This window comes from Pristiophorus japonicus, chromosome 8 (genome assembly GCF_044704955.1).
Source record: "Pristiophorus japonicus isolate sPriJap1 chromosome 8, sPriJap1.hap1, whole genome shotgun sequence".
Lineage (NCBI taxonomy): Eukaryota > Metazoa > Chordata > Chondrichthyes > Pristiophoridae > Pristiophorus > Pristiophorus japonicus.
Genome location: NC_091984.1, coordinates 116,796,307 through 116,858,571, shown reverse-complemented (window position 1 = coordinate 116,858,571; position 62,265 = coordinate 116,796,307). Strand labels below are relative to the sequence as shown.

The following is a 62,265-nucleotide window of genomic DNA, read 5'->3' as shown; positions in this document are numbered from 1 at the left end:
GAGGGAGAGAGAGAGGGAGGGGGGGTTGGGGAAATGAGAGGTCAGGTCGGATCGGGGAAATGAGAGGTCAGGTCGGATCGGATCCAATCCGGGAGTCGGGTCAGTCGGGGGGGAGCGGGTGTCGGGTCTCAGGTCTGGGCGGGGGGGGGGGGGGGAGCGGGTGTCAGGTTATGTCTGGTCGGCGGGGGTGGGGGGGGAGCGAGTGTCGGGTCGGGTCTGGTCGGCGGGGGGGAGCGAGTGTCGGGTCGGGTCTGGTCAGCGGCGGGGGGAGTGGGTGTCGGGTCGGGTCTGGTCGGCGGGTGGGAGCAGGAGCTGGCCGTGGGAGGAGCCTTATTCATGCAGCCCCAGTGAGGCCATTCAGCCAGGGCTACGGGCTGCGTGCTTCGGCCCCTCCCACACAGTTCGGTGCATGTGCAGAGGTCCCGGCATTGTTTTCAGCGCAGGGACCTGGCTCCACCCCCCCCACAGCTCGTGCTGGCTGCGCCGAGGGCCAGAGGACCTGTAAGTAGGTGGAGAATACCGAGGATTTTTTTAGGTGCCGTTTTAGGCGCGAAAAACGGGCGCCCAGCTCGGAGGGGCGCCCGTTTTTATTCTTGTGGAAACTTGGGCCCAATAGGTGGTGTTAGACCTCGTCATTATTAGCCCTTGCTAATAATAGGCTCCCGAGCTATGGAAAATGGTCCATATTGTTCAAGGTCATGCCATGAATTCAGATAATAGTCAGATTAGGAGGATTCTTGTGATGGCTTACCCAGTGGCTGACAGCGGGGAGATTCCTGTGTAGTTACCGCAGTCGGACTTGTTCCCTTTTTTGAAGATGGTCATGATTACGGCATCTCTGAGATCTCCTGGCATGTTCTCCTCCTTCCAGATAAGAGAGATGAGGTCATGCATTCGTGTCAATAGTGCTTCTCCACCATACTTTAGTGCCTCGGCAGGGATTTTATCTGCTCCTGATGCCTTGTTGTTCGAAAAGATTATGGAGAGCAGCATTGACACCCCATGCAGAAGGAGCAAGCGGTGTCCGTCGGTGTGCTTGAGGCCTTCCGCAACTGGTGGGCACCGCAGGGGCTGGACTGTGCAGTGGACACAGGACATGGGGCTGAAATTGCGGTCGGAGGCTTCCCGTGGGCAATTGCCTCTGACCTGAAACATTTCTACGAAAGTACCTGGTGGTCCGGGAAGAGCGTGGGATTCCGGTGGGGAGGCCTTCTCTTCCTGCGCTGCGAAGCGCGCTCCCATCCTCGAGGTTCCCACGCAGAAGATGCAATCACATGTGACTGCTCAACCAATCAGGTACAGTATTCCACAGCTTTCTCATTAATAGCAATGAGAACTCTGTATCTACGAGTTCTCATTGCTATTAATGAGAAAAAAACAAACACACTAAACACATAATAAAAAATAAAAAAACACACCTCACATAATTCAAATTAAAGTTAATAAATATCTTGGAAAAAAAAAGTTCTCTAAGTTTTTTTAAACTATGGTTAAAAATAAATGTAATGTGGTGGACAGGGTTTTTAAATATGTTTTTTAAATTTTATTTATTATATTTTTGTATGTTTTAAACTCTTACGCCTGTACGCCTACTTTTACCAGGCACAAGAGTTTTGAGAACATCTGCTAGGTAAGATATGGATAAATCCTGCAATCTTGCCTTTGCAAATGGCCTCGCTCCCAAGATACGCAGGATCTGTCAAGCTCCAGCTTCTATCGGAAAAGCCGGTTTTCAGTGCATGCGCATTGCACGCTGCAAACCAGCTTTTGCGATACCTTCTTGAGTCCGTCGACACTCAGTACAGATCTGGGGAAGCCGGGATTTCCATGCCAATACAGTTATTTAACTTAAACAGAAAATGCTGGAATTTTTTTTTTATTCGTTGCCAATCTTTCCAATTCTTTGTCAGATCATCTTGTCAGATTACAAACGCCAGAGGTCACCTTGCACACATCAAGGATCACTCTGCGCCAATGCTCTTAGCCAAAAGGCCTAGAGCCACTGCACCGTTCCTGGAAGTACTGCAATACCAGGTTCGTGCCATGGAGGTGGGTGTGTGCCCCCCACCCACCTCCGTGGAGGTGGATGGGTCAAGCCACCCCACCCACCTCCTATTTGGAATTACTCAGCAGGTCAGGCAGCATCTGTAATCTTGATTGGGTAAATACTTGAAAGAGAAAAAATTGCAGGGATATGGGGAAAGAGCAGGAGGGTGGGACTAACGGGATTGCTCTGCCAAAGAGCCAGGGCAGACTGGGTTGTCCGAATGGCCTCTTGCTGTGCTCCCTTGTATTTGGTTGGAGGACACAGCGCCTCCTTGCGCTCCGAGCTGTGACCAGCCACGGCCGGGTGAGCGTGATGAGGTCACCACGCCGGGCAGTTGCGGTTGGAGGCGCCAAATTGAATATTTAAAAACGCTGGCGGTTGGGGCAGGTTAGGGCGAGCCCCAGCCCTCGGAAAGCTGTTGGTAAGAAGAGCAAGCGGGCGAGGTTCCGTCCAGCGACTGCAGGCCGTGTGTTTGTTTGCTTGCGTTAGTTTAGTGCCTCCGACTCCATGTGGGCGGCCTTTTATTGTGGGACGAGGGAGGCTGTGCGTGTTTGAATGCGAAAGGATTCTGTCAGTCGTGGCGACGCTGGTGTGTTTGCCTCTTTCGCGCCGCTTTAAGTTATGTTGCGTTGTCTTTTGCAAAGCGCTTTGGCCAGTGCTCTTTAACCGCGATATTAGAAATCTCTGTGTATAGAAATGGAGGCTTGGTGACTTTTCCGAAGGGGTCGCCTACAATTGTCTGGAGCCGCCCCCTGCTTGGCGCATGCTCAGTTGGACCGAGCTGACGTCCGTGTACCTGTGGTAATTCCTGTGCAATGCACCTGTCGTTGATGGTGTCTCAAAACTGGTGCTAAAAATCCCCTGGCTGACACACTATATTGATTTTTTTTTGCAGGATAAATCCTAAATGCGTTAGTGAGGGGAGCAGCTTTGAGAACAGAGCATGTGATGTGCAACAACAGCATCTATATAGTGCCTTAAATATAAAGAATATCCCAAGTGACTGGAAAACTGATATGGAACCAGGGAAGGAGAAATTTTAGTTCATCCAAAGCTCTACTGCCTGGATCCTAACTCGCACCAAGTTCCATTCACCCATTAACCCTGTGCTCACCAATCTACATTGGTTCCTGGGCCAGCAGTACCTTAAATTTAAAATGATCATCCTAGTGTTCCAATCCCTCTATGGCCTAGCCCCACTGTATTTCTGTAACCTCGAACCCTCTAAGAACTCTGACACACGAGGAATGCAATCAATTTCCTTTGCACCCTCAATTGGTGGCTGTGCCTTGAGCAGTCTCTGTGCTGATCTCTGGAATTCCTTCACTGACTCCCTCTGCCTTTTAAGATGCTCTTTACAACCTACCTCTTTGACCAAGCTTTTCGTCACCCGTCCTCATATCTCCTTTTGCGGTTTGGTGTCAAATTTTGTCTGATTAACCCCCTGTGAAGCGCCTTGGGATGTTTTACCATGTTAAAGGCGCAATACAAAGCTTAACTCTAAGAATTGGCTTTTTAAAGAAGGGAGGAGAGGCAGAAGGGTTTTGGGTGGGAGGGAGATGTCTGGAGTAGAGTATTTGGGAACGATGGAAGGCTGGAGGAGGTTACAGAGATAGGAAGGGGTAAGGCGTCGGACAGATTTAAATGAAAACTGGGATCTTAAATTTGAGGAATTGGGGAATATGGAGCCAGCATGGATTAGCTAGTGCTGGGACAAGTTGGAGTTAATGGAGCATGGAAGGCTGATACAGTGTTGCAGTTGAGTCTAGAGGTGATGGATGAATATAGACGAACCCACTTAATAACAACCACTCGAGACAACCTCGTAGATTGCAATAGAATAGGAAGCAACAGAAATCAAGGTTGGCTTGGTGCACAACAACCTTTATTTGCCTAAATTTCTTACAACATCTTTAAAAAGGTGAAATACATTATAGCATTTCAAAAATGAAAGAAAAATGTGCTTTTTTTTTTTGTTGAACAATTTGAAAAATAATTGACTTCCACACAACAGTAACTAGCATTGGCGATGGCTGCAAACAAGGTCTAACCTCTTTTTAGGCACATTGACCAACAAAGCCAATCAAATTGAAAGGTGAAAGCTTCCGGTTCAAAGTTTAAAAATCTCCTCAAAGCAATATTTCTGCATGCACGCTTACAGATAAGTGGGAATTGCAATAAATAACATTACAATAAAATATATATTTCATAACTGGAACTATAGAGAGAAAAATGGAACTATAGAAATGGTTGCATGAAAATGGGAATTGCATTTTAAGTGAGGCAAATAAGCTGGTATGACTATAAGGGTTCTGTGGCAAAAAAGAGTAGGGGGTGGAGGCATGTGGTGTGGTGAAAGAATGCTTTCTTTGTGATGGGAACAGATATGGAGTTTGAAGCTCCGTCCATGTCAAACAAGACTCCCAAGAGTTATAAATAGTCCAGTTCAGCCTGCGACAGTGGCTGTGGGAAGAGGGTGGAATCAGTGGCAAGGAAGTGGATCTTGCAGTGGGGGTCAAAGACGATGGCATTGGTCCTCTCTGGTAAACAATACATGATATGTGATGCTTTGAAAGGTGAAGCGTTTAACTTTTAGGTTGTATCAAGCATATTTACACAACAATAAGAAAAGTCTCAGTTGAAAAATTGACTTTTAAGCTATTGAAGCTCATCTCTGGTTAAGTGTTGGATTTTAATTTTTCCATTTTTGTCTGTTTAATTGTTCTGACATACAGGTGCCTGTACAGTGGAAGTAGCGTGACAGAAGATAACTAATAAAGCTGAAAAGAGGATCTGAATTTGCAATGGGTATTAAGATTATTTATTTGACTTTTGTTTTGGTAATCAATTACCAATAAAATGTTAATATAATTCATGTTTAGCTGCAGAAGCAGACTTATTGTGTTTTTTGTTGAGATCTTTTTTAATTTTTGGGAAATATTTACTCTGCAGTCCAGTTTAAAGATTAATTTAATTGCTAATCCTAAGCAGTCACTGATTGCTAAACTAGACATTTTGAATTGTAGAGATCTTCATCAAATGCACTTCCCTTAAGGGGTATGTGCAGCCCTCTGTGTTACTGGGTCATTGGTTGCGTGTGGATGTGTTTTTGTTAAGCGAGATAGTGAGAATGGTACAAGTACAGCGTTGAGAATCTGGATTTCTGGAATCCGGACCCTGGGATGACCCGGGGCGGGGGTCGTCCGGAATCCGGACCCCCACCTCGGGCCGACCCGCTGCCTTGGGCCGACCACACCTCTCCCTGCCTCCGCTTGGCTGCCCGATACCACCCCCCCCCCCACCCCCACCCCCACCCCCACCCCCCAACCTACCTTGGTCCAGGTGTTTCCAGACTCGGGCCGTCGGAAAGACGTTCTGAAGTCCGGAAAGAGATGAACGTGGGCTCGGGCGTTTCCGGATTTGGGACATCATAAAGACATTCTGAAGTCTAGAAATACACAGAATCCGGAGCAGCCTCGGTCCTGAGGCTTCTGGATTCTCAACGCTGTACCTGCATGTACTTTGTCTGCCACAGCAAGGTATGCAATGTGCCCTCCAAGGCATTTGAGCAGATTTGTCACTTCGAATTGAGATTGGACTTCAGTAAATGTTTATCTACCAGCTGCCCTGATGTATGTATGTATGTATGTATGTATGTATGTATGTACGTACAACCCTTACCTACTAAATCGCTGAAAAAGAATAAAAAAATAATAACTTTAACTTAACCTTTTTTTGTAGGTCTTCAGTGCAGATTTTTCCAGACCCCTGACCTGTAGCCAACGCTGCCAAACCTGGAACCCCCGACCCACGCCCGCTCTGCCGCAGCGCCCCCCCCCCCCCCCCCCCACCTCTGCCCAGACGTTTCTGGATTCGGGACAGCGGAAAGATGTTCCGGATTTCGGAACGGCCTCGGTCCCGAGGTTTCTGGATTTCGGATGCTCTACCTGCATCTTTAATATGTGATATTGATCAAATTTGATACGTTCATCAGCCGGGGAAACTTATTTTATCAACATTTAACCACAGTTAAAATGGTTAAGCTGACCACCTTCTTTCTTAATCTTCCCCATGTAATTGAATAAGCCAATAACCAGGGGAAATTGTGGGTCGCAGGACTTTTCTGTTAGTGTTTTAGTAGCCTAGTGAGCTAAGTTATCTCAAATACATATCATGCCTTGTTCTAGATTCTTTCCTGTGCTCTTTTCCCACTGCTGCTTTTGGCACTAATGTCTAAATGGAGGTCGAATTTTGCTTTTTGTGCTTTGTCATTTTGGATAACACTATCTTTGTAACTGGAAGATTAGAAAAAGTTAATTAACTCAAATTTTAGTTTTAGAATTCTTTAGCTGAATCTTGAGATCCCAGTAGCAAAGGATACAACACAAATGACATGCTTGACATTTCAGACAGTTGTGTGCTGTACACAACTTCCTACACTGCATACAGTCCCAGCTGTACAAGGCTGTCGCCATTAAAGCTTGCCTAAAATGTAGGGGAATTATCATGGAAGAAAGCACTGCTCAATCCAATACACTCTTCGGGTGAAACCTCCAGAGACCAGATGCCAATCTATGATTGATAAATAAATGGGAAGAAGGTTAACTTAACCTTCAGTGTGGTTTTCCTCTTTTTAATATAGTATATCTTATGTATGCAAGGTTTCATCCTTTTTCTCTGGAGTGCTTGGACCTTTATTTTTAAGCGATTAAAATCCCCTAAACTTTCTGCCAAAGAACATAAGGTAGCATTCACAAGCCCTCGTATATAGTCTCAAAGATCTTGGGCATGTGTAGCTCTCTTCTGAGACGCTGAAACTGTTTGGTGTTCTGTGAGTTTCACTTTTTAGCCGATGCTCTATTTGTTTGCTCAAAAGAATGAAAAACATGATGCCAAATGTAAATGTTAAATATTGGCAACTGTCACAGTAAATTCAGAGCGCATGATCTCTTACTCAGCAACAGTAAAAATGTTATAGACTGGTATTAAACAAGGCTAATATGAATTCTAAAATATAGCTGTTTTCTTAATAGCTCAAATGGAGTGGGAGAACAGACTTACATATCCAATTTGCAAATTGGATTATATTGTGAGTTTTTTTCGCAAACACATTTTAAGTGGACCAGAAGCCAACAATTTCACACAAGCAGACCTATCAAAGGTAAGCATTTTACTACTATAATTTTAAAAACTTTTATAAAGCTGACCTCTCATGGTGTTGCTCACACCCAAGAATGCATTATTTTCTAAGGACCGGAGTATTAAACAATGTTAGGCACATTGTATTGTTCTGTTGCAGTGGTGAAGTTATGTTCCTTTCAGGCTAAAAGGTCTAATTGCTATCGGCATGCACCTGAAGCCAATTAGAAGCTAATTCTTCCAAATGTCAGTTATAGGGTACTGTACACTTGACATGTGAATAAACTTCTGATTCCTCCCTAAGGTCAGAAAACATAGCAGTTAAATGACTGGCTATTTTCCTTTGCCTTAAGACATTTGTGCATCTATAATAAAAGATGATGTTTGAATTGTCACATGTAAAATGTTATGTATATCCGACTCAACGATTAGAGGTTTAGCTGTTGCAAGGAGAGGTTGTAGGCTGGAATTTGGTGAGGGGTGCATATTTGGAAAGAAGTTCGTAAAAGAGTGAAGTAAGTATTTTTTGGATCCTAGAAAATCACTTTTTCTTTTGCCTGTGAAGATTAATAAACAAGTTCCACCGTTTCATAAATGAGTTCTCATTATATACTTGGAGAACATTCTAAAATACAAAGATGCCATTTTAAAATTTGGCATATTTTAAAGTCTAGCTATGCTCTGTGAATGGTCAGTTTGGTTTCCTGTCAAGATTTCTACAATACCTTAATATAGGCATTTCTAAACGCAGAGTTAGGCTTGCGCATCCAGATAATAACCAAACCAGAATAGTGATCCTGATAGGAGCTGAGAGATTGATTCTGGTGTGGGAAAAGTGTGTTGCTGAGCACTAAATAAATACATGGTGACTTCAGCTTTTTTTTAAACTGTGCAAACAATCTCTTTCATATTCATGAAATGGATGAGGATAGGGCTTACAAATGTTTGTAATTTCATACAGTACTATATTATAAATATATCTAGTACATGACCATAGCACTCCAGCTGCTATACTCTGTATAATGAAAGAAGAAAACCAAGCATTTACCTAAAACTTGACATTGACAAGCAATTTACTGACCTAAGTTGCAACAACCAGCAGCTATAGGTACCCAGGTTATTAGCTAAATATCAGCCATGCTCAATTTTTCCTGGATTGAAAGTGTAGTATTTGAGCTGAACTACTCTGGCATATTAATGAAATTTACATTTTTGTTTTAACAGCCGGAAGCTGTACAGCGCTTGTACCTGCGAAGTCTACAGGTTGTCTTTGATGCACGACTTGATTGCTTCAACATGGTAAGTAAGGAGTTGGGGAGAGTATCAGGAAAAATGATTAAATAGTGTTTTTATTCTCCACTTCTGCATATGCAACAGCTGGAGTGTGCTAGTAGGATTAGCTGTGTTGTGGCTTCCCAATGTAACAAGTGAAAATTGACAATTATACATGAATTGGCTTTGTTTACTTTCCCAGATATTTAACTATGGATTTGAATATATTAATTCTCCTCTGAAAAATGCATTTCTTGGCCTCTACTTCCATGGTTGGATCAGGTACCATCCTACTGGCTTGTTACAGTTGATCCTGGGTCAGAAATGTGGATGTTCGTTTGTGCAATGTACAGTTCCATCGCAACTCCTCCGATAGAAACATAAAAATTTACAATGCAGAAGGAGGCCATTTTGGTCCTTTGTGTCCGCGCCGGTCGACAGAGCCGCATGGCCCTTGTTCAGCAGCCCTGAAGGTTACATATAAATCTATAAACAATGACGGAAAGGCAAAGAGCACCCAGTCTGCCTCTCACAACTACGACACTCCTTGTACTGAAACATTCTACACTCCACCCCAACCGGAGCCATTTGATCTCCTGGGAGAGGCAAAAACCAGGCCAATTTAGGGAGAAAAAAATCTGGGAAAATTCCTCTCCGACCCATCCAGGCGATTGAAACTAGTCCAGGAGATCACCCTGCCCGTATTCGATTCCCTGCAGTACTTAGCATTATATCTGCACCGGCCAACAAAAGGTCATCCAGTCTTATCCTAATTACCAGCTCTAGGTCCGTAACCCTGCAGGTTACAGCACTTTAAGTGTCCATCCAACCATCTCTTAAAAGTGGTGAGGGTTTCTGCATCCACCACTCTTCCAGGCAGTGAGTTCCAGATCCCCACAATCCTCTGCGTAAAGAAGCGCCCCCGCCCCCCCCAAATTCCCTCTAAACCTTCCACCACCCATCTTAAAACTCTGCCCCCTCGTAATAGACCCCTCCACCAATGGAAATAGGCCCTTACTATCCACTATTTCCAAGCCCCTCAATATTTTGTACACCTCAATGAGGTCTCCTCTCAACCTCCTCTGTTTCACTGAGAACAAACCAAGCCTACCCAATTTGTCCTCATAACTAAGATTCTCCATTCCAGGCAGCATCTGAGTAAATCTCCTCTGCGCCTCTCTAGTGCAATCACGTCCTTCCTATAATACGGCGACCAGAACTGAACGCAGTACTCCAGCTGTGGCCTAACCAAAGTATTATACAATTTAAGCATAACCTACCTGCTCTTATATTCTGTGCCTCGGCCAATAAAGGCAAGCATTCCGTATGCCTTCTTAACCACCTTATCCACCTGGCCTGCTACTTTCAAGGATCTGTGGACAAGCACTCCAAGGTCCCTTTGTTCATCTACATTATTAAGTGGCCTACCGCTTAATGTGTATACCCTTTCCATATTAGCCCTCCCAAAGTGCATCACCTCACACTTTTCTGAATTAAATTCCATTTGCCACTGCTCTGCCCACCTGACCAATAGATTGATACATTCCTGCAGCCCATGACTTTCTTCTTCATTATCAACCACACAGCCAATTTTAGTGTCATCTGCAAACTTCTTAATCATACTCCCTATATTCAAATCTAAATAGTTGATGTATACCACCAAAAGCAAGGGACCCAGTACTGAGCCCTGCAGAACCCCACTGGAAACATCCTTCCAGTCACAAACATTCATCAACCTTTGCTTCCTACCTCCAACTTGCCACTTTGCCATGGGCTTTAACCTTCTTGACCAGTTTACCATGTGGGACCTTATCAAAAGCTTTTCTAAAGATCAAATACACTACATCGTACGCACTACTTTCATCGACCCTCTTGGTTACCACCTCAAAAAATTCAATGAGGTTAGTCAAACACAATCTTTCCATAACACATCCGTGCTGACTGTCCCTAATTAATCCCTGCCTTTCCAAAATGTAGATTTATCTTGTCTTTCAGGATTTTTTTCCAAAAATGTTCCCAGCACTGAGGTTAAGCTGACAGGTCTGTAATTACTTGGCCTATCCCTTTCTCCCTTCTTAAACAAGGGTACTACATTAGCAGTCTGCCAATCCTTTGGCACCATGCCCAAATCCAAAGAGGTCTGGAAAATGATGATCAAGGCCTTTGCTATTTCCTCTCTTTCTTCACCCAACAGCCTGGGATAATGGAGCAGTCCATGCTCGAATGCAGCACGATCTGGACAACATTCAGGCTTGGGTTGATAAGTGGCAAGTAACATTCACGTCACCCAAATGCCAGGCAATGACTATCTCCAACAAGCGAATGTCTATAACCACTGACATTCAACAGCGTTATCGCTGAATCCCCCACCATCAACATCCTGGGGGTCACCATTGACCAGAAACTTAACTGGACCAGCCACATACTCACTGTGGTGACAAGAGCAGGTCAGAGGCTGGGTATGGTGTGGCGAGTTTTTCACCTCCTGACTCTCAAAGCCTTTCCGCCATCTACAAGGCACATGTCAGGAGTGTGATGGAATACTCCCCACTTGCCTGGATGAGTGCAGCTTCAACAACACACAAAAACTTGACACCATCCAGGACAAAGCAGCCCGCTTGATTGGCACCCCGTCCACCACCTTAAACACTCACTCCCTCCACCACTGGCGCACCATGGCCTCAGTGTGCATCATCTACAAGATGCATTGCAGCAACTCGCCAAGGCTTCTTCGGCAGCACCTCCCAAACCTGCGACCTCTACCACTTAGAAGGACAAGGGCAGCAGGCGCATGGGAGCACCCTTACCTGCAAATTCCCCTCCAAGTTACACAGCATCCTGACTTGGAAATATATCACTGTTCCTTCATCGTCACTGGTTGAAAATCCTGAACCTCCCTCCCTTGCAGCACTCTGGGAGTACTTTCACCACAAGGACAGCAGCGGTTCAATAAGGTGGCTCACCACCACCTTCTCGAGGACAATCAGGAATAGGCAATAAATGCTGGCCTTGCCAGTGACTCCCACATCCCAGGAACGAATTAAAAAAAAAAAAAATGCATAGCCTTTAAATGACCAGCTTCTGAAAAGTGTGTTATGGAAACAGAATATATTTAAATACTATTTGATGTAAATCAACCTGTCTGTTTTATATATAGATGCCTGGAGATGAAAATTTGCCATATCCTCAACTTTCTGAGGGTTTTGTACCAATTATGAATCTGTATGTTTGCATGTAAGTATCAAAGTAGTGTAGTAGAATAAGACATCTTGGGTATATAAGAATCAACAGTAGAGTTATGGAGCTTGGTTGATACACAGGTGGAGTGTTGGAGTGTCTCTGTTACCAGCATTTATTTAGTATGTGTATTTATTGCTTCATTCACGATAGTCATTTAAATATTCCACAAATGATCCACATTTAATTTTCTTTGAAGAGTACTGGAGACACTTAATTCCAGTAAATTTGCAGGTCTCGGCATTTAATCTTTATCAGATCAGTGGTTGGACTGAATTGATAAGTAGCGATGATGTAAACACCTATCAGAGTTTTGGCGAAATCGCCAATGCAAACAGGATGAATTAATTTACACAAACAAGATGAGTTTATGCAAACAGGTCTTGCACATGTAATTACTTTTAAGTAAACGGAGTTTGGATGAAATGAAATCCAAAATCTGAAGCCAGAGAATGGCTTTGTTTAGATTACAGAAAATCTTTTTAGAAAGGTTGTGCATTACAAATTTTGGGTCTGGCCCATATATTCTCAGATTGCAGCCCCTGTGATCTGGTAAGTACCTTTTACTGTCCAATATCTAGTTAAATGCTCCCAGTCTGACTTTACACATCAGGAGTACTCTTTCCTGATTTTCTTTTTTATAACTGTTTTCTGAAACATCAAACTAGCTATCACAAAATGTTCCAATATCTACTTCATTTGTAATACTGAGAAGTAGAGGTTTATCAGACAATGCTCCAGCAACACCTGAGATGAATAAGCAGTTATTGCTACAAGGTGGTCTCTAGCCCATTCTTTTAAAATGGTTTCCATTATTTCATCTGTTATTGATGTTGGGCTAATGGGTCTGTAGTTGCCTGGATGGCATTTTCTACACACTTTTTAAATAGGGGTATTATGTTTGCTTGTTCCAGTTCCAAGGAACTTCATCTGTGCTCAAATGATTCATTTTATAAAGAAATTTGTGTTCCACAAAGTTCCTCCCCATTCTCCTTCAGCACTATAGGATATGTGCTATCTGGTGCAGAGGATTTATTAGTCTAATGTTTTTGTGTCTACTATGCTGGTTGGCAAATTATTGCAAACATTTATTGGAGTTAAGTTCTTCTAAATATCTGTTAAAGCTACATAGATCAGAAATAAGTGTGTCCTCTGATATGATAATTCTGTCTTTAATGTTTTGGTTTTATCTTGCCTATACTATTTAATATTTCATATGGATTGCTTTCCTTTCTAGACTGTAGAGCTTGAGGTTTATTTAATTTTTCCTTCAAGCTCATCTGATTTTAAAAGGGAGTTTTTCAGCAGTAACTAACTGCAGTGTTATACATGAAGTCATATGCCACGAATTTCGTCACGGCTTCTCTCACTGCCGTAACTTCGGTGGAAGTTTGGCAGAAACACCATTTATTCACATAATTACAGTTTCCGCTGAAGTTACTGTAGCAAAGTGGTAGAAGCCCTGAGGAAATTCCCAGTGATCGTATTGGTCTTGGATCTTCACTCCTGGTGGTCATTTATCAGGATGGTGAAGTTTCTTATTGTTACTACACAATTCCCTGTAACTGATTTAATCAAAAAACTTAGCTAACCATTAAAAATGATATGGTGAACATGGTTATTTGCTGGTAGGTATGTTCTAACAAACATTAACTATATTTTAAAAAGGCTAAACTGTATTTAGTTGTGAATTGTTTTATATTAAGCAGGATTTGACTTTTGTCGAATTAATTTTGATCACATTTGCATTGTTGCAAATGGAGACTGTTAAATAAATAATGCTTGATTGTTGTTTGAGAGATGCCATTACTGTCCAAACTAATTTTGTTTACTGTCTCTCTCAGGCATTGTTTGATACCAATGTGCGCAATTCCAAGTTTTGAGATGGCTGACCTCTTGATCCCTAGTAAGTTTTTGACTTTTTCAAATTAATTTTAAGTTCCAAATTCAAACAAACATGCTGAGTGTAAGCAGTTGGAAATGCGTACATCAAAATTAGGGACAGTAGACAACTTCATCTCCGTTACTTCAGGTTGCCAATTATATGGGTTGTTCGTCCACACCAGTACACTTGGCACTTACATTAAAGGTGAAAGAAACCATTCAGTTTGTCTGTATTGAATCATAGTGATCAGCTGAATATAATTATTTCTGAATAGAAAAGCACCAAGAAATGCTTCTACTGAATAATGCATTGGAACTGACTTGCTTCCAAGTAAAGTATATTCTATTCAGCTTGAAAACTCCCCTCACAGTACCTAACTGTAACCCTGTGTGTCACGTAGCCAATAATGAATCAAAAGGGTTCATTCATGGGGGGGAAATGTTTCATTTCTATCATATCCATTTCTATATGACCATAAGAGTATGGCCTGATGTACAGAAACTTGACTGTTTCTATCCTCAAGATAATTCTGTATGTTCTGTTTGCCCAGCAACATTCTCAATTTACCTTCCTCAAATCTTCCCTCATAATTGAAAATTGAAACCTCCTGAAATCTGGTACTAGGATTAAATTATCTGCAATAGTAATTTGCCTAACCAACTGAAGTCAGTTGATACAATAATCACTAACACCCACATGAATATTAGATATCATTCCACCATCATCGTTGAGGACTAAATCCAATAGAGTATATTACCTAATATTTTCCCAACAAACCAAACAAGGAAGCAATATTTATGCCTACTCTCTAGACTTGATTATTCTCCCATCTGTCCACTTAATAGATCATTGAAATTTTCTCCCCACCTCCTCCCAAGCAACACTACCCTGGCCTGCTGTCCTTCTCATTGGCTCAAGAAGTTCCTATCTTTGCTGAACCTGTTATCATTGAGGCCCATAAACTGGAGAAAGGGACAATTTTGAGCAAACTCCTGAAACCAGCTGCACTTAAATTATTTTAGCCCCTCAAACGAATTTTCTGTAGATTCCCCAGAGCCATATAATGCTATCTCGCATGCACTGAGGATCCTTGGTGAACTGGGCATTTATTTGCTTCCGTGACCAACGTTGTCAGCAGGAATGCTCCAGCTCCCAGCAATGCTACTTGTTCACTTGAGACCTTCAGTATTGTGCATTCCTGAGGCAGGTCCAGACTGACCGATATAAGTAATACTGAGCTACATATCCGTGCAGTGCATTCTTGCTAACCAAGTTGGCCGTCTTGCCTGTAATCTCTCTTTCCCACAATCCTGTTGGCAGATCAACTGTTTCTGCTGATGAGATATCAAAAGATTGGAAATCTCAGTGGGTCAGGCAGCATCTGTGGAGGGGAAACCGTGTTAACATTTCGGGTCGATGACCCTTCGTCAGAACTAACGAAGGGTCGTCGACCTGAAATGTTGACTCTTTCTCTCCACAGATGCTGCCTGACCTGAGATTTTCAGCATTTTCTGTTTTTATTTCAGATTCCAGTACCTGCAGTATTTATTTTGCTTTTGTATCAAAAGATTTACCTCTGCAGGTGGGGATAACGTTGGGAAAACAGGACATATTTAGTCAACTATTATAGAATGCTAGGTTGACGTTCCACTTGTTGCAATATGGCTTCCTGGCCATTTCTCAATCCGGTTTTGTTGGAGAGTACTTGTGCTGTGTATGCTATGCAGTTGCTTAAGTTCACTGAGAATTGTTGTCTAGATTTGACTGCTGCTGTTTTTTTTAGCTCCTCTACAAGGACCTTCCATATCTAAATTCTATACTACTGTGATATAGTCTTGTAATGTGCCTTGCTGAAGCTATAACCAGCACTCATTGTTTTTCTTTCTCTCTCTCTCTCTCTCTCTCTCTCTCTCTCTCTCTCTCTCTCTCTCTCTCTCTCACTTGCTTATCTGATACACTAACTAACTTTTTTTTTAAACAAAGAAACAAAACGTACCATTGGCATCTTGAGTGGCATCATCAACTTTCTTCAGTTCAGAAATATGACCCTGGAGACCTACACGAACCAACAGATGAGTTTTGTAAGTATTGATTTGTAATTCCAAGATAATCCTTTGGTCCGCTTATAGCAGTTTCCCGTTTGTTCTTGTACCAAAAGGTGAGGGAGGATTGTATTAACTTATAATTATTGTCTGCGGGATTTATTTTTTCCATTCTGTACCTGTTATTTTGTCTTGGTGTATATCTGTGCAATTCCTTTTGTGAAGTTAAGGATAGAAATAGTTTTTCTGGTGATTGATGTAGACACAAGTGTTTACTTTCTATTGTGGTTGTTTACTCAGTTTGTTCTCATTATGGGGTACTCTTGTTCCTATTCTGTTTTTTCAATCATTACAACTTTTTTACTATTTCCTGATATTAATTGGATTGTTTTTTCACTTGCTTTCCCCATTATCTATGTAACAACAAAAATTTGTTCAGCAATGATTTAAGTAGGATCGAATGATGTGACAACCAATATTATGGATGGCTTTTGCCATCATTTTTCTTGTTTAGCCATAATATTTGATCAGCATTATTTAATGACTCATTGTCAAAAATACTTGCTTAAATTTGTTTGCACCGACAGCGACAGTGTTTGAGATCAGACTGAATAACGTCCCAGATGAAAACGTGTGAATGTATTCATGTAGCTCTTGACAATTTTTTTTCTCTCCGATTTTCACCCCTGAGCTCCTCTCCTGGTGAAGATGTTGAATCCTTGAGGGAGAATGGTTCATGCAAGGCTAGGCATCCTTTAATACCTTACCCAAGTATTCTTGTGAGCCTGGACAGTCAGTCTCCTCAGGGTTATATAATCACAAGGTGCATCACAAATGATCCTATCTTTGCCCAATGTCCGCATATCTCTCCTATTTCTGTGCTCACTCTTTGTAATCTGGTGTCCAGAATTGAATGTAGTCCTCCACGTGTGTTCAAACGAATACTTTTTTAACTTTTAACTAGGATTCTGTTAAAGTTTTTTAATTGTGTTGCCCTATTGTTTAGAAATTGTAAGTGACATGTTATGTTATTTTCTAGTTTGTGCTAATTCTGTTCCCTTCACTGTATACTTATGTTGCACATTTTTCACTTGGTATGCACTATTTATATTTATCAGAGCAGCATTAAATTTATTTTGTCAAGTGTGTGCAAATCTTGAATTTCCCACTAAAATAGGGAAAGAAATAGTGTCCTTTCTATGCCTTTCCCTATTTTATTGTTGCCTGCAAATTTGACCAGTTTGTATTTGGCTTCTTTGGCTATTTATGTGGATTGGAAATAAAGGTCCATCCACTGACTTCAGCACCCTGTAAGTATTTTTAGATTCTTTTAATTGTATATTTTAATGAGGACACTTGTTAATTTGGTTTTCAGATTCACTCTATTGTCGTCGTTCTAAAAATAAGCTAATGCATAGTGTTTGAATGTTATCAATTCAAACTTTATCTTACTATATATGTAGTTGCAATATATTCATGACTATTCTGACAACAGAACAGTAGAGTCTGTTCCTTGAGCAAAATAACAGCTACAGCAAATTGCAGGAGTAGAAGGTTGGTAGAAAAGTGAATTAATGCATTTGTTCTCCACAGAAATCAAATCTGGAGATGATCCATCAGATGCTTTCATCAAACGAAGAAATGAAACACAAAATTCAAATTCTGAGGTATGTGGATCTCAGTACAGTTTAAGGGAAAGTTATGTATAATCAGGTTATGCACAACAGGCATGTCTCAATTATACCAATATTGGCATATGTGCTAATGAACAAATCTTGATGGTGCTTGCATACCAGGTAGATTGCAAGTCTGCAGGTCCCTCATATTGATATTTCCTACAGAATAAAAAAACTAATTACCATGGTTAGCACTCATCCGTACAACCCGTAATTGGTGGCAGTTCTGCATTATGTATGAGACAACAAGTTACCACCTACTCTCGGCCTGTACTCTCTGGAGTTTAGAAGAAGGAGAAGTGATCTTATTGAAACATAAGATTCTGAGGGGGATTGACAGGGTAGATGCTGAGAGATTGTTTCCCCTGGCTGGAGAGTCTAGAACTAGGGGGCATAGTCTCAGGATAAGGGGTCGGCCATTTAAGCCTGAGTTGAGGAGGAATTTCTTCACTCCGAGGATTGTGAATCTTTGAAATTCTCTACCCCAGGGTTGTGTATGCTGAGTCGTTGAGTATATTCAAGACTGAGATCGATAGATATTTGGACTCTAGGAGAATCCAGGAATATGGAGACCGGGCGGGAAAGTAGTGTTGAGGTCGAAGATCAACCATGATCTTATTGAATAGCGGTGCAGGCTCAAGGGGCTGTATGGCCTACTCCTGCCCTTAATTCTTGCGCTCTTATTATGTTTTTATGGAAAATTAACTACATTTAAAAATGCCAAAAAGTTCACATTGTGTTCCATAGACCAAGGGTTAAACAAGCAAGGCAACTACAGATGCAGTATGATTAGGGAGAAACATTATAAAAGTATCATAACCTACCCTATTTTTTTTAATCTTGAAAAATGGCTCTCCTTTAATGTCCATTGATTAGAATATCACACCATTTCAGTACATTACTGCTTTTTATTTTCCTTTGTGAGGCAATCTCTCAATTTACAAATATTGCCTCTGCATTGTTGATTGATATAACTACTATTGTTGACTAGTCATCTAATTATGCAAATTAATTTATATTGTGATATGATTTGTGATTTATTAATTGTTGGTTCTTCAAGCACTGCATTACAAAACTGCATCAAGTTTTCTGTGGTATTGTATTTGTACTGGCAAGTCTTAACCCTGCATATTATGAACACAGGTTCTCAACTGGAGGTTGAAGTCTGTCAGTTAAACCATCTGTGGAATAGATTGGTATTACTGCTAAAATGTGCACTCTGCATTTGGTTTTCATGATTTTTTTAAAGATATGTAAATTGTAGAAAGTGATATAAAGCCACTTTTTATATCAGAAACCATTTATTTTGCCAGTACCATACCACCTGAGGAACAGGCAAAGATTGCGGTGCTGTCTGCAGACATTACAGAATTGCAGCAAGTCATAAACCAGGAATATCGTCTCAAACAAGTAAGTGTGCTGATGTTCACAAAGATGTTTGGACTATTTGCCTCAAATGAAAAGCAGCAAGCTTTTCCCTCTACTATTCTCTCTTCGGAAAGAACTTTAACTATTCGGACATCCCAAAGTGCTTTACAGTCAATTAATTACTTTCAGAGAATAGTTACTGTTATGTAAGGGAACACAGCAACCAGTTTGCACACACCAATCTCCCACAAGCAGAAAATATCTGAATTCTGTTTGTCTTCAAAAGGAGGGAAGGTGTGAAAATGTGTGGTGTGAAGTCTGAGGGTGATGTGGGAGCGGGGAATCAGTGCACTGCACTCTTAAAATCAATAAGGGTGTACCAAATCTAACCCAGCTATGTTTTAGAATTTGAACTTTAATATAATTAGGTAACCTGATTTTCTAGATGTTTTGAAGGGGCAATGCTACAGAAATAATAGGAGAAAGTTTGGTCTAAACTAAATTTCAAAAATATAATACAGGGTGAACCTCCCTTATCCGGAACCCTCGGGACCTGGCCTGTTCTGAATGAGGGATATTTCCGGTAAAGGGGAGGTCACGTGTTTTCTGTGTGTGTGGAACGACAGTCAGTCACTCTCCGCTCACATTGGAGACCAAACTATTCTAGAGTTAGCATATTCTCAAAATCTATGGAATGGTTAGCTGATCTAAAATATTAAAAAAGGTAAATACTTTGAAAACAGTTTCTGAACAATTTTTATTGGAATTTCCATCAGTGTGGTGTCGTCTCCGGTTAGGTAAATTTATTTTACATATTTTTTGAGGATTTGGAGTAAATTTTATTGTGGATCTGTAAGTGTAAACGGGCATGTTTTAAAAAAATATTTTCGAGGATTTTGATCGGCCGTGTTGTGTGCATACGCCACCTAGCGTCCAGGAATGGTTCCGAACGAGGGATCGTTCCAGGTAAGGGAGAGTTGAATAATGAGGAATACATCTTGCAGTGTCTGCTGATTTGACAGACTTGGGACAAACCTATGGATACTACATCCTTATTTCCATGAACTGATTGACAGCTTAATTGATTTATACTTGATCAGGACTTCATGGCAGTGTATATTTGAAACACCAAAGTTCTGATTAGTCCCCTTAGATGACTAGATCAGATTTCTGATTGGTCCACTTGGAGGACAAGACATACCTAGCAGTTTGGCTGGAATGTGTAATTAGATCCTGCTTATCTGACGACTGAAGTAGTTGGCAATGTGTAAATTGATCCATTCATTCTGACTGCCAGGCTCCAGATAGAGTTCACACTACTGCTTTTAGAGAACAAACAGGGCAACCCTTGCAGGTTAGGATCTTCCCCCCCCCCCCCCCCCACCCCCCCGTGAGATCCTGACCCCTCCTTCCTCCTTGCCCGAGTTCCCAACCTCTTCCACCACTCCAGAGTTCCTGACCTCCTCTCTCTCCCTCCCCCTCTGACGACCTCGCTCACTCGCGCTCTCTCTCTCTCTCCCTCTGACCCCACCTCGATCCCCTCTCCCCCATTACAACCAACAGATCCACTGATTTTCTCAGCACAGAGCTGAGGAAAGAGTGAGTACCATAGGGTACTGCGCCTGTGGGACCAGATCGAATGTGCATGTGCAGAGAGCCAAAAATTTAATCAGCCCGGCACTTAATTTCACCCCTCCCCCCACATGTTATCCATATTTCGGACTTCTACTAGAACGTGCTATCATGTTTAGGCTCGCGTGGAGCATAAACACTGGCATAGACTAGTTGTGCCGAATGGCTAGTTTCGGTGCTGTTATTTCCATTTAATATTTGCCAATGGATCAAAATTTTGCTGTGAAATTTTCTGTGCAACGCTGATCAGTTTTGCTAAAGAAAAAGGTAAATAAATCTCAAAGAAAAGGAGGACCAAATGACCTGCAATTATGATGGAATTAACAAACAAAATAAGAGCAAATAAAGCATTGAATCCTGAAAAGGAAGCGACTCATCATTTCTAAATGATTTGTTACCTTTTTAAAGTTACTGCTATTTCCTATCAATAATGGGTTTTCTACGGTGTTTTGAGTAATCACTCCAGTTGGCTACTTTGAGCAACAAAGTGTATTCATTCAAAATTCCTATTTGACACATGTTTTATGCACAAATAACTTTATGGCATATGAAGTGGTCACAGAAAACATCTCTAACTATGACTTCCAATATCTTCCCTACAACTGATATCAAAGTAACTGGCCTAGAATTCCCAGGGTCTGATTTACTGCCTTTTAATATTGGAACTACTTGGACTTCCCTCCAATTCATAGGAATGACTGTAGACCTCCGTGAGCTGTTTAAATATGAGTCAGCAGCTGACATAACATACACCTCAAAATGCTAAATAAAATGGGGGATGTCATCAGATCTAACAACTCAACCAGCTTTAAGAGCCATACTTCTAACCAAGACCATTTCTGAATGAATTTCTAAGGAGTCAGTGTTGAGAGCACTTGCATCTGTCATCACTGGAATCTGCATCTTTAATAGTTAAAACAGATACTCCATTTGGTACCTCAGCCATTTCTTGGTCCTCAGTTTTAACCTGCTCAGCTGAATGTTGTTGCAGTTGGATTTCCGCAGTGAACTGGCTGGATACAGGCCACATTTGGCCTGTGGACTGTATCTTGGAAACACCCTTGCCTTACACCATACAGACGGAATTGTATCACTCTGATTTTATTTTTTGTTCAGAATTCCATTCAAGATTCAATTGCACAATTGAAAACTGAAATTGCAGAACAAAACAAAAAGCTGGTAAGTCTTAATTAAATTTTAATTTTGACCAGATCTTGACATTTAATATCTAAATTATAGCTATATTTTGTAAGTGAATGTGGTATATAATAAAAAATCTTCCAGCAAGTCATTAACAACCTGAAGATTTTATGTAAAAATAAATACTATCAAGCTCACTTATGTGCCATTGACTTGCCTTCAAAGTTTCATACTTGTGTAAATGTTCTGCCTTTCAATTTCTGCTCCCTTTTGAGGAACGTCTTCGTGTTTTTCAAGTGAAATGTAAATTCTTACCGATACCTGTAGGAGAAACTAAATAATCCCATTAAAGAATATGGATCCAGAATTTGTGGTCGGGATGATGGCGAACTGGCAGCACTCACCGACATTCTGCCTTTGAAAATGACCGCAACTTTGGGATTTGGTGTATGCGCAGACACGTGCAGAAATCCCAAAGTTATGATCAGTCATTTGAAAGCTCAGAAATAGGCTGCGCTGTGCACCCACCCCACCACCACAGAGCCGGCAACCTGTGTAATCAGCCAAATTATTGAAACTGGTGAAAGCTTCAGCTCTTTCGCAGTAAGTATGATAAATTCCCCGCCAAAAGTTAGACCCAAAGGGACTAGGTATAACTTGGGTTTTGACAGCATTATTACTGCTAAACCAATGTTAAGGGCCTGGAAAACTCACTGCACAAAATTAAAATATGAAATTTGTCCATTACATTTTTTTTAAGTTTGTACATCTTTATTTCAAGTTTGCCTTTTCCCCATGTGAGAGCCCCAATCTTTGTTTTGCTCTTTCTAACTATTTATTTAAAAATAGTTTCAAAAGAAGAATTTAAAAGAATTTGCTGTCTGAAAGAATTCTGCATTTGGATTGGCTGCTTAGACAGCCTGTTGATGTCACAACAGTTTGCACAAGGTGATCCCCATTACAGTTTTCTGATTTGAATTGAAGGTCGGAAAACCCGAAGTTCTCGACCACAAGGATCGTGAGATCCATGTGTGAAGCGTACTTCGGGATCAACAGTGCGCCTTTGCTTTGCTGCTGACCGCAAATTCCAGGCAATGGTAACGTCATCTGCCAGTTTACTGTGATGTACAGAGGTGTGGTTTTGTTTGTAGCTTGGTTGGAATTATTCTTGCACAATAGAGATAGACAAATGAGTAGATTTGACTGTACTACTGAAACTAGCCTGTATATAAGCATTTGGAGGTCATTATAGCTTTGTGTAACAGACCTGCATAAGATAATTATCTTATACTTGCATCTGATTTGAGTTTTTTTTAATTGCGAGGCAAAAACTGGTTCCTTTTGTTTAAAATGCCTTGTGCCATTGCAGTGGACCTGCGTATTAAACTGAGTGGCAGCAGGTGGATAAGCGGAGAATGGCAGTGAGATGCTTCTGTACAATGCCCTTTCCATAATCTGAATTTTTGCAGTATCAGCAGAGTATTGGTTGATGGTTTGAAAGGGTTTGCAGATCTAAATGTATTTTTTTCCTAATAGAGTTTTATTTAATAATAGAGCCAGGTAAAATTGGACTTGGCCAATGCAAAAGAAAGACAAGCAAAGCTCAAACCTCTGATTGTGGAATGCCCAGAACAACTGAAGAGTGAAATACAGGGAATGAGGGAGGCAATAGAAAAGAAGAAAGAAGCCATGGTAAGATCCTGCTCATGCCCTCCTTTCTCCTAAAGTTGTTAACTCATGCTCGCACACGCCCTCCTGGTGCTGGCAGCTGTTTGGTAACTTAGTTTTAAAATGTAAATTTAGACCGTGGATTTTGGTGAGCTATTTGCAGCATTGCATTTTACGCCAATTCTATCCTTTCCTAACATTCATGCATGCAACTTTTCAGTGTAGGGGTTGCTGGTTAAGAGTCAGACAGGGTTCCATGCTGATGAAACCTTTATTCACCCTGAAGATATATTTCAGACTGATTAGTATTGAGGATGCTTTTCCATTCTCTCAATTTTTTTTTAAACATAAAATCAAGAAGTGAATTGCTTTTGTGCAAAAGGCCAGTATTACACAAATTTTGTTCACAGTATTGAGCACAGCTTTCTGAACCATTCATTGTAGCTGATCTAGCATCAAATTATTCTAATTGCCCTTTGTACCATTTACTTACTACCCTTCTTTTGAACTTCTAAATGTGATAATTAGAACTGATTGTAGTATTCTGTGCAATCTCACTAATAATCTTGAAAAGAATCAAATTGCTTCCCTGCTGTTATCTCTGCTTCTGGCTTACACATTGAATTTGGTTTGTAAGCATCAGCATTCTTAGAGCATGGCATGACACTGAGCTCCGTGCCCACTTCTTTGGCTAGGAGAGGACCCTCTCTCCCATCTTCAGCATTCTCGTTCCACCTGGACTCCTCCCTCTGGCCTCTTGCCCCCTCAATCTTTTTATTTTCAAGGAACTGTCGGTGTGATATCGGCCGTCTCAATTTCTCTACTCCTCTCTCCTACCTCCCTCTGAACTTGTAGCACTCTGTTCTCTCAGGTGCAACCCTAACATTGTCATTAATGCTGTTGACCAGGGCAGCACTGTTGCTGGGTGAACAGACCTCTACTGTGCAGAGGCTGAACACCAACTCTCTGACACCTCGTTCTACCTCTCCCTGGACCATGACCCCACCATCAAACATCAAGCCATCGTTTCCCAGACCATCACTGACCTCATCTAAGGAAATCTTTTCTTTTCCTTTCCCCCCCCCCGCCCCCGCCATGACCTTCAACCTCGCACAGCGTGCTTCTACTTCCTTCCTGAGATCCACAAACCGGACTATCCTGGTAGACCCATCGTTTGTGTGTTCTTGCCCCACGGAACTTATTTCTTCCTATCTTGACTTATTTTTTCTTCCCTTTTGTCCAGTCTCTTCCAATCTATATCCACTTTAATTGTTACCAGTTTCCTGGTCCTAACCATCTCCTTTTCACCATGGATGTTTTGTGGTCCTTGGATCTAGGGTGATATATGCTTAGTATATATATGAAACTGTAATGATGTAGGTAAACAGTGGCACTATCTATTAAACCCACAGGACCTGTGTCATTGGTGCCAGTTTGTTTTGCCCTGGCTAAGAGTTTATTATCCTTATTATTCTTGTTGCAGCTTTACTGTTGAATTTGGCCAAAGCTTAAAGGATTAGGTTACATTATCTAATCACTATTGTATCTACAGATTGCAAGTGTATTTTGTCTGGAATTAGACCTGTGTTTTTTCTCTTTTTTTAAATCATAGAATCGGGGCATTGGCAGTGATTAGCTAGCAAATTTCTAGAATGAACAGCAACAAATAGTATAGGTTGAACCTCCCTTAACCGAACTCCCTTATCTGGATCCATCCCCGGCCACCGGGTGGCGCATGCACAGAACTCCGACATAAACCAATTTGAAATCATTCCTCACTGCTGACTCCCGCAATCACTGGCCTGACCCCGCGATCCACCGCCCTCCCCCACGATATTTCTGCCATACTCCCAGTCCCAAGCCAGCCAGCCCCGATATCCCCTTACTCAATTTAATGTGACCATCCATTATCCGGAACAGGCCAGGTCCCGAGGATTCCGGATAAAGGAGGTTCAACCTGTACTGACCTTTTATTAGCAACGAAAAGTAACATTGAATTACAGCTAGTCTGTTTACAGACTCGGCTGCTATCTATGGCTTCCTAGACTGTATGATGACATCACTGCTAAACCAATATTCTTGATGTCCATTTAAAAAAAATATATATTAGTAAGGAGTCTGAGGCACCTAATTAAAATATAACAAATGGAGTGTTTATCCTGAGCAGGACTGTTGTTTGATTCATTAATCAGCAGTGACCAATGCAGTGTACTAAGTGCCTCTACAGTTTGTACGGTATGTTAGCACCAACTTCTGATAATTGTTTTAAATACTGTGCACAATGTAATAGCCCAATCATGATCACTGATGGGCACAGTTGATGCATAAAAATGCTTTTCTGCCATATTTGCCTCAGCTGCTTGAAGTGTCCACAAAAGGTAACTAAATGTATATCCCACATTATTTAGGAGGAACAAAGTGCAAAGAGGCCCACTTTGAATTGTGTTGTCGTCCAACTCTCTATCCCTAAAGTTCTGGTTGGAGACTGTTGGGATAGAGAAAGTGCTGTAGGTTGGGTTCGTCCTAAACAGCACCGCCAACTGGTGTGCACGCCACATAGAAGTAGCTGACGTACAGCATAGCCCATTCTAATTCAGTTTTGTGTGTATTTAATAGCAAAAGAAAAATGAGCGAACAATGGAACTTCAGGACAAGTTGGCAAGTTTTACAAATTTCCAAAACAAAGAACTTGAAACTTACTGCAGTTTATTGCAGCAATCCCAGGCTGGTTCTGAGCATATAGACAGCATGAAGACTGAGGTATGTGAATTCCACTGTGTTTAACAACGGATATATGCTATATAACATTTTGTGAAGTTTTAGCTAAATCCTTAAATTGTTTTCAAAGTTATTGTATTGAAATTGTGTGTGAACAACGTGCTGGGGAGTCTCGATCGGCACTCCCTCTCCTGCTTGGTAGATGGAGAACTTGTAAAGGATAGTTTGAGAGACTAACATACAAGCCTTAATTTTATATAATTATATGCACAGTTCTGGTCTCCATATTATAAAAAGGATATAGAGTTACTGGAGAAGGCGCATAAAAGATTTATAAGGGTGAAACCAGAACTATCAGGAAAGACTGAAAAGGCTGGGACTCATTTCTCTAGAAAAGACTGAGGGGTAATCTAATAGAGGTCTTTAAAATTACAAAGGGGTTCAATAGGTTAGATGTAGAGATGATGATCCTACTTGTGGAAGAGTTGAAAACTAGGGGCTGTAACTATAAGATTGTCACTAATCCATAGAGAATTCAGGAGAAATTTCTTAGAGAATGGTTTGAATGTGGAAGTTGCTACCAGAAGGAGTAGTTGAGGTGATTGGAATAGCTAGATAAGCACAAGGGCAAAAGGAATAGAAGGATATGCTGTTCGGGTTAGATGAAGAGGGGTGGGAGGAGGCTCGAGTGGAGCATAAACACTGGCATGGACAAGTTGGGCTGATTGGCCTATTTCTGTGCTATAATTCTATGTACTAAATTTTATTGTTGGTATATAAACATAGAAACAGAAAATAGGTGCAGGAATAGGCCCTTTGAGCCTGCACTGCCATTCAATAAGATCATTCCTTCAGTACCCCTTTCCTGCTTTCTCTCCATACCCCTTGATCCCCTTAACCGTAAGGGCCATATCTAACTCCCTCTTGAATATATCCAGTGAACTGGCATCAATAACTCTCTGCGGCAGGGAATTCCACAGGTTAACAACTCTGAAGTTGTTTCTCCTCATCTCAGTCCTAAATGGCCTACCCCTTATCTTAAGACTGTGTCCCCTGGTTCTGGACTTCCCCAACATCGGGAACATTCTTCCCGCATCTATCCTGTCCTGTCCCATCAGAATCTTGTGTTTCTCTGAGATCCCCTCTCATCCTTCTAAACTCCAGTGAATAAAGGCCTAGTTGATCCAGTCTCTCGTCATATGACAGCCCAGCCATCCCTGGAATCAATCTGGTGAACCTTCGCTGCACGCACTCAATAGCAAGAACGTCCTTCCTCAGACTAGGAGACCAAAACTGAACACAATATTCCAGGTGAGATCTCACTAAGGCCCTGTACAGCTACATTAAGATCTCCCTGCTTCTATATTCAAATCCCCTAGCTATGAAGGCCAACATGCCATTTGCCGCCTTTACCGCCTGCTGTACCTACGTGCTCACTTTGTGACTGACGAACCATGACACCCAGGTCTCGTTGCACCTCCCCTTTTCCTCGTCTGCCGCCATTCAGATAAGGTGGTTGATTTCAAAATATGATTGAAAAAAATCACTGGGGGAGGGGGTTTTGATTGGTTGATTGTGATGTGTAGTGGTAACTTTTCCCACCTGTCAGATATATGACCAAATCAGCATGGTCAACTAAACAAGTAATGGCCATATAAGCCAATTGTGTTAATTTTTTTTGGTGTTATTTCACATGCCTTTGGTGTGCTATATACAAGACTTTATTATATAGATCGATTTTAAATTTGAATGATTTATCACAGTAATTGTTTCCTCATCAGATTGCAGGATGACCAAAAGATTTTAGTTTGACTAGTAAAGGAGAATATTTGCTGGATGATGAATTCCCAAACTTCCTCTCCCTTAGAGGGAATTCACCATCCAGCAAATATTCTCCTTTACTAGTCAAACTAAAATCACTGCACCCTCTAATATTGTTCCATTCCTAATGTGTTGTGGTACAATTGCTCGGAGCTTTTACTCTGCACCTCAAATCTTACACACTAGTTTTCTAGTTACATAGAAATGTATAAATGTTGCAACACAGAAAGTGGCCATTTAGCCCAACTGGTCTGTGTTGCTGTTTACTCTCCTCGTGAGCAAATAGTTCTGATCACATTTACCCATCCTGTACCCATATCCCTTCACCTCTTTTCCTTCATGTACCAATCAAATCTAATCTTGAATATTGACCATTTCTGCCTCAACTCTGGAAGTGAATTCCACAGCCTCAACTCTGAAGACTTTCTCTTGCCCTCTGTTCTAAATTTCTTATATTTACTCTTGTATTGACAGCCTCTCGATCTTAACCTGACTGATAACTGTCAGCTTTTATCTATCCTGTCCCATCCTTTCATAGTTGTAAACATTTCTATCATATTGCCCCATTATTTGCATTCTAATGAAAAAAAGCCCCAATTGTTCAGGTCTTCATATTTGTGTTTCCTTATACCAGATAGCGTCCTAGTGAATCTGCGTTGTACCTGCTCTAAAGTCTCAAAATCCTTCTGATACTGTGAAGCCCAATATTGGCCACAGTACTCCGATCTTACTAAGCTTTTATATAGTTGAACTAGAGCTGCCCTCATGAGGGCACTCTTGTAGGTTGCTTGGCGAATGCGTCAAGTAAGGGCCAGGCAATAATTTGATTGCTGTTCGAATAAGAAATGTTCCTGGTATATGGAGAAAGAGGATGACCCCTGTTGTATGTGAAAGATGATGTTTAGTTTACTTTTAGAACTTGTTACAATGAATTATGGTGTCCACTTCAATCACATAGCTGTTGGATATTGTGTATTTATCTCCAAAGTAATACCATCTGACACATGCAGGAATATATTTTTTCCCTGACCATTGTACAGATTTGGAATGAAAAAAATGGGCTAGAAAGCAAGAAAATGGAGCTGAAAAACATGCAGACAGAAGAGACTAGGCTGAAAAGGATTCTCTGCTCAAAGCTTGAAAAACAGGATAAGCTACTGATGCAGAACCATAAGAAGCAGGAAGCCAGGGAGCATCATCTTGATTCACTAACCACGTATGTCAACTTAACTACTGACTTTCAGTTTTTACTTTGGGACAAGAGATAATACATCTTTCAGAATCCATAATTGCAACTGGTTGAATAATGGTCTAAGCACAGTGCTTAGAATTCTAATCATGCTCTGTTGATCTGTATAGAAGTTATCAGAACTGAAAACTGCTATGGATTCCATTTTTTGCCTTTTTTAGTCGTCGTCTTGTGCTTGTCAATCAGTTTTTGTCCCAATTCCTCTACCTCTTCTCCCCCCACCCCCGCCAAAAAAAAAGTAGCACTACTTGGTGTTGACCTCCTATTGCTTGCCTATTTTATACAAGTATTCTTCATGTCTGTGTATATTTTTATCATTCCTTGACAACATACAGGATGGAAGAATTATTGGATCTCTGCACAAATGGCATGTGTAATTCAGATCTCTATCAGCAGTTTAATATAAAAGTTTTTTTTTAAACTAAATATACTGTAGATATATCTTGGGATCTCTTTTCAAAACCAGCCCATACAGTAAGCCAAAACTTGCCCAGAGTTGTTGAATGTAATGTTCTTTCACTTGTGCTGAGTTCTGAGCCCTGTTAATGGTTTCAGATCATTTCAATGTATCAGAATTTTTGTGCTCGCAGTAACCGTTCTATTCATTGGGGACAGTTTTTGTTTCTGAAGCAGCACCATCTTCCTTGGGCTTTATGGTATTATGTTCTAGAGTAGCATTTTGTTTGTTCCCAAAAAGAAATGTCCTGTTGAATTCAGGCTGCCAGCTTTAATCTTGTAAATAAACTCTGGCCCATTCAGGAATGCATGCCTATTTGTTTTGTTTTAAATTTATACTGCAATGCACAATTTTTTAAAAAAGTATCAAATTTATTTTTCTTTTTTTTTTTAAATAGTGAGTGTGATCAGTTTAAACTTCGAAGGCAGGAAGTAACTGATCAGATTGCTCAAATAATCAGTGAACGTCAACAAGTTCTGGCAAAAACCCAGATGTTGTCAGAAAGCTGTGAGAAAGATATGTCTGAATATCAGGTATGTAAGAGTAATAAGAGGCTGTAATTTGCAATATGTAACTACACGGTAGGTTTTTTGAAGCTTACATTAACAATCTGAAGACCAGCAGTAATTTGCATTGACTGAAGTCATTGGCTGACCTGCTGAGTATCTCCTAATCAAAAATTGCAACCGGCCATTTGAGAAATAATATACAGTGCAGGAGAGAATTGGAACCCTATGGTATTGCCCAAAATATCTGTTACAGGTATAGAGATTGGAGTTGTTTTTCTTTCTTGCTTTGATAGACTGTCAAAAATGTGGAATATAGTTTAATTTGAAGAATGATCCTTGCTATGTCTTCCATGTCCCAGATCGAGCTGTTTAAGAGCATTTTGGTAAATTAAACTTGTTAGTAAGCCTTTCAGCACCGCAAAAGGTAAACTTTCTCAAAACTCCCTTTACCCCAGGATTTTGCTTTTTAATTGTAGCTGGGCTAGTCTAGTATCACAGTGGTTTAGCAATTAGCTTCAATGTTATAATTGAAGCCTTTCCTATTACTAAGCTCATAAACTTGCTACTGCGATCATCACTTTTAACGGAAATGAGATGTTCCTATTTAATGTTTTTATTTTGAAACCAGAGTTCTAAAATTGAGGCTTCATTTCAATTTTATTCATGTAGATGAGAGAGTGTAGTCATTGCAGACCAGCAGACAGATTGTAGTGCCATATAGAATCTTCACTGGCCTCATCAAAATGACCTTCCTCCTACTGGCCACTTGGAAGATACTAACGGAATTTGTTTTTTAATTCGTTCCGGGATGTAAGCGTCCATAGCAAGGCCAGCATTTATTGAACCACTGCAGTCTTTGTGGTGAAGGTACTCCCATAGTGCTGTTAGAGAGGGAGTTCCAGGATTTTGACCCAGTGACGATGAAGGAACGGCAATATATTTCCAAGTCGGAATGGTGTATAACTTGGAGGGGATCTTGCAGGTGATGGTGCTCCCATGCGTCTGCTGCCCTTGTCCTTCTAGGTGATAGAGGTCGCAGGTTTGGGAGGTGCCTTGGTGAGTTGCTGCAGTGAATCTTGTAGATGGTACACACTGCAGCCACGGTGCACCTGTGGTGAAAGGATTGTATGTTTAATGTGGATGGGGTGTCAATCAAGTGGGCTGCTTTGTCTGGATGCTGTCGAGCTTCTTGAGTGTTGTTGAAACTGCACTCATCCAGGCAAGTGGAGAGTATTCCATCACTCACCTGACTTGTGCCTTGTAGATGGTGGCAAGGCTTTGGGGACTCGGGTGGTGAGACATTCGCCTCTGATCTGCTCTTGTTGCCACAGTATTTATGTGGCTGGTCCAGTTAAGTTTCTGGTCAACAGTGACCCCCAGGATGTTGATGATGGAGGACTCGACGATGGTAATGTCGTTGAATATCATTGGGAAGTGATTAGACTCTCGCTTGTTGGAGATAGTCATTGCCTGGCACTTAAGTGGCAAGTAACGTTCAGGCCACACATCAGCCAAGCCTGAATATCATCCAGGTTTTGTTGCAGTGGGCATGGACTGCTTCATTTTCTGAGGAGTTGTGAATGGAACTGAACACTGAAATCAGCGAACATCCCCATTTCTGATCTTATGATGGAGGGAAGGTCATTGATGAAGTTGTTGAAGATGGTTGGGCCCAGGACACTGTCCTGAGGAATTCCTGAAGCGATGTCCTGGGGCTGGGATGATTGACCTTGAATAACCACAACCATCTTCCTTTGTACTAGGTATGACTCCAGCCAGTGGAGAGTTTTCTCCCTGATTCCCATTGACTTCAATTTTACTAGGGCTCCCTGATGCCACGCTTGGTCAAATGTTGCCTTGATGTCAAAGGCAGTTACTCTCACCTCACCTCCTGGAATTCAGCTCTTTTGTCCATGTTTGGACTAAGGCTGTAATGAGGTCTGGAACAGTGTGGTCCTGGTGGAACCCAAACTGAGCATTGTTATTGGTGAGTAAGTGCTGCTTAATAGGACTGTCAATGACACCTTGCATCACTTTGCTGATGATTGAAAGTAGACTGATGGGGTGGTAATTGGCTAGATTGGGTTAGATAGTGCCTTGTACTTGTTGGCTAATGCAATTAAATGAGTAAAGTAGAACATTCTGAAGTGGAAGGTGGGGATGCACTGTACTTGGATTAAAGTTTTGAGCTCTGTTCTTGATTTATCTGCTAACAGAATCTGTATTCTAACTTGCTGACTCATCTGGAACAATATCATGAACGGTTGGCCACAGTGACTCAGAAGTCTACTGATGAGGGACGAGAGCAAATGGCAGAGCTAGAAAAAGCCATAAATGAAAGAATGAAAATTTAAAGCCTTAATTTAAAATCTTTGTACAACTCTGATTTTTTTTGTTAATGTTTTGTAAGTTTCCTGTCACAAGTGACAAATAAAATTATTCTTGAGCATATGTTTCAAATCTTTTGAGTTTAAGCCAGCATATTTGTCACTGTTTGAATTATTTTGTATCATCATCATCGGCAGTCCCTCGGAATTGAAGGCTTGCTTCCACTCCTGAAGTGAGATCTTTGGTGGCTGAACAGTCCAATATGAGAGCCACAGACTCTGTCATAGGTGGGACAGATAGTCGTTGAGGGAAGGGGTGGGTGGGACTGGTTTGCCGCACGCTCTTTCCGCTGCCTGCGCTTGATTTCTGCATGCTCTCGGCATTGGGACTTGGTGCTCAGCGCCCTCTCTGATGCACTCCCTCCACTTAGTCTTGGGCTAGGGACTCCCAGGTGTCAATGGGGATGTCGCACTTTATCAGGGAGGCTTTGAGGGTGTCCTTGTAGCATTTCCTTTGGCTTCTTTGCCGTGAAGGAACTCCGAGTAGAGCACTTGCTTTGGGAGTCTCGTGTCTGGCATGCGAACTATGTGGCCTGCCCAGCGGAGCTGATCGAGTGTGGTCAATGCTGGGGATATTAGCCTTGACGAGGACACTGATGTTGATGTGCCTGTCCTCCCAGGGGATTTGTAGGATCTTGTAGAGAAATCATTGGTGATATTTCAACTTGAGGTGTCTGCTGTACATGGTCCATGTCTCTGAGCCATACAGGAGGGCAGGGATTACAACAGCCCTGTAGACCATGAGCTTGGTGGCAATTTTGAGGGTCTGGTTTTAAAACACTCTTTGCCTCCGTGTTTAAAGGATTACATGTTCTGTAAATACTGAGCCAAGGAGCAAGTAAAACCATACTTATCCAGGAAGATTCACTGCTATTTGTCTCCTTAACTGCTACTCTGGCAACTCTTTTTCATTCTCATTCAGTTTCATACTCCTGCAGTAATGTTATAGAAGATTGAATTCAAAAACAGTCAAATTTGGCTCACTGGAGGATTACCTTCTTTGCAAGTAAATCTGGAGAGGCAGGAGATGCAACATAAATCAGTTTTTGAACTAGCCTCTCCATGGGGCTTCTACCTAGAATCTACAGCACAGACACTGACACTTCTGCCCAACTGGTGTATGCCAGTGTTTATAACCCACATCAAGCTCCCCTTAGATGCATCAATGCTATCTATTTCAACCATTTCATGTGGCAGCGAGTTCCATATTCTTGCACTCTTCAGAAATAAATTACTCAATTCTTTTTGATATATCAATGGCTATCTTCATTTATGCCCCCTTGTTTTAGACTCACCTACAAGTGGAAACTATTTCTCCACATCAACCTCTTCTTAATTTTAAAGATCTCTTTGAGGGTCCTCTTGGTCTTCCCTTTTCCATAGAAAATAGCCACAGCCTGTGCAATCTTTCCTGATAGTTGCATCCTCTCAATTCTGATAACATCCTTGTAATTTTTTCTGCACTTTCTCCCATGCTTCAATATCTTTATTTGTAGCATGGAGACCAGAACTACACTTTTCTGACTGAACATTCGACTGCAGTACAGGTTGAACCTCTGGTCCGGAAATATGTGTGGTTCGGCATTAGTCCCGATTTCCTGCACTTCCTGTTCAGCGAGGTAAGCGGGCCGGGAAAGAAAGAGAAGGACAAGGCGGCTGACTGAGATGCCGAAGCTGGGCCTGAGGGAGAGGAGTTTTTTTTTGAAAAAAGCGAGCGAGGCCAGAGTTTCACAGCCAGAGCGTGGCGGAGGCGTTCAGGAGCCTGGGCGCTGTCATCAGGTAAGGGTCGTCAGCCAGCTGAACCATCATGCCGTCGTCCTGCATGGTCGCATAGATAACTCACAGCCCATTCTCGTCCATGACCATGTCGATGTCCGACTTGCCGCCCCCCGCCCCGCCTGTAATGGGAGTTGGCGTTGCCGCTTTTGATGCGAGTCCTCGGTTCGTACTTGACGGTGTTCCTCGTGTGCTCCTTGTTGAAGAAGACCGCTCCGTCGTATGCCACGAAGTCGGTGCCGTTGACACAGTGGTGCAGCTTGTAGATGGTGTGGCGGCCAGAGGTGAAGTCGTTTAACGGCGTGTACTCCAAGGTGTAGTTGTGATATGGTGTACTAGATCTTGTCCCCGGCATGGAGCGGATCTTTACACCAAGCCCCGGACTGCTGCTCCGCCTCGGTTACATAGACCGACTCCACAATCCCTTTTGAGTCCCAGGACAAACAAAAAAACTGGGAAACGGGCGACGAGGAAGAGAGCAAAACACCTGCAGCATGACTTCCGGTGGTTCGGAACATTCTCTTTCGGTACCGGTCCTGAGGGTGCAGGACAAGAGGTCCAACCTGTACAGCAACAAGAACTTGCATTTATATAGCGCCTTTTAACGTAAAACATACCAAGGTGCTAAATGTTGTGAATGGCTGTCTTGCTGTTTTCACTTTGTTGCTTTTAATGTCTAATTACCCGCACACACTCAGTTGTAGTAAAGGCAGGATCGGGTCTTTTTATTTAAACATTCAAATATGAAAGTTACTGAGAACACTTCACAGAGGCAGCTTGCTTCGATTTCTGTGGCTGCTTGAGACACACGCCTTCTGAATGTCCAGTGTGTGTGTGTGTGAGAGAGTCTCATCTTTATACTGAAAAAGCCTTTAAACTCTTATTTCTTTGCATTTAGACAATCACGGCTAACTGCTTTGTGAATTGTTTAACATACAGACTTAACAGTGCTTGTTTAACCTACAGATGTCATTAAATAGTAACAAAGGTACAATGACCAGTTGCTCATTTCAATGGCTGAAGGCACCACATTGTCTAACTGTCTTTCGATCCAAAACTTCCAATCTTCCTGGTTTCTCAATCCAAACTTCCAATCTTCCTATTTTCTTAATCCAAACTTCAGACCGCGTGCTGAAGCAAAGAGTTCAGAAATGCAGGACCGTGCTCCCACACTTTACAGCAGCGTTATCAAACAAAATTTGACGCCAAGCAGCATAAGGAGATACTGGGACAGGTTTCTAAATGCTTCATCAAAGAGATAGTTTTTAAGGAGCGTCTTAAAGAAGGAGGAGAGGTTTAGCAAGAGAATTCCAGATCTTAGATCCTAGGTATCTGAAGGAATGGCCGCCAGTGCTGGAGCAATTAAAACCGGAGCTGCGTTGGTGTCTGGAATTGGAGAAGTGAAGAGATCTCGGAGGGTTGTAGGAGTGCAGGTGGTTACAGAGATAGGATGGGGCATAGCCATAGAGGAATTTGAAAATGAGGATGAGAATTTTTAAATCCAGGTGTTGCAGGACTAGGAGACAATGTAGGTCAGTGAGCACAGGAGGGATGAGTGAACTGAACTTGGTGCGAGTTAGGACACAGGCAACAGAGTTTTGGATGAACTCAAGTTTATGGAGGGTGTAAGATGGGAGCCGTCCAGGAACAACATTGGACTAGTTGAGCCGCGAGGTAACAAAGGTACGGATGAGGGTTTCAGTAGTGGAGGCAGGGATGGAGATGGACAATGTTACAGAGATGAAAGTAGATGGTCTTGGTGTTGGAATGGAATGGATATGGGGTCGGAAGCACATCTTGTTCAAATAGGACACCAAGGTAGATAGAAAAGCTGGTACAAGCAACTCTCGATTATCAGAGTCCCTCGGGGATTGGGCTATGCCGGGTAAACGATTTCTCTGTTGGAGCGAGTTGACATTACAGATAATGCTTACAGTACTGCAGGTGTGCTCTAACCAATAGCTGTAGCATATTTTCTAATCCTTGAATTCTAGTCCTCAAGATCTAAAGACCATTAGGCTTGTTGATTACTTCCTGTAACTGTTCGTGGCATTTTAATGAATTATGAGAGGCAGCGCAGCAAGTGCAGGCTCGACAGAGGCAGTGGACCTGTGTGCGAGCAGCAGCGGAAGCTGAGGCAAGGCGGAGTGCTTAAAAGCAGCGTGGCAAGTACAGGCAACATTCGAAAGGAACATCAGAGTTTCAAAGTGACGTCGGCAGAGTGAGCACACAGAATTTTAAATGCTGTTACAACGGTTTCTCGTTGCATCCGTGTGCGGATAATCGAGAGTTGCCTGTAATTTAATGCACTTAACATTATAATGCACTGTGAACATGCTCACTTTCTCGACTGAAAATGTACTGTTCCTGATTTAAAATATTTAGCTGTACTATGATGTATATGAACACTGCATTAAACAGTACATTCTTGTATTGTGTTACTGCAGTTTGAATGGCCTAATTCTGTTAGGTTACTTTATGGCAGCAGAACCTGAACAGTATAGTAACTGAACTATATCTTTGCATTGGTCCGGAAATTGTTGGGAATTCACACCATTACAATGAGGCATTAACGTCACTCACCATTAATTAAATCATAAAATAGCCAGCAAATAGCAGAGTAAAAGAGATATGCCCCGAGTTCTGATCTTCTGCAAATTGCCGCTTTGCCATTAGCCTCACCAATACCGATTAGTTCCTACTAGCTGTGGGGCTTCCCATTGAAATTAATGGCAATTGTGAAATTGCTGGATTTACATTATTCCAAATTATTCCTGCTGCAGCCATTTAGGGCTGGTAAATAATGTTGTAGATGACCTTGGTAATTACGTGGTTTATGGTCCTCACACAATATTTGGCCATAAATGAAGCTGCGGAGTCTCACTCCAGCAGGTAGTGAATTAGTGAGGCGTGAATTGGCTGGGATGGATTGGCGAATGATACTTAAGGGGTTGACTGTGGATGGGCAATGGCAGACATTTAGAGACCGCATGGATGAACTACAACAATTGTACATTCCTGTCTGGCATAAAAATAAAAAAGGGAAGGTGGCTCAACCGTGGCTATCAAGGGAAATCAGGGATAGTATTAAAGCCAAGGAAGTGGCATACAAATTGGCCAGAAATAGCAGCGAACCTGGGGACTGGGAGAAATTTAGAACTCAGCAGAGGAGGACAAAGGGTTTGATTAGGGCAGGGAAAATGGAGTATGAGAAGAAGCTTGCAGGGAACATTAAGACGGATTGCAAAAGTTTCTATAGATATGTAAAGAGAAAAAGGTTAGTAAAGACAAACGTAGGTCCGCTGCAGTCAGAATCAGGGGAAGTCATAACGGGGAACAAAGAAATGGCGGACCAATTGAACAAGTACTTTGATTCGGTATTCACGAAGGAGGACACGAACAACCTTCCGGTTATAAAAGGGGTCGGGGGGTCTAGTAAGGAGGAGGAACTGAGGGAAATCCTTATTAGCCGGGAAATTGTGTTGGGGAAATTGATGGGATTGAAGGCCGATAAATCCCCAGGGCCTGATGGACTGCATCCCAGAGTACTTAAGGAGGTGGCCTTGGAAATAGTGGATGCGTTGACAGTCATTTTCCAACATTCCATTGACTCTGGATCAGTTCCTATGGCTACCCTCCACTCCAATGTAACCCCACTTTTTAAAAAAGGAGGGAGAGAGAAAACAGGGAATTATAGACCGGTCAGCCTGACATCGGTAGTGGGTAAAATGATGGAATCAATTATTAAGGATGTCATAGCAGTGCATTTGGAAAGAGGTGACATGATAGGTCCAAGTCAGCATGGATTTGTGAAAGGGAAATCATGCTTGACAAATCTTCTGGAATTTTTTGAGGATGTTTCCAGTAGAGTGGATAAGGGAGAACCAGTTGATGTGGTATATTTGGACTTTCAGAAGGCGTTCGACAAGGTCCCACACAAGAGATTGATGTGCAAAGTTAGAGCACATGGGATTGGGGGTAGTGTACTGACATGGATTGAGAACTGGTTGTCAGACAGGAAGCAAAGAGTAGGAGTAAATGGGTACTTTTCAGAATGGCAGGCAGTGACTAGTGGGGTACCGCAAGGTTCTGTGCTGGGGCCCCAGCTGTTTACACTGTACATTAATGATTTAGATGAGGGGATTAAATGTAGTATCTCCAAATTTGCGGATGACACTAAGTTGGGTGGCAGTGTGAGCTGCGAGGAGGATGCTGTGAGGCTGCAGAGCGACTTGGATAGGTTAGGTGAGTGGGCAAATGCATGGCAGATGAAGTATAATGTGGATAAATGTGAGGTTATCCACTTTGGTGGTAAAAACAGAGAGACAGACTATTATCTGAATGGTGACAGATTAGGAAAAGGGGAGGTGCAAAGAGACCTGGGTGTCATGGTACATCAGTCATTGAAGGTTGGCATGCAGGTGCAGCAGGCGGTTAAGAAAGCAAATGGCATGTTGGCCTTCATAGCAAGGGGATTTGAGTACAGGGGCAGGGAGGTGTTGCTACAGTTGTACAGGGCATTGGTGAGGCCACACCTGGAGTATTGTGTACAGTTTTGGTCTCCTAACCTGAGGAAGGACATTCTTGCTATTGAGAGAGTGCAGCGAAGGTTCACCAGACTGATTCCCGGGATGGCGGGACTGACCTATCAAGAAAGACTGGATCAACTGGGCTTGTATTCACTGGAGTTCAGAAGAATGAGAGGGGACCTCATAGAAACATTTAAAATTCTGACGGGGTTAGACAGGTTAGATGCAGGAAGAATGTTCCCAATGTTGGGGAAGTCCAGAACCAGAGGTCACAGTCTAAGGATAAGGGGTAAGCCATTTAGGACCGAGATGCGGAGGAACTTCTTCACCCAGAGAGTGGTGAACCTGTGGAATTCTCTACCACAGAAAGTTGTTGAGGCCAATTCACTAAATATATTCAAAAAGGAGTTAGATGAGGTCCTTACTACTAGGGGGATCAAGGGGTATGGCGAGAAAGCAGGAATGGGGTACTGAAGTTGAATGTTCAGCCATGAACTCATTGAATGGCGGTGCAGGCTAGAAGGGCCGAATGGCCTACTCCTGCACCTATTTTCTATGTTCCTAGAGGCTGCTTATAATTTTTATCTGCCTTGGCAGTCTTTGTGCCAGTCTTGCCATCCACACTCCTGTTAGTGTCAGAAGACAATAATGTTCAGGACACCAAGCTGTTTTGACATTCAGAAGAAGGTCACTTGCTCAAATGCAAATTTGAAAGATTTTCAGCAGATAAAATTTTGGAATACAGTATGAGTAATTTGAGACCTGTAATGTGATTAGTGTAACCTGCTTGGGTGAAAAAAGGTGACTTTGGACCTATGGTTCCCAAATCTCTCCTCCATGGGTTTTTCTTGTCATTTGTGTTATGTATGCAACCCTAGATAGCCTGTATCATACTACCACTAGCGGGCATACCTCTTGGAGTTCCAAGAGATCCCAGCTTCCCCTTGGGAGCACTGTATATAAGCAGGCCTCCCATGCTGTACCAGCACTCTGGAGTTTAAATAAAGGAGCTAAAGTCACACTCATGTCTACAGTACTCAGTTACATGCCAGTTGTTATGCTCATAATAAAAGTAGACAAGATAACGAACAATCACGCGAAAATGGAGAGAACGGTTGGTATCCTGAAGAAATTCTCAAAAGAGGACGATTGGGAGGCCTTCGTGGAGCGACTCGACCAATACTTCGTGGCCAACGAGCTGGAAGGGGACGAGAATGCTGCCAAAGGAAGGGTGATCCTCCTCGCCGTCTGTGGGGCAACAACCTATGGCCTCATGAAGAATCTTCCAGCTTCGGTGAAAACAACCAAATCGTATGAGGAACTGTGTACGCTGGCCTGGGAGCACCTAAATCCGAAGGAAAGCATTCTGATGGCAAGGTATCGATTTTACACGGGTCAACGGTCTGAAGGCCAAGAAGTAGCGAGCTACATCGCCGAACTAAAGCGCCTTGCAGGACATTGCGAATTCGATGGATTCCTTGAGCAAATGCTAAGAGACTTCTTTGTGCTTGGCATTGGCCATGAGGTTATCCTCCGCAACTATTGACTGTTGAAACACCGAACCTGAGCAAAACCATAACGATAGTCCAGCGATAATACCAAACAAATTTTGCAGCATAGAGGTTTTGGCAAGTACTGTACACAAAGTAATGTCGTTTTCAGGCAGGAATACATATGACCAAACGTACATGCCTGCAGCTACATGACCTCAGAAGACCTACAGTCTGCCATCAAACAATAATGCGAGACAATTAACACCTTTGACGCTGTGGAGGTGATCATCGAGCCCATCAATGCCGCTTCAAACATTGTGTGCAAAGGCTGTGGAACAATGGGACACCTCCAGCGAATGTGCAGACGAGCTGCAAATCCTGCAAACCACCATGTTGCAGAGGAGGATCGATCCATGACGGATCAGGCTGAACCAGAGACTCGAACTGAGGAGGCAGAAGTGCACTGGGTACACCACACTGCCTTCACCACAAAATGCCCACCAATCATGCTAAAAATCGAACTGGATGGAATTCCAATATCCATGGAACGGGACACGGGTGCGAGTCAGTCTATCGTGAGCAAAATGGCCTTCGACAGGCTGTGGTGCATTAAGGCACAGGCCCAAGCTTAGCCCCACTCATACCAAGTTAAGAACTTGCACCAAAGAACTGATCCCGGTTATCGGCAGCGCAGCAGTAAAAGTCGCCTGTGACGGAGCAGTGCACAAATCCCCGCTATGGATTGTACCAGGAGATGGCCCCACACTCTTCGGCAGAAGCTGGCTGGGAAAAGTACACTGGAACTGGGACGACATCCGAGCGATTTTTGTCCTGTCGACAACGCCTCGTGCCCAGGTTCTGAGCAAGTTTCCATCGTTTTTTGATCCACGCATTGGAAGTTTCTTGGGGGCGAAGGTGCAGATCCACTTGGTTCCCAATACATGACCTATCCATCACAAGGCACGGGCAGTGCCATATATGATGCGAGAGAAAGTGGAAATTGAGCTGGACAGTATGCAGCGGGAAGGCATCATCTCGCCAGTGGAGTTCAAGGAGTGGGCCGGTCCGATTGTTCCCGTTCTCTAAGGCGATGGTCAGAATTTGTGGGGACCATAAAGTAACGATTAACCATTTTTCGCTACAGGACCAGTACCCGCTACCCAAGGCAGATGACCTATTTGCGACTCTAGCTGGAGGAAAGACGTTCCCCAAGCTGGACCTGACCTCGGCCTACATGACGCAGGAACTGGCGGAATCTTCGAAAGGCCTCACCTGCATCAACACTCATGGGTCTGTTCATCTACAATAGATACCCGTTTGGGATTAGATCGGCCGCGGCAATCTTTCAAAGGAATATGGAGAGCCTGCTAAAGTTGGTTCTGCGCACCGTGGTTTCCCAGGACGACGTACTGGTCACAGGTCGGGACATCATCGAACACTTGCAGAACCTGGAAGAGGTTCTAAGTCGGCTAGATCACGTAGGGCTCGGGTTGAAATGCTCGAAGTGTGTTTTCCTGGTGCCAGAGGTCGAGTTCTTGGGGAGAAGAATTGCGGCAGACGTCATCAGACCCACCGACGCCAAGACTGAGACCATCAAGAACGCGCCGAGACCAACAGTACCTGATGGAGCTGCGGCCCTGGGACTCCAACTATTTTGGTAATTTCCTACACTGGTTAAGCACCTTACTAGAACCCCTACATGTGCTGCTACGTAAGGGAGATGACTGGGTATGGGGGAAATCACAAAAGGTTGCTTTTGAGAGCCAGAAATCTGTTATCTTCCAACAAACTGCTTGTTCTGTATAACCTTTGTAAACGTTTAGTGCTAGCTTGTGATGCATCTTCGTACAGGGTCGGGTGTGTGTTACAACAAGCAAACGAATCGGGAACATTGCAACCTGTCGCCTATGCGTCCAGGAGTTTGTCCAGGGCCGACAGCATGATTGAAAAAGAAGCTCTGGCATGTGTTTACGGGGTGAAAAAAATGCACCAGTACTTGTTTGGTCTCAAGTTTGAGTTAGATACTGACCATAAGCCGCTCATAGCTATTCTCAGAGAGCAAAGGGATTAATACCAATGTCTCTGCTTACATCCAAAGATGGGCACTTATGCTGTCTGCATATAATTATGTAATCCGCCACAGAGAACTGCGCTGATGCTCTGTCGGCTATCGTTGCCCACCACCGGCGTGGAAATGGCACAGCCTGCAGACTTGCTCTTGGTGATGGATGCATTTGAAAATGAAAAGTCATTTGTTGCGGCCCGGCAGATCAGGACCTGGACCAGCCAGGATCCTTTACTGTCCCTTGTAAAAACTGTCCTCCATGGGAGCTGGTCCAGCATCCCAGCGGAGATGCATGAAGAGATCAAGCCATTCCAGCGGCGCAGACACGAAATGTCCATACAGGCGGACTCTCTTGTGGGGCAATCGCGTGGTTTTGCCTAAGGCAGGGAAACGTTCATATCCGACCTATACAGTACCCACCCAGGCATAGTAATGATGAAAGCTATAGCCAGATCCCATGTGTGGTGGCCCGGCATCGACTCAGATTTGGAGTCTTGCGTGCACTAATGCAACACTTGCTCTCAACTGAGCAATGCACCCGGGAAGGCACCGCTAAGTTTGTGGTCATGGACCTCCAAACCGTGGTCTAGGATCCATGTTGACTTTGCGGGCCTGTTTCTAGGCAAAAAATTTTGGTTGTCGTGGATGCTTACTCAAAATGGATCGAGTGTGTAGTAATGTCTGTAAACACGTCCACTGCCACCATCAAAAGCCTATGAGCCTGATGTCCACGTCAGCGATAATGGGCCGTGCTTCACCAGTGCTGAATTCATGACCCGCAATGGGATCCAGCATGTCACATCTGCCCCGTTCAAGCCCGCATTCAACGGCCAGGCAGAATGGGCAATCCAAACCATCAAACAAAGCTTGAAACGCATGTCGCAAGGCTCCCTGCAGACCCACCTGTCTAGAGTCCTGCTCAGCTACCGCACCAGACCCCATTTGCTCACCGGGGTTCCCCCAGCCGAGCTGCTCCTGAAAAGGGCACTCAAAACAAGGCTCTCTTGTCCACCCTGATCTCCATGATCACGTCGAGGGCAGGCGGCATCAACAAAGCATGTACCATGATCATGCAAAATTGTCACGTGATATTGAAGTCAATGACCCTGTATTTGTACGAAACTATGGACATGGTCCCAAATGGCTTGCTGGTACCATCATAGCCAAAGAAGGGAGTAGGGGGTTTCAGGTCAAACTTGCTGATGGACTAACTTGCAGAAAGCATTTGGACCAAACCAAACTGTGATTCACAAACAACCACGAGCAGCCCGAAGAAGACACCAACTTCGACCGTCCAACACACAAGTGGCAACCGACATCACGGTTGACCACGAAGCTGAACTCAGCATTCCCAGCAGCCCGGCAAGGCCAGCTGCCTAGCAGCCCAGCGAATAACCAACCAACTCACCCACACCTGCGTTTGTACCGAGATGATCGACAAGGGAGTGAAAAGTCCCAGATCGTCTCGTCCTGTAAGTAAGTGTACTGTTGACTTTGGGAGGCAGTGATGTTATGTATGCAACCCTAGGTAACCTGTATCATACCACCACCAGAAGGCATACCTGTTGGAATCCCAAGGTATCCCAGCATCCCTTGGGAGCACTGTATATAAGCAGGCTCCCATGCTGTACCAGCACTCTGGAGTTTAAATAAAGGAGCTAAGGTCACACTTACTCATGTCTACAGTACTCCGTTACATTACTTTATTATGAGCATAACAATTTGTCTCTAGACTCAATTGATAGAGATTGATTTGCTATGATTAGTCAACAACTCCTTTATCGTATCGTGTATCATGCAACCAGGATGGTGAAAATTGAACTAGATGGACTGTGGTCTTCTTTCATCTTGCAATTCCTATGAAAGCAGTGCAATGGTGTATCCACTGGGTGTTCCATTGTTTAAACATTTTGCATACCTACCCTACCATTCACTCATTCATTTCTTAAGGACCAATACAAGAATTCTCAAATACAACTGGGTTACAATATCCTCTTAATTTTTTCTTTCTTTTCTGCATCTCAATACACTCTCTTTCCGTCTCTTTATTCCTTTTTGTGTCAATATTTTCTTTGACTCTAATTTACCCTATTTCCTTCTCTGTCTTTTATTCTGTTTCTTTCTCTATCTTTTTCATTCAATGGTCAAGAAGATAAGCCATTGGACATGACGTTCACAAGATCCCAGATAAGACATTGACATCGCTGTGCCATTATTGGATTGACCTACCAGCATTTTATCACTGGTGAGCTTAAAAGGCCAATTAATGTTTGCTGCCAAAACTATTGTATCAATTTTTGGCCTAACGTATCAACCTATATGCTTAACCTCAAAAAAAAAAGCCTTGAATCCACTGCAATTAGTTGAATTGCAGGTGTCACTGCTTTTTTTTAATGGCTTTTTTGTTGTTGGAGGCCTTCCTATTAGCAAGTGCTGGGGAAAATACTGCCTGTATAAAGATAGGAAACCATTTTGGGGGGATTTGAAGGTCAAAATGGTATTTTTTTGGTCTGAAAAATATCAAGACTGCAAAGTGTACTTTCTGTAAGATGATCTTTTTGACAGGAAAACAATCTATATACAAGGGTACCAATATGTCGAGGAATCAACTAGAGAGCTGGCCATCCTAGACTGGGTGATGTGTAATGAGAAAGGACTAATTAGCAATCTTGTGCGAGGCCCCTTGGGGAAGAGTGACCATAACATGGTAGAATTCTTTATTAAGGTGGAGAGTGACACAGTTAATTCAGAAACTAGGGTCCTGAAGGAAAGGTAACTTCGATGGTTTGAGGAGTGAATTGGCTAGAATAGACTGGCAAAGGATACTTAAAGGGTTGACGGTGGATAAGCAATGGCAAATATTTAAAGATCACATGGATGAACTTCAGCAATTGTACATCCCTGTCTGGAGTAAAAATAAAACTGGGAAGGTGACTCAACCGTGGCTATCAAGGGAAATTAAGGATAGTGTTAAATCCAAGGAAAAAGCAGCAAACCTGAGGATTGGGAGAAATTTAGAATTCAGCAGAGAAGGACAAAGGGTTTAATTAAGAGGAGGAAAATAAGAGTACGAGAAGAATCTTGCCGGGAACATAAAAATTGACTACAAAAGCTTCTATAGAGAGGGGAAGAGAAAAAGATTAGTGAAGACAAACGTAGGTCCCTTGCAGTCGGATTCAGGTGAATTTATAATGGGGAACAAAGAAATGGCAGACCAATTGAACAAATGCTTTGGTTCTGTCTTCATGAAGGAAGACACAAATAACCTTCCGGACGTACTAGGGGACCGAGGGTCTAGTGAGAAGGAGCAACTGAAGGATATCCTTATTGGGTGGGAAATTGTGTTCGAGAAATTGATGGGATTGAAGGCCGATAAATTCCTGGGGCCTGATAGTCTGCATCCCAGAGAACTTAAGGAAGTGGCCCTAGAAATAGTGGATGCATTGGTGATCATTTTCCAACAGTCTATCGACTCTGGATCAGTTCCTATGGACTGGAGGGTAGCTAATGTAACACCACTTTTTAAAAAGGGAGGGGGAGAGAGAAAGCGGGTAATTATAGACTGGTTAGCCTGACATCAGTAGTGGAGAAAATGTTGAAATCAATTATTAAGGATGAAATAGCAGCGCATTTGGAAAGCAGTGACCGGATCGGTCCAAGTCAGCATGGATTTATGAAGGGGAAATCATGCTTGACAAATCTAGAATTTTTTGAGGATGTAACTAGCAGAGTGGACAAGGGAGAACCAGTGGATGTGGTGTATTTGGACTTTCAAAAGGCTTTTGACAAGGTCCCACACAAGAGATTGGTGTGCAAAATCAAAGCACATGGTATTGGGGGTAAAATACTGATGTGGATAGAGAACTGGTTGGCAGACAGGAAGCAGAGAGTCAGGATAAACGGGTCCTTTTCAGAATGGCAGGCAGTGACTAGTGGAGTGCTGCAGGGCTCAGTGCTGGGACCCCAGCTCTTTACAATATACATCAATGATTTAGATGAAGGAATTGAGTGTAATAGCTCCAAGTTTGCAGATGACACTAAACTGGGTGGTGGTGTGAGCTGTGAGGGGGATGCTAAGAGGCTGCAGGGTGACTTAGGTTAGGTGAGTGGGCAAATGCATGGCAGATGCAGTATAATGTGGATAAATGTAAGATTATCCACTTTGGGGGCAAAAACGTGAAGACAGAATATTATCTGAATGGTGATAGATTAGGAAAAGGGGAGGTGCAACGAGACCTGGGTGTCATGGTTCATCAGTCATTGAAAGTTGGCATACAGGTACAGCAGGCGGTGAAGAAGGCAAATGGTATGTTGGCCTTCATAGCTCGGGGATTTGAGTATAGGAGCAGGGAGGTCTTACTGTAGTTGTACAGGGCCTTGGTGATGCCTCACCTGGAATATTGTGTTCAGTTTTGGTCTCCTAATCTGAAGAAGGACGTTCTTGCTATTGAGGGAGTGCAGCTAAGGTTCACCAGACTGATTCCCGGGATGGCTGGACTGACCTATGAGGAGAGACTGGATCAACTGGGCCTTTATTCACTGGAGTTTAGAAGGATGAGAGGGGATCTCAGAGAAACATATAAAATTCTGACGGGACTGGACAGGTTAGATGCGAGTAGAATGTTCCCGATGCTGGGGAAGTCCAGAACCAGGGGACGCAGACTTGGGATAAGGGGTAGTAGGCCATTTAGGACTGAGATGAGGAGAAACTTCTTCATTCAGAGAGTTGTTAACCTGTCGAATTCCCTGCCGCAGAGAGTTGTTGATGCCAGATCATTGGATATATTCAAGAGGGAGTTAGATATGGCCCTTACTCCTTGATCCCCTTAGCCGTATGGAGAGAAAGCAGGAAAGGCGTACTGAGGGAATGATCAGCCACGATCTTATTGAAAGGCTGAATGGCCTACTCCTGCACCTAATTTTCTATGTATAATACATTTATTTGAAGCAGCCATGTGTTTCTTTGTTGTGCCAGAGTAAGAAGTCTTCCCAGTCACTCCTTGTCCCCTCTCAGGTTTGTAGGTTGGGATTTAGGTGACCTTGTCTTCCGCCCCCCCCCCCCCCCCCCCCCAAATTCTTACTGAATCTGATGAGCAATAGAACACTTTCCCCTGCGCAACTCTGCTGGGGAAAAAAATTGTGCGGCACATATCCTGATTTAGCTTAGGAGAAAACCAGCATGAGGAAGGATAGGCAGAAAGGTTTTGAAATGGGCATTTGCATTTTGGGTGCCTTGTTCACTCACCCTCCCAATTACTTGCCAGCCCACATTCTCACTCACCTAGCCTGAGTGTCTTTGACTCTAATCCTATCAAATGTGTTCACACCCCTTTCTCCATGACTCCCATTCAGCCCTCTTTCTCTTTCCCGATTTATTTTTCAGACTGGCCCACTTTCTTCCCCACTCTATCCCTTTGTTTCTACCCTGGTACAACCTCTCTCCTTCCATTCTCTCCTAGCCAGATCATCAATCCCAACTTTTGACTGCCTGTCTGCTTCCAACCACTATTCAAAAACAAATTCATCTTCCTGCATACTCTTTTTTTTAAATAAGTAAAGGAAAACTTCAGATCCCTGTAGAGGCATTGGAAAGATGCAGAGAGAAGGAAGAAGCACAGTGACAAAAAGTGTGCTTATGGACACCACCGTGAGAAATGTATAGCAGTGATAGAAAAAGAAAGGATGGTAGTGATAAAACTAATTAGTAAAAGTAAAGAAGCAGTAAAAGTTACAAGAACTTTTTTTTTTTGGTCTGAGCAAAGCAACAGGAGAGCAACTATTTGTACAATCTGTGTTGTGTGGTTATAATGCTCCTGTCATAAATTGTGCATTCTCAAGGCACACTGCATTGCCACAAAGGATCTGCTATTACTTCATATATTTTAATGTTGGAAACATAATTGAGATGGAGATTTAGGAAATAGTTTAACAAAAGTGATTTTGACATTTGGCCTTGTATTAAGGATTAAAAGGAGATTTAACAACTTAAAGATTGGTGGCATCAGGAGGTGCTTAGCTCACATTCTTTGGATTGGCCCTCTAAATAAGCCACTTTTTCAATGGAGTGATTATTTGCAACAACTTTGTGGCCTGCGCATGCATGCCTTGGACTGCGTCCCCTTTTGGGAATGCCACTCGATCCGGTTGCACATGCGCAGTGTGACATACGAGGAAGACGGAAGTGGGATTGAACCACGTGGAGCTCACTGCTGCTCAAGCTGCTTCTCGGGCTTTTGGATTATCTCCAAGACTTTTGCCTAGAATATCGCTGTGATTATTTACACAAACATTTTCACGGCCTTCTGTGGGACAGACTGGGGGAGAGCGATAAACCTTTTAACACTCAGTAACCCACACACAACGCCCCATCTATGGCGCTGCGGGGGGGTGGTGGTAAGTTCGGGAACTTGGGTTGGGAAGGGGGCAGGAATTTGGGCTGGGGAGGGGGGGGGTCAGGAACTTGGGATGGGGCAGAAACTTGGATGGCGGGGTGGGGTGGGGAGGTCTTAAGCTGGGGAGAGTGAGTTCTCCTGTCTGGAATCAGCAGTCAGATTGACTCAAATGACACTTTGCAAAGTCACTGTTTACGTAGGCAGGGCAGTTCTCATTACACATTCCAGAGAAACTGCTGGGTGTGTCTTATCCTCCAAGGGGACCAATCAGCATTTTGCTATTGCAATTAAACAAGTTCCTTTTTAAATCTGAAAAATAAACTATTTTAGACGGCTTGAGTTGGATGTCTTGATAAAATAATTATACAAAGCTATGTGGGACTATTGGGTGCAATTGGAATTTATCTGTAAATAAATGAGCTCAAGGCTGTAATTTAATTGTGATTACATGAAACAACAAACTTTGAGCTGCTCGAATGTCACATGAGCACAAGGTAAAATTATAATCTAGAATTCAGTCTGTTTGTGGGCTTTTTAAAAAACCATTGTCATATTACACACAGCTTTTTATTGTTCTCTTCAGACCCTGAGATAATCTGACAAGTACAGTATGGCATCCATAGCCACGGAGCATAATTAATAGAAATCAAGAATACACAATTCCATGAGTAAGAACTGACCTGAGTCGCTTTCCTTCGCAGTAGAGTAAACTGTGTCCCACAGCTGCTTGTTGTGGAAGGAGATGTTCTTTGGGGTCATGTGAGCCACGTTCGGCATCTGTCAAAAGTAACAAAAGAAACTATTGTGTATGACATAATCTCATGAGGCCGAGTACTGTAAGCGGAAACTAGTATGACCTTGGTCTCTATTATAACTCCAGAGTGCCTAAACAACAAGGTAGCAAGCTTTTTATACTAGCACAGCACGGGGTGTGGGTGACCCATAGGACTCCTGCAGTCACGCCCTCTGGTGGCAACTATATATAGCTGCATACATAACATCACTCCCTCAAGTCTTTGATACAACTATTTACAGGTTGAGACAGTCGCGGCCCTTCACTCCCAGGTTGATTGTCTCAGTTCGAAGTTGGGCGTGGCTGAGCCGGTCAGGGCATCGCTGCACTACGGTGCAGTGGGTCTGGCCGGACTGTCCCGGGGGATGGGTTCTTCTTCATGGTTGGCAGCAGGGTCGATTGCTGGTTGTGTGTGTTGTGGTGGGTCATCACTGTTGATGTCTTCTTCCGTTTGTTCCTGGTTGTTGGTGAAACACAACCTGGTCTGATCAATATGCTTTCTGCACGTTTGGCCATTTGTCAGTTTGACTACAAACACCCTACTCCCCTCCTTGGCCAAAACAGTGCCAGCAATCCACTTAGGATCTGGACCATAGTTGAGCACAAACACTGGGTCATTCAATCAATATCACGAGTTACAGCCACGTGGTCATGATACATGCTCTGCTTTTGCCGCTGGGTTTCCACATGCTCAGTGAGGTCTGGGTGGACTAAGCTGAGCATTGTCTTGAGGGCCCTCTTCATAAGTTCGGCGGGCGGGACCCCTGTGAGCGAGTGAGGTCGTGTCTGATAAACGAGCAGAACGCGAGCCAAGTGGGTCTGCAAGGAGCCATCCGTCACTCACTTCAGGCTCTGCTTAATCGTTTGGACTGCCCACTCCACTTGGTCATTGGAGGCGGGCTTGAAAGCAGCAGACCTGACGTGCTTGATGCCGTTGCGTCATGAACTCGCTGAACTCTGAGCTAGTGAAACCGGGTCCATTGTCGCTGACAAGGACGTCGGGCAGGCCATGGGTGGCAAATATTGCCTTGAGGTTTTCAATGGTAGCTGTGGACGTGCTGGATGACATTATCACACATTCAATCCATTTAGAGTAAGCATCCACAACTACGAGAAACATTTTTCTGAGGAAAGGACTGCCATAATCCACATGAATCCTGGACCATGGTTTGGAGAGCCATGACCACAGGCTCAGGGGAGCCTCCCTGGGCGCATTGCTCAGTTGTGAGCAACTGTACCATTGGTGCACGCATGATTCTAGATCTGAGTCAATGCCGGGCCACCACACATGCGATCTGGCAATGGCCTTCATGACTATGCCTGGGTGTGTACTGTGGAGGTCTCGTATATAGCTCTCCCTGCCTTTTTTTGGCAAAACCATGCGATTACCCCATAATAAGCAGTCAGATTGAATAGACATTTCATCTTTGCAGCGGTGAAAAGGCTTAAATTCGTCCTTCATTTCCCTGTGAATGGCTGACCAGTTCTCACTTAGGACACAACACTTTACTTGAGATAGCATCGGGTCCTGGCTGGTCGAGATTTTGATCTGGCGAGCCGTGACAGGTGACCCCTCGCTCTCAAAAGCCTCCATAACCATTACAACCCCGGTGGTGGATAGTGGAAGCCGGCTGAGTGCATCAGCACAGTTGTCGGTGCCTGGTCTGTGGCGAATAACATAGTCGTACGCGGATAGTGTCAGTGCCCATCTTTGGATGCGGGCTGAAGCATTGTGTTTTTATACCTTTACTTTCAGAGAACAGTGAAATGAGTGGCTTGTGGTCAGTTTCGAGCTCAAATCGCAGGCCGAATAGGTACTGGTGCATGCTAAGGCCTCTTTTTCAACCATATTATAGACTCTTTCAGTCTTGCATATGCATCCAGGAGCCTTTCCAACAGGGTGGAGCTTCTCCGATACATTGGCTTGCTGTAGCACACAACCGATCCCGTACGATGAGGCATCACAAGGTAGCACTAATCGTTTGCATGGGTCATATCGTACAAGTAACTTATTAGAGCATAACAGGTTCCGAGCCTTCACGAAGGCTGTCTCGAGATTTATCCCAAACCCAGTCAGTACCCCGACGTAGCAACATGTGCAAGGGTTCTAACAAGGTGCTCAACCCAGGTAGAAAGGTACCAAAATAATTGAGGAGTCCCAGGAATGTACGCAGCTACGTCACATTTTAGGGTCTAGGTGCATTCTTAATGGCCTCCGTCTTGGAGTCCGTGGGCCTGATGCCATCAGTTGCGCTCTTCCTCCCAAAAATTCAACCTCTGGCACCAGGAAAACACACTTGAAGCATTTCAGCCTGAGTCCCACTCTGTCCAGGCGACGCAGGACGACTTCCAGTTTGTGTAGATGTTCTGTGAAGTCACGACTGGTGATCAGGATGTCGTCTTGGAACACAACAGTCCTCTGGACGCATTTTAGCAAGCTCTCCATGTTCCTCTGGAATATTGCAGCAGCCGAACGAATCCCTAAGGGGTATCGGTGGTAAATAAACAGTCCCTTGTGCATGTTAATGTACGTTAGCTTTTTCGAGGATTCAGCCAGCTCTTGAGTCATGTAGGCGGAACATAACATAAGAATTAGGAACAGGAGTAGGCCATCTAGCCCCTTGAGCCTGCTCCGCCATTCAATAAGATCATGGCTGATCTGGTCGTGGACTCAGCTCCACTTACCCGCCCTCTCCCCGTAACCCTTAATTCCCTTATTGGTTAAAAATCTATCTATCTTTGACTTGAAAACATTCAATCAGCTAGCCTCAACTGCTTCCTTGGGCAGAGAATTCCACAGATTCACAACCCTCTGGGAGAAGAAATTATTTCTCCAACTCGGTTTTAAATTGGCTCCTCCGTATTTTGAGGCTGTGCCCCCTAGTTCTAGTCTCCCCTACCAGTGGAAACAACCTCTCTGCCTCTATCTTGTCTATCCCTTTCATGATTTTAAATGTTTTATAAGATCACCCCTCATGCTTCTGAACTCCAAGGAGTAAAGACCCAGTCTACTCAATCTATCATCATAAGGTAACCCCGTCATTTCTGGAATCAGCCTAGTGAATCATCTCTGTACCCCTTCCAAAGCTAGTATATCCTTCCTTAAGTAAGGTGACCAAAACTGCACGCAGTACTCCAGGTGCGGCCTTACCATTACCTTATACAGTTGCAGCAAGACCTCCCTGCTTTTGTATTCCATCCCTCTCGCAATGAAGGCCAACATTCCATTCGCCTTCCTGATTACCTGCTGCACCTGCAAACTAACCTTTTTGGGATTCATGCACAAGGTCCCTCTGCACCACAGCATGTTGTAATTTCTCCCCATTCAAATAATATTCCCTTTTACTGTTTTTTTTCCCCCAAGGTGGATGACCTCACACTTTCCGACATTGTATTCCATCTGCCAAACCTTAGCCCATTCGCTTAACCTATCCAAATCTCCTTGCACCCTCTCTGAGTTCTCTACACAACCCACTTTCCCACTAATCTTAGTGTCATCTGCAAATTTTGTTGCACTACACTCTGTTCCCTCTTCTAGGTGATCTATGTATATTGTAAACGGAGATAAGATCCAACTTGGAAAATGACTTCCCGCCCGCCAGCGTTGCAAATAGTTCGTCTGCTTTCAGTAGTGGGTACTGGTCCTGTCGCGAGACTCGGTTGATTGTCACCTTGTAGTCCTCGCAAATTCGGACCATGCCGTCGCTTTTCAAAACCGGGACAATGGGACTGGCCCATTCATTGAACTCGACAGGCAAAATGATTCCTTCATGTTGAAGTCGGTCCAGCTCTCTCTCGACTTTCTCTCTCATATAAGGGACTGCCCGAGCCGTGTGATGGGCAGGCCGTGCATCCGGGACTGGGTGGATTTGCACCTTGACACCCATGAAGTTGCCGATGCCTGGTTCAAATAGCGAGGGGAACTTGCTCAAGACCTGAGCACACGAGGCGTCATCCACTGATGACCAGGCTTTGATGTTATCCCAGTTCCATCTGACTCTTTTTTGGAACCAACTTCTGCCAAACAGCATTGGGCCATTGCCTGGAACAATCCATAAGGATAAATCCTGCACAGCTTCTTCGTACGACACCTTCACAGCCGCACTTCCAATGACTGGAATGAGTTCCTTGGTGTAGGTACGAAGTTTTGCATTGACGGGGCTCAGTTTAGGCCTCTGTGCCTTATTGACCCACAATTTTTTGAAGGCCTTCTGGCTCATTATTGACTGAGTCGCACCCGTGTCTAACTCCATACATACTGGAAATCCATTTAACTTTACTTCCAGCATGATAGGAAGGCTTAGTGGTGAAGGTGTGCACCCCATGCACTTCTTCCTCGGGTTGAGTTGTCTGTTCTGCGTGATCCACGCCGGATCGATCATCCTCTGCCACGTGATGTGTCACAGCACGTCTGCACATTCGCTGGAGGTGCCCCATTGTTGCACAGCCTTTGCACACGTAGTGCTTGAATCGGCATTGATGGGCCCGATGATTGCCCCCGCAGCGCCAACAAGGTGCTAATGGATTCACATTCACCCATGGTGGCGGACTCTGAGTCACTCCAGGTCTTGTAGCAGCAGGCAAACTGGCCCAGCCATGAGCAGTTCTGCCTGCTGGCAACGTTAGTTTGTGTACAGTACTTGCCAGTCCCGTTGAGCCTCGATGTTGAGAAGAGATCTCTTTAGTGTTGTCGTTCGTGGACATGAATGCCTGGACGATCGTGATGGCTCTGCTCAGGTCTAGGTTTTCGGCAGCCAGCAGCTTGCGAAGAAACATAGAAACATTGAAAATAGGTGCAGGAGTAGGCCATTCGGCCCTTCGAGCCTGTACCACCATTCAATAAGATCATGGCTGATCATTCCCTCAGTACCCCTTTCCTGCTTTCTCTCCATACCCCTTGATCTCTTTAGCCGTAAGGGCCATATCTAACTCCCTCTTGAATATATCCAATGAACTGGCATCAACAACACTCTGCGGTAGGGAATTCCACAGGTTAACAACTCTCTGTGTGAAGAAGTTTCTCCTCATCTCAGTCCTAAATGGCCTACCCCTTATCCTAAGTCTGTGTTCCCTGGTTCTGAACTTCCCCATCGGGAACATTCTTCCCGCATCTAACCTGTCCAGTCCCGTCAGAATCTTGTAAGTTTCTATGAGATCCCCTCTCATCCTTCTAAACTCGTGTATAAAAGTCCAGTTGATCCAGTCTCTCATCATATGTCAATCCCGCCATCCCGGGAATCAGTCTGGTGAACCTTCGCTGCACTCCCTCAATAGCAAGAACGTCCTTCCTCAGATTAGGAGACCAAAACTAATACAATATTCCAGGTGAGGCCTCACCAAGGCCCTGTACAACTGCAGTAAGACCTCCCTGCTCCTATACTCAAATCCCCTAGCTATGAAGGCCAACATACCATTTGCCTCCTTCACCGCCTGCTGTATGACCTCATGGCTGATTCCCAGCACAAAAAAGTCCCGCAGCATTTCCCCCAACGCAGCTCCGAATTCGCAGGGCCCAGCAAGACGTCTCAGGTTGGCGACAAATCCCGCCACGTCCTGGCCCACAGTGCAATGGTGCGTGTAAAAGTGATACCTGGCCATGAGAATGCTCTCCTTCGGTTTTAAGTGGTCGCGGACCAGTGTGCACAGCTCGGCATAATCCTTCTGTGATGGTTTCGTTGGGGAGAGGAGATTCTTGATGAGTCCGTATATTTTGGACCCACAAACGGTAAGGAGGACAGCCCTGCGTTTAACGGCATTGTCGGCTCCTTCCAGTCCGTTGGCCACGAAGTACTAGTCGAGGCGATTAACGAAATCTTCCCAATTTTCCTCTTCAACAAATTGTTCTAAAATACCAAAGGCAGCCATGGTTGTATGAAAGTTCGTATTTCTTTACTCATCGCCAATTATTGTGTATGAAATAATCTCACTGGGCCGAGTACTGTAAGCTGAAACTAGTATGATCTTGGTCTCTTTATTATAACTCCAGAGTGCCTAAACAACAAGGTAGCAAGCACAGCACAGCACGAGGTGTGGATGACCCGTAGGACTCCTGCAGTCATGCCCTCTGGTGGCAACTATATATATATAGTTACATACATAACACAAACAAAAGTGCCACTTGATGTGTAGACCGTTATCTGTCTCACCCCGAAATTAAGTAGCAGCTCGTTTGAGCAATTTTAATATTTCACCTTGTAACATGTTGACCCCTCTTTAGGAAACAATTATAAAGCTTAATCTCTGCAACTGCTAATTGGGTGATCTTTGAACCACATGTTCTTTAGCCCTGGCAGGAGAATGAATGAGTAATGTAATGTGAAAATAATCGCAACTGCTCTCCAATGGTTCAGTTGCTAATTGGCAATTTGTGGTCTATGCTGAGTTAATTAATCTCAATGGGAGCAGAAGTGTAACAATGGCTCTCGCACCCAGGGTTACTGTCATGTATTCAACCAGCATTGTAACCCATGTATAAACTGACCTCGGTTGTACACCGTGAGAACACTGACCACTAGGTGGGAGACACTCCTAACCTGGACCTTCAGGTATAAAAGGGGAAGCTCCACCCTTGCCAGTCGATCGTCCCTGACTGCCCCTGTTATTGTCCTTGAGTGCACCATTAATAGGTGTTGATGGCTCCATTACTGGCCGCATTGTCCCTTGCAATGGCGTGAATCGCCGTTCAGCTTGCCATTGTCTCTGTCGAACTCCCCCTCTGGGTTCGACTACATGTTGGGGCATGCCTGACTGCCCTTGTCTGCCTGGAGAACTGTGTGCTGCTTTAACAATGTTGAATCTCTGTCCCAACCATTCCTTAACACAGTACCTCTCGTCTGTTCTGCTTGTGGCCATGCTCGGGTGGTTTAAATCCCAATTTCTTGTCGCCATTGATACGTCCTGACTATACAGTATAAATGCACACGAGGCCCATGCTTGAGAGAAGGACAGTCTGTGACCTGTCCTTTATTCTTTAGCACTCAAGTGCAGGAAGTGGGTGGAGCTTCCCCTTTTATACCTGAAGTTCCAGGTTAGGAGTGTCTCCCACCTAGTGGTCAGTGTTCTCACGGTGTACAACTGAGGTCAGTTTATACATGGGTTACAATGCTGGTTGAATACATGACAGTTACAAAAGAAAATCAAAATCACAGTGAGCTAGCTCCTCATTTGCTGCCCAGTGATTTATGCTGGGAAGTGTTCGTATGTGATTTCTGTTGAGAAAGGGACTCTGGTTCGGCTCTGTCCCAATGACATGTTGACATTTGCTAGCCTTGCATGTGGAGATTGGGCTGCAAGATGATAGTTGATATATATAGACCTACTTAATGTGATTTGGAGAGGAAAGAAAAATATATTGCATATTTATTTAATTAAAAATATTTATTTTAACAAATGCCTTGTTTTCAGTACAGCTGTTTTGTTGATGACCCTGATCAACATAGTTGCAGGTAAAATTTAACAATTTCTCCAAATCTGTTGCACGTAGTCAAAACTAAAAAAAACGTAAAAAAATATTTTCAATTAAGGTCAGTAGAGGGCGCTAATGATCTATTTACCCTTGTGTAACATTACCCATATTTATATGGTCATTTAAAGGTCCAGACTGATTTTTTTTTTAATTTCATGGCAATAATACATATTGGTGTACCATTTTATGATCCAAATAGAATTGGCCTATTCCAACACATTCTTGTGTTGAATGGTATTTTGAGAAGAATTTTCCCAAATGAAATGTGCAAATAGGAAGCAGTTCGGAAAAGAATATTGGACAACTGCTGACTAGCCAAGTTTATCCTACAATAAGGTGTTCCTTACTTAAAATCACCAAACTCGTACATAAATGCAGTAACATTTTTTTTTCACGATGGGGTGCAACCACCCTCCTGCACCTCATCCAAATGGCTATTCTTCATGTGTGAACCTGGATAATTGGCTGGCTATTCAACTGTGGGGGTTTATTACAACTGAGCCTGATCCTGGCCTCCCCACATCTGAGCACATACACAACTGTTTTCCAGCATAGCCTCCTGGCTAATAAGAACATAATAGGAGCAGGAGTAGGCCATTTGGCTCCTCGAGCCCACTCCGCCAGTTAATAAGATCATGGCTGATCTGATCTTGGGCTCAGCTCCACTTCCCTGCCCACTCCCCATAACTCTTCACTCTCTTATCGTTCAAAAGTCTGTCTGTCTCAACCTTAAATATATTCAATGATCAGAATATCTGCCTTTTTTGTCCCCCCCACCCATTTGTTCCTGTCCCAACCTAGTAGCACTGGGGCTAATTGCAGCACCCATACAGCTGCTCTAAGAATAGATAGCCCACTTGGCAAACCTGGCACCTTCCCGGGGTGTATGGCTCAGTACCATTTTAGGAAAGGCATTTTACTCAGAGTCAGGAGTTCTCAGAATTTGAAACTTAAAAGGGTAGAGCCAATGATTTGTTCGAATGATTGTGATGAAATTGGTTTTGGCACTTTTCCTGTATTTCCGATGAGAAGGTGACACCTCAATATAAACTACTGCGCATTAGGAAACTGCTCTCCATCAAAAGAGAGAAACTTAAGCCTGCGACAGAATTTACCAGGAACTTTTTAGCAAATGCATCTTGTCCTGGTTTTCATTTCCTAGTGAAGATAGGTCATGATCATTTTAGCTTCCACATCATAAAACTTATGCTTTACCTTAGTCTGCTGCGAGCCAAATTTCCTTTTGGAATTCAATATAGCTAACTGCAAAGAGTATTAAAAAAAATACCTTGAATGATTAGCCTAAAGATGTTCTGAATTGAGTACTTTAAATCCTTTTATAATAAAGTCTGTATTTCTTGGTGTTTTATGAATCTGTCCCTTGGTGCAGGCCTAGTCTACATTGCTGGAATAAGCTGTGGCAGTACAGTACTGCCTTTTATAGCTCATAGTTTAATAATCATTTATTTCATAAAATCACTCAATTTTTGTTACCTAACTAATAACTTCAAAAATATAATTTTTTTCACTTTTTAATTTTCATATTTCAAGAAAGGAGACAACGGGAGAGCAGGAGAAAGACTGTGGCATTAAACTGATGGGCAAATTGGCTTGTTTCTGTGCTGCAACATTTTCTGATTCGAAGATTGCTTTAGTCATCGCCTCTTTTATTCAAATTGAAATTTGGTAAAAAATATATCTTCCAATTTAATTGCTCAGTTTATCTTGAATACAATGGCTCTTCTATGAGTGAGGTAATGTGTTGAGATGAACAAAAGGGAACATATGTATATATATTCTTTAAGAAGGCACCAAAGTTCATTTATGTTAATATTTGTTGGGATGTGGAGACACTGACAAGGCCATATTTATTGCCTATCCCCAGTTGCACTGAGAAGATGGTGATGGGCCTTCTCCTTGAACTGCTGCAGTCCTTGCGTGACAGTACTCCTACAGTTGCAATAGGGAGGGAATTCCAGGATTTTGATGCAACAGTGATGCTGGGAAAGCAGCTTATATCCATGTCAGAATGAACTTGGAGGTGATGATGTTCTTGTGACGTTGCTGCTCTTGAACTTCTAAATGGTGAAGGTCATGGTGCTGGGCGGTATTACTGAAGTAAGCATGAAAAGTTGCAGCTGTGCATTCTGTAGATTGTATATATTACAGCCATGGTGGAAGGGGTGAATACTGACTTCACTGGCAGGATCGCTGATCAAGTGAACTGCTCTGTTCTGGATAGTGTCTAGCTTTTTGAATGTTGCAGCTGCACCCATCCAGGCATGTAATGATCACCTGCCTGATTTAAGTCTTGTAGATGGTGGAAAGACATTGCGGGATGAGGTGGTTATCTACTTGTTACGGAGTACCCTCAGCACTGCTCGTGTAACTACAGTGCTGATTTGACCAGTTAAGCTCCTGGTGACCCCCCCCCCCCCTACTACCCAAGTATATTGATGATGGAAAGTTTGACTATTGTGATGTTGTTGAAGGGTCTGGGCCTTCTCTTGTTGGACATAGTCATTACCTGCCACTTATGTGGCATGAATGCTATCTGCCCAAGCCTCGATGTTTTCCAGGTCCTGGTGCAGGCTGGGAGTGGGCCAGTTACATCATTTCTCCGGGATTTCAGCCAATCTTCCACCAAAGTTACTGTGGAAGAAATTCCATTCTGTTATCTGGAGTGAACCGCACTCCATGAATAAAGGTTTGAAACCTTGGAATTAGCTTAACTTGACATAGATTTTTTTTTAGACAGCACACACGAGTAATGCAAGCAAGCGATACATCTGCATGTCTACACACTCCCGTAGGAGACTGATCGGGGGGGGCAAGAGATCACCTATTTGAAGTCGTTCTTAACTCGGAGTTCATTTTCCCTTTTTTAATGTTTTAGATCATTCTGATTATTATTGTTAGCTCACTCCTCTCCAATCCAGGAGACACATACTGGGGTTGAGTTTCTCAGGTGTTGAAGCCTCTGCCCCCACCATAATATCCCATCCAAGGGGGCAATTTTCATTTGTGAACTTAGATTGTGAATATCAGCAAACTATTCCATCAGATTGGCATACTGCAAATCCCCTGGGAGGACAGACGCACAAACATTAGCGTCCTCGTCCAGGCCAACATCCCCAGCATTGAAGCCCTGACCACACTTGATCAGCTCCGCTGGGCAGGCCACATAGTTGCATGCCAGACACAAGATTCCCAAAGCAAGCGCTCTACTTGGAACTCGTCCACGGCAAACGAGCCAAAGGCGGGCAGGGGAAACGTTACAAGGACACCCTCAAAACCTCCCTGATAAAGTGCGACATCCCCACTGACACCTGGGAGTCCCTGGCCATAGACCGCCCTAAGTGGAGGAAGTGCATTCGGGTGGGCGCTGAGCTCAAGTATCGTCGCCGAGAGCATGCAGAAATCAAGCACAGGCAGCAGAAGGAGCGTGCAGCAAATCAGGCTCCCCGCCCACCCTTCCCCTCGACCACTGTCTGTCCCACCTGTGACAGAGACTGTGGTTCTTATATTGGCCTGTACAGCCACCTAAGAACTCATGCTAAGAGTGGAAACAAGTCTTCCTCGATCCCGAGGGACTGCCTATGATGATGATGATGATGATGATGATCCCAGCCAAACACCCTTCCGTCTTCACTCGGCCTCCACACATACATGTACCAGCAGATGTCACTAGATAACCATCAGCAACAGCAACAATGGTCACGTTTTATTCTTGCCACTCCCTTGCCCAGAAGCCAATTGTAGCACTCCAGTACCCTGTCCGTGAGCTCAATCAGTACAGACCTTGTATCCTATCTGGAGTTTACTGATCTGTATGACCCGGAGGGATCTGAACTTTTAAATGATTATTGCATTTCAAAACAATGATTTCATGACAGTTGTGTACATGTATTATAAGGAAGAATTTAAATTTATATAGCGCTTCACAAGCTCAAGGTGTCCAAAAGTGCTTTGCAACCAATGTAGTCACTGTTGTAACATAGGGAAACGCAGCATCCAATTTGCGCACAGCCAAGGTCCCACCAACAGCAATGTGATAATGACCAGATAATCTGATGTTGGTTGAGAGATAAAGATTGACCGGGCCACTCTTTTGTTTTACTTAGGAAATGCTGTGGGATCTTTTATATCCACCTGACAGGTCAAACTGGACCTCGGTTTAATGTCTCATCTTAAAGTTGGCACCACCGACAGTGCAGCACTCACTCAGCACTGCACTGGAGTGTCAGCCTAGATCAAGGAGTGGGGCTTGAACTCACAACCTTCGGATTCCGAGGCGAGAGTGCTACCACTGAGCCACAGCTGACACTATTTGAATGTTTGTACTTTGTATGTTTCCTGGACACCACCCTATCGCTCCCCCCCACCACCAAACAAAAACACAAAACTTTGTGGTCCAACATTCTTTATGTCTCTAATTTTTTCCAACTGAAAATACTAAGACCTGTACACACACAGTTTACGTGCAAAAGCAGTGCGAGACAGCAAATTATGTTGTGACTGCAAGAACAAAACTTTAGCGCAACATGGCTGCAAGTATTCTGTCCCAGTTTGGAGTCTGAACTGCAACAGAACGGGACAGTGACTGGCTGCAGATTGTCACTGGAAATTTTCAGCAACACAATGGTGTAAGGGAGCATGTTTCAATGTTAACGAGTTCTCGACTTAAATAAATCTTAACAGTCAGCGCATTAGTAATCACTGTCAAAAGGTTTACCAAACCCTTTTACAAGCCCCAGAGGTCTATTAACATGCTTCCAATTTAATGTGCGGGCTTTGTTGATCATTTAGAATTTGGCTTTTGTAAAAAAAAAATGCAAATAATTTTCTTAAGTTCTGATTAGGTTAAAGTAAACTTCCTTCATACCGTGACACATGCCTGGCGCTGTATTCGTTGCACGAAATGACCAGTACAATCCTGAGCTGCATGCTGCTCCAGTCCCAAAATGTTTCAACGTGAAGCCAGCTTGGCACTGTTACAGAGGGCGATCACACGTTTTCGCAAACAAAATCAGTGTGAATTCTTCCTCAAAGACTTTTCAAACAGAATACATTTATGGACATGTACAATAAATAATTTATACAATAAACATAAAACACTTGTGACTCGCTCTCAAGTGTCCCATCACTTCTCAGTGTACACCGTCTCTTATTCAGCACATTCTCCAATGTCACAGCTGCATCTCTCTGTCCAATTCTTGGAAAGGCCCTTCCTTGCCTTCAAACCATGCATTCCGGCAATGCCACATCTCACCAATAACCCCTTTTCAACTGTGCTTCCACTTATGCCTTCCGTTCACGGCCTCAGCTTGTATTAGTTGCTCTGTTCCGATCTCCCCTAGAGGTGCACTTTCCAGCTTCACGTCTGGGACTGCTTGTTGGAGTCTGACTGGCTTGTGATTCTTTCTGTTTGTTTGACCAGGTTTAGATACAGTTCTGATCTCAGGAACCTGGCGTAGGAATCTTTCTCCATTAGGTTGTAGATCT

At 43.4% G+C, this 62,265-nt stretch overlaps 2 protein-coding genes across 4 annotated transcripts in view; one reads left to right on the top strand and one right to left on the bottom strand.

The window, feature by feature from the left end:
• The first annotated feature begins 2,364 nt into the window (after positions 1 to 2,364).
• LOC139268719 (kinetochore protein Nuf2-B-like) lies at positions 2,365 to 32,311 on the top strand. 3 transcript variants are annotated; one of them, XM_070887336.1, is made up of 15 exons: positions 2,365 to 2,468; positions 4,783 to 4,855; positions 7,081 to 7,208; positions 8,411 to 8,485; positions 11,616 to 11,692; positions 13,540 to 13,601; positions 15,564 to 15,661; positions 17,216 to 17,289; positions 18,612 to 18,708; positions 21,415 to 21,477; positions 22,993 to 23,130; positions 25,723 to 25,866; positions 28,686 to 28,861; positions 29,749 to 29,884; positions 32,077 to 32,311. In XM_070887336.1, exons 2-15 carry the CDS (start codon positions 4,852 to 4,854, stop codon positions 32,212 to 32,214), a joined length of 1,410 nt encoding a protein of 469 aa, XP_070743437.1. In that variant the 5' UTR covers positions 2,365 to 2,468; positions 4,783 to 4,851; the 3' UTR covers positions 32,215 to 32,311. The 3 variants fall into 3 exon arrangements, with proteins under 3 accessions (XP_070743437.1, XP_070743439.1, XP_070743438.1); XM_070887338.1 differs by lacking the exon at positions 2,365 to 2,468 and adding an exon at positions 2,489 to 2,513; XM_070887337.1 differs by lacking the exon at positions 2,365 to 2,468 and adding an exon at positions 2,533 to 2,636.
• Positions 32,312 to 61,166: 28,855 nt separating this feature from the next.
• The window catches only part of LOC139268718 (regulator of G-protein signaling 5-like), a 5,063-nt gene continuing 3,964 nt past the window's right edge, over positions 61,167 to 62,265 (bottom strand). Inside the window, exon 5 of the mRNA XM_070887335.1 lies at positions 61,167 to 62,265. This exon is cut by the window's right edge and continues 85 nt beyond it. Coding sequence (XP_070743436.1) covers positions 62,138 to 62,265 — 128 coding nt within the window. The 3' untranslated portion in view covers positions 61,167 to 62,137.

Bases quoted from the DNA above. Each gene is read 5' to 3' on its own strand.
- LOC139268719 (XM_070887336.1), top strand. The intron at 13,602-15,563 runs GTAAGTTTTTGA...TTTTAAACAAAG, and splicing joins GGCTGACCTCTTGATCCCTA to AAACAAAACGTACCATTGGC. The intron at 25,867-28,685 runs GTATGTGAATTC...ACCATTGTACAG, and splicing joins TAGACAGCATGAAGACTGAG to ATTTGGAATGAAAAAAATGG.